A 72,089-nucleotide genomic window follows, 5' to 3' on the forward strand; every position below is an offset into this window, starting at 1 on the left:
GGCAGATTCTTATCCACTGCACCACCAGGGAAGCCCCATAAGCCTCTTCTGAGTCTGGATAAACATTATTATTGTTTTGTCTCATGTGAAGCTAAGATGTGACTCCATATAAGAGTAAATGGTTAGAAAAAGAAACTGCAAAAAGAGTAAATATTTAACCTTTTTATGCCCTCCAAAGAAGAAGAGATTTGCAGCTTTTGTTCTTCCACATATCAGAACACAACAATTATGTTCCCCATAAGTCCTCTCGCTGCACAGAAACTCTTTTTCCTTTGACACATGGTTTCTTGACTTTTCACCATCCTGGTTACTCTCTGTATAACATTTGTTTTGCTAATGTCCCTTTCAGTTTTTTTGTTTTGTTTTGTTTTGTTTTTTGCAGTACGCGGGCCTCTCACTGTTGTGGCCTCTCCCTTTGCGGAGCACAGGCTCCGGACGCGCAGGCTCAGCGGCCATGGCTCACGGACCCAGCTGCTCCGCGGCACGTGGGATCTTCCCGCACCAGGGCACGAACTCGTGTCCCCTGCATTGGCAGGCGGACTCTCAACCACTGCGCCACCAGGGAAGCCCCATCCTTTTCAGTTTTAATGTCTAGAACTGAATACAATTCTTAGCAGATTAGATGTTGCAGGGGCAGATCATTACTTGGCTTTTCTAAGACTTTTGATGATGGAGAATTATGGTTATTTAGTATAGGTACATTATTTTAGACCATATTTAGGTAGGGCTGACATTTTTAGTTAGGTCCCAGCAGTGGGTTTGGGTCAGGAAGGGTATGGCCCTCCTCTATCCCCACTGGAAGCTGGTAATCTTTGGGGAGCAACAATATCAGGAGCTTAATGTGGACCATATCTAAGGTCTAACTCTGGACAAAATGGGAGTAATTGAAGATTTTCAATGGGAGAATGGTAAGGACACATTTATGTTATGAACTCTGGAAAAAACAAAAAGAATAATTGCTAGATGATACATACTTGGGAAGGGGTGAGACCAAAGGTAGGGAGACCAGTCATTCAATCAAGCAATCCACATAATGTATTGATTGTTTACTGATGTATTGATTGCTCACTATGGTTGGCCATAGCTAAACAAAACATATATCTGAAGACAGGAAGGAGAAGGTGTAGTAAACGTGGTCAATGGATTTAATATTTTGATCAGATATTGTAAGTATAAATGAAGAAACTGAAAGGACAGAAGGCTAACATCTGAGGACAGGCTTCCTAAAGTAGCAATTTGAGAATCAGCAATTTCTAGTGGTGACAAAATCCATGAATGTAACAGGAAACCCATCTCAAATTGTTTAAAAAACAAACAAAATTCCAGAAGTAGGGTTGCTTCTGAAACTGCTTGATCGGGGCTGTCTCCACTTTTTTTTTTTTTTTGTATTTCTTTGGCTCTTTTCTTTATATGTTTATATGTTCTGTTTATATGTTAGCCTTTTCTTTAGGCTGATTTTTCTCATGGTTGCAAGGTAGCTATCAGCAGTAATGAAGAATCCATACTTTCTAGTTTATCTCTAGTGGGAGAAAAAGTACCCATTTCCCAGAACCACTGAATCTAAGTTCTGGGATTTGCTCTGATAGGATTATTCCTGAATCAGTCACTGTGGCCAGGTAAATGCATGCACTAATTCTGGAGGTAGAGCTAATGTCAGTTTTTCAAAAGACAGGTAGCAGAAGTGAAACATAGGTGTCTATTAAAAAAATTGGGATATAATTAGCAAGGGCAGAGGGGGAATAAATGCTGTGTAAACCACTCACAAATGCCCTTTAGAGAATGTACAGAAAAATGGGACCACACTTAGAGAGGTGGAGCCTTTTTCACTTGAATAGGAGTGGTAATTACTGGGAAGGGACTTTGGGGAATGAAATAGACAGGGACATGAACTAAGGGGTTCACATATACTCTGAAATGTGTGAAGCTGGAGAGAATGCTTTATGTAAGGAGTATAGGGGAAGCAGTTTATTGGCAAGGGCATTTGTAGCTAGGGGACAAAATGGAGGTACAGTGACAGTGGGTTTTGAGAGGCCGAGGGAGAGCCCTGTGATTTAAAAATGGCAGCAGAGAAGTGATGTCATTAGCTCATATGTGGAATGTAGCAGGAGGAGAAGGTCTGGCTAGATCTTTCCACATCTCTACCCACAGGTGGAGGGTTTCAAGACATTTGAGTTGCAGCTCAGAAGAGAGTGGGTGATTCAGAGGATATTTATATTTGGGGAGAAAATGAGAAAAGCATCAGAGCAGTTTCTTAGGATGGAGAATATAGGAGAGAAGTCTCTGTGAAATCTTTTCTGGTTTTCTTAAGTTGGATACGCTGTTACACAGGTAGTTATTTTTCCCAACTGATAAAGATTTTAGTTAAATGTGAACTAAAAGCAAGAGTGCATTATTACGGTACTGTGATGGCAGAAGCCAGACACTAGGGGCTGGTTTTGATGATGGAGGAGGGACCACCTGCCAAGGAATGTAGGTGGCTTCTAGAAGTGGGAAAAGACAAGGAAATGGATTTTCTCCTTGACTCTCTAGAAGGAACCAGCCCTGCCTTCAGCTTGCCTTCAGTCCATTGAGACTGATTTTGGACTTCTGACTTGCAGAACTGTAAGAGAATAAATTTGTATTGTTTGAAGCTACTAAGTTTGTGGCCATTTGTTACAATAGCAATAGAAAACTAATACAGTGATGAAAACTAAACAAAAAAACCAAAAAAACCAAAGAGTGCATTATGATCATTTTGAAACCTTTGAAGAATCAATTTCTGGGACTCCAAATTCCAATAAGTAACATTTTGTTAGCATTCATAAACATTTGCATATTTGTCATTTGCGTACTTACATATTGGATACATCCAGTTTCTCCTTAAGTGGAACACTTACAGGTACCAGCTGCCTTTGGTCCTCTGACCGCAAGAACGTTTGCTCTTGCTCATCGTATCTCTGTATGTTGGGGACCCATGGCTCACTCTTCAGTTCAGTTGAGAAGTTTGAAATTCACCTCCTGGAAGCTGGACACCCAGTTCCACTTGGCTCTATTCACTTAAGATCTCTCAGCAGCAGTGAAAGCCACTGTGTCCCATGCTGTCCTCTCCCAGAAACTCCTCTTTAACCCCCTACTAGCTTTCTTCAAGATGCACAGCTAGACACATCTCAGCATCAAACTGGGCATGCTGCCCTTCCTCATTCCACATGCCTGTGGAATGCTTCATGCTTTCGTCTACTTAATCTGCTCTCTGTGTTCCTATTCATGACATTATTGACACGTTTCTCCTCAGGCTTCAGGTGGTTTTCCATATTGTGCCCCCTCACACTCTCATTCCTATATTAGGTAAACTCATTTATTTTAACTATTATGTCTGAATATTTTATTCAACATTATTCTAAATTTTCTGACTCCAAACTCCTGTAATAATTTTTTTCAGCTATAGTGTTTTTTAGTTTCTGTCTCATGTGGTTGTATGTTTGTCCTATCTGAGTGTATGACTATAACACAATACAGTGTCTGCCATATCTTCAGGTTTACTTTCTGTACTTGAGCACAGGATTGTTTCCACTACCTATACTCTTTATAGTACTAGCACAGTGCCTTACATACAATTTTCACTCAAACATTTGATAAAATAAATTTATGTGTGGACAAATGCGTATCTAATTATTTTATCAATTATGAGGTGGAGCTAATGGAATTTAACTTATTTTTAAATGAAATATTTTTATATTAGTGTTATCATTAAGCGAAGTGTTTCATATTTCCTTACTGTTAGGAACAAGGTAACATATTTGATACTTTGGCATTGATTTTTGCAGCAGATTTGTAGCAGGCATGCCTCCAGTGATCCTCTTGCAGTCATGATAAAAGTTGCTAAGTATCAAGTACTAATCCGTTAAGCCTGGATTCTTCCTTAGAACGCTTTTCCATGCTGTGCTATTGATAGCTACCACAAGTGGTTAGAGTAGGAACATAACATTGAGTATTTAAATGGTTGCTAGACCAAGTGAGAATACTATGTGAGTCCTGACTTAAATAATCAAAAAATCTCCTCTCTATGTAAGTGGCAAAGAGTTCTTGTGACACGAACGAGTTTAATGTGGTCTGTGGTGTTCATGAGAAAATAAACAGGGAAAGGTAAGATAATTTTTTTTTTAACTATAATGAGTTGGTTGAATACTGAAATATTGTGACTATCATGTAAATAGAAGATACCTGGGTTTAGAGAAAATGCTATAAATTCTTATACCTCACGACCAGTAGGTTATTCTAGAAATATGTTATGAACAATAGTGTTGGAAGTTTTACTGTCTGATGCAATTTAATTCTTTACTTTTTTTTTTTTTTAAGATAGAGCTGCTAACTTTCCTCTCAGCTACGATGTAATATTCTTAAATCTATAGTTTATTACCCTTCGTATTAAAGAATAATGGTACTGTTAACACAATGGCTGTTGATCTAATGGAATATTCTTTAGTTTTACAAGGCTGTCTGTATAAACAATCATTAATCTTCAGAATATCAAGATAAAAGCTTTAGAAATACCAAGTTATTAATTTTTCAAGATATTGTAAAACTGAATTCTAATGGCAGAAAACCCACAAAACAAAGTTTTCAATTTTTTATCATATAATGTATATGAAGAAATAAGAATTTGGCTCAGTAACCTTTGCATTCTTTTGTTGTTTGTTCATATTCTCATTGATGATGTAAATTTATAGATACTTTGAGAACAGTCTTCCTGCTAAACTAGGGAGACATTTCCTTATGTAAACAAAGAGTAAATATTCTATTGGGGGGAATTTTTGGCCCAACTTTTACCTCTCAAGAAATTTAGTATTAAGGACATGTTTAGAGGTTCAGATTTTTCAAAAGATCTTTTCAATGATTTCCTAAAAGAATAATTTTTAGGATAAGATGGTTATAATATAGACTTTTTCCCCCTAGAGCAAATACTAAGAAAATGCCTAATATTAAGACTTTAAAGAAATTTAATCCCAGAAACAGTGAAGCATAAAACTGAAGGTTTGAGAGTAGGAACTGATTTTTTAAAATGGCCAAAACAATAAAGGTAAATGTCAAAGAACGAAACTATGCAATCTGATGAATTCCCATGACTAAGCAGATTGATTTGGTGTTTCATTTCTTTATCATTTCATCTATTTTCAAGGTTTAGAAATTGAACTGTGCTTCAACTGATGAAAATTATATTAACTTTGCAAGATAAGAAATTCACGGTCTTTTTACTTGGAGTGTTGAAAAATAAATTCTGAAGTTTTAAAGAAAATCTACTTTATTTAGCCTTTTCAAAGATTTAAGATTCTATTAAAAACTATGCAAAGAAAAGAGATTTTAAGGAAACTATATATTTAAAAAAATATTTTAATGTACAGTGTTGACTCTTAAAACAAAGGAAAAACTATTGACATTTTTCACCTAACAATTTCCTTCAAAACATAATCTCAATTACTGTAGAAAATGCAGCAATATATTAACCTTTATTAGACTATTTTATTGAAATAGAGCTGATGTAATTTAGCTTAATGTAATCAAAACAGGTTAAATACATAGTACCCTCTTATATATTATTGCTAAAGGAATAAAATTAAGGAGGAAAATTTTAAGTGGTATTCAGAGTGAAATCCTTCATTAAACTTATTTACATATATTCAGTATAAAATGTAACTACAAATTATCCATGGAATTTTAAAATTGAGTATCAGTATTTGGCAGGCAATCTAATGGCTTCTCAAAGTTGTCCTAGTCTCCAGAATCTGTGAATATGTTACATTACATGATAAAGGGTGAAGATTGAATTAAATTTGCTGATTAGCTTAAAATAGGTAGATTATTCTGGATTATTCACGTGGGTGCAGTGTAATCATAGGGGTCCTTAAATGTGAAGAGAGGAGCAGAAGAGTGATTGTCAGAGTGAATACAATGTCAGAAAGACTCAAACAGTCATTGCTGGCTTTAAAGACAGAAGGGGCTAGTAGCCAAGACATGTTTGTAGAAGCTGGTTTGTAGAAGCTGGAAAAAGCAAGGAAACAGACTCTCCTTTAGAGTGTCCAGAAAGGAACACAGTCCTGCTGACACCTTGATTTTAGTCCAGTGAGACACATTTCTGACTTTTCACCTCCAGAACTACAAGATTGTACATTTGTTTTGTTTGTTTAGTGTTGTTTTGCAACACTAAATTTGTGATGATTTGTTACAATGATAGAAAATGAACACAACTATAGTAATAATTTTTTTCTGAAAATCTTAAATTTAAAAACTTGGGACCAGTTTGGAGGAGAGGTAACTGACAACAGTAGTTGCCATAGTTGCTATTAACAGCAATGGCTACTCTGTTCAAGTTTATAAAGCGCTTCTACATGGGTCTCTCATGGGTGCTTCACTGCAATTAAGCCAGGTGGAAGAGGCCATGTTGGTGCATATTTCACAGATAAGGAAACCGAGCCTCAGAGAGATGATGTGGCATAGACAGGGATGGAGGGCAGTCCCCCATCTTCCTTTGCTGAATTCTGGGTACTTTAGCCTGTGTGCCAGTCCAGCACTAGGAGACATAAAGAAGGTGTTTTAACAAACATATGAGTCTTATTTCTATACCCAAGGGCTTAAATACAGTTTGGAGGGTTGGCAGCTACTTAGGTTTCAAACCAACCTTAAAAGTTATAAATATCTTTGAATCTGCTCTCAATAAATCTTCGAGGGTTTTATTTGTGGGTAGGTGAGTACAAAGACATTACAGAGTTCCTATTATGACCTTCAGAAAGTTATGAACAACTTCATTTGTTTCCTGAGTCAAGGAAATCCAGTATTTGTTCAGTTGCTGGGCAAATTGAGAATAAATGACTCTCCTTGCTATGGTTTAATTTTTTTTCAAGTTTCAGTTTATTCGTATAACTCATTTTATTTTAAATTTAATATTACTGGACTTCCCTAGTGGCGCAGTGGTTAAGAATCCGCCTGCCAATGCAGGGAACATGGGTTTGAGCCCTGGTCCGGGAAGATCCCACATGTCGTGGAGCAACTAAGCCTGTGAGCCACAACTACTGAGCCTGCACTCTACAGCCCACAAGCCAAAACTACTGAGCCCAAGAGCCACAACTACTGAAGCCTCTGCTTTGCAACAAGAGAAGCCATTGCAATGAGAAGCCCGTGCACCACAACAAAGAGTAGCCCCTGCTTGCCACAACTAGAGAAAGCTGCGCGCAGCAACGAAGACCCAACACAGCCATAAATAAATAAGTTTCTAAAAAAATTTAATGTTACTGAATTAATTCAGTTTTTAACTTATAATTTATATCAGTCATGGAGTAGAAAGGTCTAGGCCATTATTAAAGATTAATAGGTAGGTAAAAAGATAAGATTCTGCCATGGAACATGGTAAACTAGTGGGTTGGTGGTGGTGGTGGTTATAAGTGTGGGATGCCTGAGTTTGAATTCTGGCTTCTCCCTTACTAGTTGTATGACATTTGGCAAGTTATTTATCATTCTGTACTGTCAATTCTTCATCTGTAAAATAGGGATTATAAAAATTATTAACTTAGAGGGTTTACATGAGAATTGAGATATTGTGTGCAAAGTATTTAAAACAGTGCTCTATATGTGTTGGTTATTATTATACAAACCCTGTTTAAATTCATTACTTTTAAAAGGGAAGAAAAACTTCTTTTAAATACAACACTTTCTAACATTGATGTGACTGGTCTATTTTACCCCAGTTACCATTATATTCAAGGCAAATTTTTTGCATCTATAGTAAGAGAACTGGTGCTTATATGATACTACTAAGAATTTGTTTCCCAGTAAATAAAAGCCTTTAGCTTTGAACTGGAGCTGCGTAATCATATATTAATGGAGACAACACCACATGGAACTGAGAAAATATGGTATGTACAGCAAATTATGAATGAGTTCTCTAGCAGAACATTTTTCCATTTCCCTATTCTAAATAGGATGAGGAGAAATAATTTTCCCAAGTTGCTAAAATCTTGACATTTTTACTGAAAACTTCAAGTCATAGCTGTATTGTTTTCTCCAAGTTACCTTTAAAAGTGGAGACAATGTTCATAAGTAAAAAGAATCACTTTATGTAGTATGTGGCATTCTACACACTCAAAAAAATAAAAAAGAAAAAGACAACCTCAAAAGCCCCCAACAACAAAAACCAAAACACAAAAACCCCAAATAACAATGGAAAAAATCTGCAACGTGAAAACTTGGGTAAAAATAAATATCATATTACAATCAAATAGGGACTTCCCTGGCAGTCCAGTGGCTAATACTCCGTGCTTCCACTGCCAGGGGCATGGGTTTGAACCCTGGTCAGGGAACCAAGATTCTGCATGCTGCACGGTATGGCCAAAAAAAAAAAAAAAAAAAAATAAAGTAAAATAAAAAAGCAGTGATTAAAAAATTTTTTTATTTATTTTTTGGCTGTGTTGGGTCTTTGTTGCTGCACACCGGCTTTCTTTAGTTGCGGTGAGTGGGGGCTACTCTTCCTTGTGGTGCACAGGCTTCTCATTGCAGTGGCTTCTCTTGTTGCGGAGCATGGGCTCCAGGTGCGCAGGCTTCAGTAGTTGTGGCTCGCAGGCTCTAGAGAGCAGGCTCAGTAGTTGTGGCACACGTGCTTAGTTGCTCCGCGGCATGTGGGATCTTCCCCGATCAGAGATTGAACCCGAGTCTCCTGCATTGGCAGGTGGATTCTTAACCACTGTGCCACCAGGAAAGTCCCAATAAGCAGTGATTTCAAGGCACATGTTCAAGTAATAAGCAAAACTTTAAAATGTTATTTGATTAAAAAGATATTTAGCACAGGGAGCTCAGCTCTGTGCTCTGTGATGACCTAGATGGGTGGCAATGTGCGGGGTAGTGGGAAGGAGGTCCAAGAAGGAGGGGATATATGTATACATATAGCTGATTCACTTTGGTGTACAGCAAGAACTAACACAACATTGTAAAGCAATTATACTCCACTTAAAAAAAAATATTTAGCTTTCAGAAATGCAGTAGTGGTTCTAAATCAAAGGAATGGTATCAATAAAAAGGTGATTGATATATAATATATTTTGGTTCCATATATGATTATTCATTGGTGCGACTAGAATTATTTTTTTAAATTGAAGTACAGTTGATTTACTATGTTGTGTTAATTTCTGCTGTAGAGCGAAGTGATTCAGTTATATACACACACACACACACAAACACAAACACACACACATATATATGTACACATTCTTTTTTATATTCTTTTCCATTATGGTTTATCACAGGATATTGAATATAGTTCCCTGTGCAATACAGTAGGACCTTGTTGTTTACCCATTCTTTATATAATAGTTTGCATCTGCTAACCCCAAACTCCCACTCTGTCCCTCCCCCCGCCCGCCGCAACTCCCTCTTGGCAACCACAGGTCTGTTCTCCATGTCTGTGAGTCTGTTTCTGTTTCATAGATAAGTTCATTTGTGTTATATTTTAGATTACACATATAAGTGATATCTTATGGTATTTGTCTTTCTCTTTCTGACTTCACTTAGTATGATAATCTCTATTGCATCCATGTTACTGCAAATGGCATTATTTCATTCTTTTTTATGGCTGAGTAGTATTCCATTGTATATATGAACCAGCAGTCCCCAACCTTTTTGGCACCAGGGACCAGTTTCATGGAAGACAATTTTTCCATGCACTGGGGTGGGGGATGGTTTTGGGATGATTCAATCTTATTACATTTACTGTGCACTTTATTTCTATTATTATTACACTGTAATATATAATGAAATATGTAAATATAATTATACAGCTCACCATAATGCTGACAGGAAGTGGAGCTCCGGCTGTAATGCGAGTGATGGGGAGTGGCTGTAAATACAGATGAAGCTTCTCTCACTCGCCTGCCGCTCATCTCCTGCTGTGCGGCCTGGTTGACAACAGGTTACAGACTAGTACTGGTCCGTGGCCTGGGGGTTGGGGACCCCTGATTTAAACCACATTTTCTTTATCCATTCATCTGTCAATGGAGATTCAGGTTGTTTCCATGTCTTGGCTATTGTGAATAGTGCTGCTGTGATCATAGGGGTGCATGTATCTTTTTGGATTATAGTTTTGTCTAGGTATATGCCCAGGAGTAGGATTGCTGGATCATATGGTAACTCTAGTTTTAGTTTTTTGAGGAACCTCCATACTGTTTTCCATAGCGGCTATACTAATTTACACTCCCACCAACAGTGTAGGAGGGTTCCCTTTTCTCCACACCCTCTCCCACATTTGTTATTTGTAGACTTTATAGGATGGCCATTCTGACTGGTGTGAGGTGATACTTCATTGTAGTTTTGATTTGCATTTCTCTAATAATTAGTGATGTTGAGCAGCTTTTCATGTGCCTCTTGGCCATCTGTCTTCTTTGGAGAAATGTCTATTTAGGTCTTCTGCCCATTTTTCAGTTTGTTTGTTTTTTTGTTGTTGAGTTACATGAGCTATTTGTATATTTTAGAAATTAAGCCCTTGTCAGTTGCATCTTTTGCGAATATTTTCTCCCAGTCCATAGGTTGTCTTTTAATTTTGTTTATGGTTTCCTTGGCTGTACAAAAGCTTCTGAGTTTAATTAGATCCTGTTTGTTTATTTTTGCTGTTACTTCTATTGCCTTGGGAGACTGACCTAAGAAAACATTGGCACAATTTATGTCAGAGATTGTTTTGCCTATGTTCTCTTCTAGGAATTTTATGGTGTCATGTCTCATATTTAATCTTTCAGACATTTTGAATTTATTTTTGTGTATTATGTAAGGGTGTATTCTAGCTTCATTGATTTACATGTGCCTGTCCAATTTTCCCAACACCGATTGCTGAAGAGACAGTCCTTTTCCCACTGTAGGTTCTTGCCTCCTTTGTTGAAGATTAATTGACCATAGGTGTGTGGGTTTATTTCTGGGCTCTCTATTCTGTTCCATTGATCCATATGTCTGTTTTTGTGCCAGTACCATGCTGTTTTGATTATTGTCGCTTTGTAGTATTGTCTGAAGTCTGGGAGGGTTATGCCTCCTGCTTTGTAGAAACTAGAATTCTTAATTTTAGCATTATTAATTCCTTTTGAAAAATGGAACTTCATTTTATTTCAAAACTTGGGTGAAATGGACAATCTCTTCAACAAATGGTGTTGGGAAAGCTGGACAGCTACATGTGAATCAATGAAATTAGAACACTCCTTCACACCATATACAAAAATAAACTCAAAATGGATCAAAGACCTATATATAAGGCATGACACCATAAAACTCCTAGAAGTGAACATAGGCAAAATATTCTTGGACATAAATCATAGCAATATTTTCTTAGATCAGTCTCCCAAGGCAAAAGAAATAAACAAATGGGACCTAATCAAGCATAAAAATTTTTGCATAGCAAAGGAAACCACCAACAAAACAAAAAGACAAGTGATGGAATGGGAGAAAATATTTGCAAACAATGCAACTTACAGGGGGTTAACATCCAAATATGCAAAAACTCATACAACTCAATTTCAAAAAACAAACAACCCAAACAAAAAATGGGCAGAAGACCAACAAGGATTAGTATTCAGAATAAATAAAGAGGAAAGAGAAAAAGCATGTAAAATGGGCACAGCATATGAACAGAGATTACACAGAGAAGAACTGAACTTCCAATAAACATTTGAAAAAATATTAAAATCATTGGTAATCAGAGATAGTCAAATGACATACCACTTCACACATATAAAGTCAGCCAAAATTAAAATGACAAACCTCATGATGTATTGATAATCATGTTGAGAAATGGGAACTCTTAAATACTGTTAATGGTGAATATAAAAAATGAGTAATGATAATAATTGGAGTATATTTGTCAAAGAAAAATTGCTTTGGATAAATTAGCCAAGGAAGTCTTTATTCAAGACTATTGCAATAGAGGAGAGAGATTGAACTTAACTCTGCTAAAATTAAAAGCGGAGGGAGTTTTAAGTTCTGTAGTGAGCTAGTGGAAAAAGTTCTGGAGGATGTTAGGGGCAAGGTTGGTCCATCTGATTAGGCATCTGTTTTTGCTAATCTAAATTAGGCTACTACCCTCTCACAGAAACTGGGAAACAGGAGCACTACTTCCTTGAGGATTACATTAAAAAAAAGTATGGCTCCCAGGTCCTTGAGAAAGCATTCCTGGGTTGTAAAACCACAAGAAGCTTTTAAGAAGATTTATATCTCTAAGGGATGACTGGTGGGGAGGAGAAAGAATTTGCAATTACAAGCTTTCTAAAGTTAATACTAAGAAAGGGGAGGTCAGTGGCCTAGAGTGAGGAAGAGACCTGTTTAAAATTCCATCAAGCTGAGGGGAATGTTAAGGCCATTTTGGTCACTTTGAAGAATAATTTGGCAATATCTAGTAAGCTTAAAGATGCATACAATCTAGAACCCAGACATTCCACTTCCAAATATATATACCCTAGGGAAAGTCTTAGACCTATGCATCAGGAGACGTGTGCCACATATTTATTCACTGTAACGTTGTTACTAATAGCTGTTGGGGGAAAAGAGAATGAATGAATGAATACGTTATAGAGTATTTATACAATAAAATACCATAGAAAAGTAAAAAATGAATGAACTAAAGCTACACAAATTGACATGAATAATCCTCAAAGTCAATATCAAGGAAAAATACAAGTTCCAGAATGAAATATGTAGAATAATACATTTACACAAAATCCTATATATTTCTGGATAAAATTATGTGTAGGAGTAATACCCATCCACTTGAAGATAGTAGTTAGCTTTGGTGCAGGGAGAAGAGAAGAGAATGGGATTGAGGTGGTTATATAGAAAGCTTCAACCCTCTCTATAGCATTTTATTTATTGAATAAAAATAATCTGAGCAATTATGGCCACATATTTTTATTTTTTTAATATGAAATATTTCCAACTTTCATAATAGAACACAGCCTAATAACTCCCTAAGGTTTTTTTCAGAGTTTTTTAAAAATTGGAGTGTAGTTGATGTACAATATTATGTATCACAGGTGTACAATATAGCAATTCATGATTTTTAAAGGTTATACTCCATTTATAGTTATTATAAAATATTGGCTATATTCCCTGTATTGTAAAATATATCTTTGTAGCTTATTTTATATGTAATAGTTTGTACCTCTTAAATCCCTACCCCTATATTACCCCTCCCCCATTCCCTCTCCCCACTGGTAGCCACTAATTTGTTCTCTATATCTGTGAGTCTGCTTCTTTTTTGTTATATTCACTAGTTTGTCATATTTTTATTTATTTATTTATTTTTTATTTATTTTTTTTGTGGTACGCGGGCCTCTCACTGTTGTGGCCTCTCCCATTGTGGAGCACAGGCTCCAGACGCGCAGGCTCAACGGCCATGGCTCACGGGCCCAGCCACTCCACAGCATGTGGGATCTTCCCGGATCGGGGCACGAACCCGTGTCCCCTGCATTGGCAGGCAGACTCTCAACCACTGCGCCACCAGGGAAGCCCTTTGTTGTATTTTTAGATTCCACATATAAGTGACATCATACAGTATTTGTCTTTCTGTCTGGCTTTTTTCACTTAGCATAATACCCTCCAAGTCCATCCATGTTATTGCAAATGGCAAAATTTCATTCTTTTTTATGGCTGAGTAATGTTCTATTGTATATACATATGTACCACATCTTCATCCATTCATCTGTTGATGGACACTTAGGTATTTTCCATATCTTGGCAATTGTAAATAATGCTGCTGTGAACATTGGGGTGCATGTATCTTTTTGAATTAGTATTTTTGTTTTTTTTGATATATACCCAGGAGCGGAGTTGCTGGGTCATATACTATTTCCATTTTTAGTTTTTTGAGAAAGCTCCATACTGTTTTCCACAGCAGCTGCAGCAGTGTACATTGCCACCAACATTGTACGAGGTTTCCCTTTTCTCTACATCCTTGCCAACATTTGTTGTTTGTGTTCTTTTTGATGATAGCCATTCTGACAGACGTTAGATGATATCTCATTGTGGTTTTGATTTACGTTTCCCTGGTGATTAGTGGTGTTGAACATCTTCTCATGTGCCTGTTGGCCACCTGCATTTCCTCTTTGAAAAATGTACATTTAGGTCTTCTGCCCATTTTTTAATTAGGTTTTTATTTTTTTGGTATTGAGTTGTATGAACTGTTTATATATGTTTGATATTAATCCCTTATTAAGCATATCATTTGCAAATATTTTATCCCATTCAGTAGGTTGTCTTTTCATTTTGTGGATGGTTTCCTTTGCTGTGCAAAAGCTTTTAAGTTTAATTAGGTCCTATTTGTTTATATTTGCTTTTATTTCCTTTGCTTTAGGAGACAGATCCAAAAAAAATATTGCTACGATTTATGTCAAAGGGTGTTCTGCCTATGTTTTCCTCTAGGAGTTTTATGGTTTCTGGTCTTACATTTAGGTCTTTAATCCATTTTGAGTTTATCTTTGTATATGGTGTTAGAGAGTGTTCTAATTTCATTCTTTTGCATACAACTCCCTAACCTTTTGAAGTTTAAACTTTTTGAAATTTAAATTTCAGTAGCTCTGTAGAAAATACACAGTATTAGTTTTTGCATATCTTTTAATATAAATGGTATCATATGTACCTTATTAGTTTCCTATGAGTTCTGTAACAAATTACCACAAATTAAAAAGAAACAAAATTGAGTTATTTGTAGTGAGGTGGATACACCTAGAGTCTGTCATACAGAGTGAAGTAAGTCAGAAAGAGAAAAACAAATACCGTATGCTAATACATATATATGGAATCTAAAAAAAGAAAAAGAAAAGGTTCTGAAGAACCTAGGGGGAGGACAGGAATAAAGACTCAGACGAGGGGCTTCCCTGGTGGCGCAGTGGTTGAGAGTCCACCTGCCGATGCAGGAGGCGTGGGTTTGTGCCCCAGTCCGGGAGGATTCCGCATGCCGCGGAGCGGCTGGGCCCGTGAGCCGTGGCTGCTGGGCCTGCGCATCCGGAGCCTGTGCTCCGCAGTGGGAGAGGCCACGGCAGTGAGAGGCCCGCATACCGCCAAAAACAGAAAAAGAAAAAAGACTCAGACATAGAGAATGGACCTGAGGACACAGGGAGGGGGGAGTGTAAGCTGGGACGAAGTGAGAGAGTGGCATTGACATATATACACTACCAAATGTAAAATAGTTAGCTAGTGGGAAGCAGCCGCATAGCACGGGGAAATCAGCTCCATGCTTTGTGACCACCTAGAGGGGTGGGATAGGGAGGGTGGGAGGGAGATGCAAAAGGGAGGGGATTTGGGGATATATGTATACGTATAGCTGATTCACTTTGTTATACAGCACAAACTAATGCAACATTGTAAAGCAATTATACTCCAATAAAGATGTTTAAAAAAAAACACAGAAGTTTATTCCCTCTCATATCTGGAGGCCAGAAGTCCAAAAGCAGTATCACTAGGCTGAAAACAAGGTGTCAGCAGGGCTGTGTTCCATCCAAAGGCTCTGAAAGGGAATATGTTCCTTGCTTCTTCCAGCCTCTTCCAGCTTCTTGTGACTGCCAGCATTCCTCAGCTTGTGGCTACATTACTCCGATCTTCAGGGCCAGCACTGTCAAATCTCATTCTGCTCCATTTTCACATTGCCTTTTCCGCTGTGTGTGTGTCTGTGTCAAATCTCCCTCTCCTCTCACTTGTGACTGTCTTTAGAGTCCACCTAGATAATCCAGGATAATCACCCCATCTAAAGATCCTTAATTTAATCTCCTCTGTAAAGACTTTTTCCAAATAAGGTAATATTTACAGATTCCAAGGATTAGGACCTGAAATCTTTGGGACCATTATTCATCCTATTACAGTATGTGACATGCAACTTTTTCCTTTTTATTCCATAATACAACTTAGAGATTTTTTTTTCCATATTGGTCAACACAGACCTCTCTTATTCAATGTCATTGCTGTAGAGTATGCTCAAGATGGGTATTTCATTTTGTTTTTCCATTCCTAAAGTGAAGAGCAATGTTTTTATTTTTCTGTTTTATAGACATGCAATAATGATGGTGAAGCGGCTAGAGTGATGTAACTGATAGATAACCATTGTTACATTTCAGGGGTAAGGGATAAGAACTATATTTGGGTTACTGGTGAAACGGAATTTAGATCTAACTATATTATTTCAATTTTTCTTAATAAAGAAATGCAATAGATATTATTTGCTTAAATAAAAAAATAATAAAATAATTAAATGTAGCTGGGTTTTGACACTATTCCTCATTTGAACTTTTAAGACCAACGTCTATGGCCTATCCATTACTCTGAACTCTTAAACTGAGTCATTTTTTTTGTTTTGCCAAAAGGTCAAAGTCAAAAAAACATAACAAAGGAAATCATTATAATGAATATCTTACCTGATTTCTGAAATTATTACCAAGCACGGTGGTCCCAGATCTGGCAGAGTGCAACTTACACTGAGCTCACTGCATTCCATCCATAATAATAGAACATTATACAATTCTCTTGTTAAATTTTGATGCTGCTGAGACCAGTCTCTTAAATTATGATTTTGATGCTACTGAGACCAATCTCTGAAATTGTACTATAGGAATAATAGCAGAAATGTGAGGAATGATTGACTGCTTTGAGAGGAACTATTTAAATGAAATGTAATTTAGCAAAGACTGGTATTTTTGCCCAAAGTGTTAAATTCATAATAATCACTTTAAACTTTATGGTAGTATTAATATTATCTACTTATATCTACTTTTCATCAAACTAGATTATAAATAACCCAGGTGAAAAATCTAAGATTAAGTCATTTGCTTACTTAAACTAGATATATAAGTTTTAAATAAATGAGTGAACAAGTAGAGAAAATTAGCATCAAGGATCTCTAAGATGCTAACACTGTCTGAAGCTGTGCTCATACTGATTATTCATTATCCACAGAAGAGCTTTCCTAGCAAGAAACCCTCACAGCAAAAACTTCCTTTCTCAATAATACTGTTTGACAGTAGACAAGCAGGAAATGTTTAGAACTGGAGAGCAGACTTACAAATAATCAGTACAAATAATTCGAGATCACATAAATACATTGTTTTTTTTTTAACATCGTTATTGGGGTGTAATTGCTTTACAATGATGTGTTAGTTTCTGCTTTATAACAAAGTGAATCTGTTATACATATACATATGTTACCATATTTTTTCCCTCTTGCATCTCCCTCCCTCCCACCCTCCCTATCCCACCCCTCCAGGCGGTCACAAAGCACTGATATCCCTGTGCTATGCGGCTGCTTCCCACTAGCTACCTTACGTTTGGTAGTGTATATATGTCCATGTCTCTCTCTCGCTTTGTCACAGCTCACCCTTCCACCTCCCCATATCCTCAAGTCCATTCTCTAGTAGGTCTGTGTCTTTATTCCTGTCTTACCCCTAGGCTCTTCATGACTTTTTGTTTTCTTAAATTCCATATATATGTGTTAGCATACGGTATTTGTCTTTCTCTTTCTGAATTACTTCACTCTGTATGACAGACTCTAGGTCTATCCACTTCATTACAAATAGCTCAATTTCGTTTCTTTTTATGGCTGAGTAATATTCCATTGTATATATGTGCCACATCTTCTTTATCCATTCATCCGATGATGGGCACTTAGGTTGTTTCCATCTCCGGGCTATTGTAAATAGAGCTGCAATGAACATTTTCGTACATGACTCTTTTTTTTTTTTTTTTTGCTGTACGTGGGCCTCTCACTGTTGTGGCCTCTCCCGTTACAGAGCACAGGGTCCAGACGTGCAGGCTCAGCAGCCATGGCTCACGGGCCCAGCAGCTCTGCGGCATGTGGGATCTTCCCGGACCGGGGCACGAACCTGCGTCCCCTGCATCGGCAGGCGGACTCTCAACCACTGCGCCACCGGGGAAGCCCTGGATTCCTTTTATTTCCTTTTCTTCTCTGATTGCTGTGGCTAAAACTTTCAAAACTATGTTGAATAAGAGTGGTGAGAGTGGGCAACATTGTCTTGTTCCTGATCTTAGTGGAAATGCTTTCAGTTTTTCACCATTGAGGATGATGTTGCCTGTGGGCTTGTCATATATGGCCTTTATTATGTTGAGGAAAGTTCCCTCTATGCCTACTTTCTGCAGGGTTTTTATCATAAATGGGTGTTGAATTTTGTCAAAAGCTTTCTCTGCATCTATTGAGATGATCATATGGTTTTTCTCCTTCAATTTGTTAATATGGTTTATCAAATTGATTTGTGTATGTTGAAGAATCTTTGCCTTCCTTGGATAAACTCCACTTGATCATGGTATGATCCTTTTAATGTGCTGTTGGATTCTGTTTGCTAGTATTTTGTTGAGGATTTTTGCATCTAAGATCATCAGTAATATTGGCATGTTGTTTTCTTTCTTTGTGATATCTTTGGTTTTGGTATCAAGGTGATGGTGGCCTTGTAGAATGAATTTGGGAGTGTTCTTCCCTCTGCTCTGTTTTGGAAGAGTTTGAGAAGGATAGGTATTAGCTCTTCTCTAAATGTTTGATAGAATTCGTCTGTGAAGCCATCTGGTCGTGGGCTTTTGTTTGTTGGAAGATTTTTAATCACAGTTTCAATTTCAGTGCTTGTGATTGGTCTGTTCATATTTTCTATTTCTTCTTGATTCTGTCTTGGCAGGTTGTGCATTTCTAAGAATTTGTCCATTTCTTCCAGGTTGTGCATTTTATTGGCATAGAGTTGCTTGTAGTAATCTCTCATGATCTTTTGTATTTCTGCAGTGTCAGTTGTTACTTCTCCTTTATCATTTCTAATTCTATTGATTTGAGTCTTCTCCCTTTTTTTCTTGATGAGTTTGGCTAATGGTTTATCTATTTTATTTATCTTCTCAAAGAACCAGCTTTTAGTTTTATTGATCTTTGCTATCGTTTCCTTCATTTCTTTTTCAATTGTTTCTGATCTGATCTTTATGATTTCTTTCCTTCTGCTAACTTTGGGATTTCTCTGTTCTTCTTTCTCTAAGTGCTTTAGCTGCAAGGTTAGGTTGTTTATTCGAGATGTTTCCTGTTTCTTAAGGGAGAATTGTATTGCTATAAACTTCCCTCTTAGAACTGCTTTTGCTGCATCCCATAGGTTTTGGGTCGTCGTGTCTCCATTGTCATTTGTTTCTAGGTATTTTTTATTTCCTCTTTGATTTCTTCAGTGATCATTTCATTATTAAGTGTTGTTTAGCCTCCATGTGTTTGTATTTTTTACAGATCTTTTCCTGTAATTGATATCTAGTCTCATAGCATTGTGGTCGGAAAAGGTACTTGATACAATTTCAGTTGTCTTAAATTTGCCAAGGCTTGATTTGTGACCCAAGATATGATCTATCCTGGAGAATGTTCCATGAGCACTTGAGAAAAATGTGTATTCTGTTGTTTTTGGATGGAGTGTCCTATAAATATCAATTAAGTCCATCTTGTTTAATATATCATTTAAAGCTTGTGTTTCCTTATTTATTTTCATTTTGGATGATCTGTCCATTGGTGAAAGTGGGATGTTAAAGTCCCCTACTATGAATGTGTTACTGTCGATTTCCCCTTTTATGGCTGTTAGTGTTTGCCTTATGTATTGAAGTGCTCCTATGTTGGGTGCATAAATATTTACAATTGTTATATCTTCTTCTTGGATCGATCCCTTGATCATTATGTAGTGTCCTTCTTTGTCCCTTCTGATAGTCTTTATTTTAAAGTCTACTTTGCCTGATATGAGAATTGCTACTCCAGCTTTCTTTTGGTTTCCATTTGCATGGAATATCTTTTTCCATCCCCTTACTTTCAGTCTGTATGTGTCTCTAGGTCTGAAGTGGGTCTCTTGTAGACAGCATATATATGGGTCTTGTTTTTGTATCCATTCAGCCAATCTGTGTCTTTTGGTGGGAGCATTTAGTCCATTTACATTTAAGGTAATTATCGATATGTAAGTTCCTATTCCCATTTTGTAAATTGTTTTGGTCCGTTATTGTAGGTCTTTTCCTTCTCTTGTGTTTCTTGCCTAGAGAAGTTCCTTTAGCATTTGTTGTAAAGCTGGATTGGTGGTGCTGAACTCTCTCAGCTTTTGCTTGTCTGTAAAGGTTTTAATTTCTCCATCAAATCTGAATGAGATCCTTGCTGGGTAGAGTAATCTTGGTTGCAGGTTTTTCTCCTTCATCACTTTAAATATGTCCTGCCACTCCCTTGTGGCTTGCAGAGTTTCTGCTGAAATATCAGCTTTTAACCTTATGGGGATTCCCTTGTGTGTTATTTGTTGTTTTTCCCTTGCTGCTTTTAATATGCTTTCTTTGTATTTAATTTTTGACAGTTTGATTAATATGTGTCTTTGCATATTTCTCCTTGGATTTATCCTGTAGGGGACTCTCTGTGCTTCCTGGACTTGATTAACTGTTTCCTTTCCCATATTAGGGAAGTTTTCAACTATAATCTCTTCAAATATTTTCTCAGTCCCTTTCTTTTTCTCTTCATGTTCTGGAACCCCTATATTTCGAATGTTGTTGCGTTTAATGTTGTCCCAGAGGTCTCTGAGACTGTCCTCAGTTCTTTTATTCTGTTTTCTTTATTCTGCTCTGCAGTAGTTATTTCCACTATTTTATCTTCCAGGTCACTTATCCGTTCTTCTGCCTCAGTTATTCTGCTATTGATCCCATCTAGAGTATTTTTCATTTCATTTATTGTGTTGTTCATCATTGCTTGTTTCATCTTTATTTCTTCTAGGTCCTTGTTAAATGTTTCTTGCATTTTGTGTATTCTATTTCCAAGATTTTGGATCATCTTTACTATAGTTATTCTGAATTCTTTTTCAGGTAGACTGCCTATTTCCTCTTCATTTCTTAGGTCTAGTGGGTTTTTATCTTGCTCCTTCATCTGCAGTGTGTTTTTCTGTCTTCTCATTTTGCTTCTCTTACTGTGTTTGGGGTCTCCATTTTGCAGGCTGCAGGTTTGTAGTTCCCATTGTTCTTGGTGTCTGTCCCCAGTGGCTAAGGTTGTTTCAGTGGGTTGTGTAGGCTTCCTGGTGGAGGGGACTAGTGCCTGTGTTCTGGTGGATGAGGGGATCTTGTCTTTCTGGTGGCCAGGTCCACGTCTGGTGGTGTGTTTTGGGGTGTCTGTGGACTTATTATGATTTTAGGCGGACTCTCTCCTAATGGGTGGGGTTGTGTTCCTGTCTTGCTAGTTGTTTGGCATAGGATGTCCAGCACTGCAGCTTGCTGGTCGTTGAGTGAAGCTGGGTGCTGGTGTTGAGATGGAGATCTCTGGGAGATTTTCGCCGTTTGATATTACGTGGAGCTGGGAGGTCTCTTGTGGACCAGTGTCCTGAAGTTGGCTCTCCCACCTCAGAGGCACAGCACTGACTCCTGGCTGCAGCACCAAGTGCCTTTCATCAACATGGCTCAGAATAAAAGGGAGAAAAAGTAGAGAGAAAGAATTAGTAGAAGTAGGAAAAAAGAAAGAAAGAAAGGGAAGGAAGGAAGGAAGAAAGAAAGAAATAAAGTAAAATACAATAAAGTAATACATAGCAAAGTTATTAAATTAAAAAATAATTATTAAGAAAAAATTTAAAAAAGAAAACGGACAGATAGAACCTTAGTACCAATGGTGGAAGCAAAGCTATACAGACAAAATCTCACACAGAAGCATACACATACACACTCACAAAAAGAGGAAAAGGGGAAAAAATCATAAATCTTGCTCTCAAAGTCCACCTCCTCAGTTTGGGTAATTCGTTGTCTATTCATGTATTCCACAGATGCAGGGTACATCAAGTTGATTGTGGAGCCTTAATCCGCTGTTTCTGAGGCTGCTGGGAGAGATTTCCCTTTCTCTTCTTTGTTCTCACAGCTCCCAGGGGCTCAGCTTTGGATTTGGCCCCGCCTCTGCTTGTAGGTCGGCAGAGGGCGTCTGTTTTTGGCTCAGAAAGGACGGTGTTAAAGGAGCCACTGATTCGGGGGCTCTGGCTCACTGAGGCTGGGGGGAGGGAGGGGCACGGAGTGCGGGGTGAGCATGCAGTGGCAGAGGCCGGCGTGACGATGCACCAGCCTGAGGCTCGCCGTCCGTTCTCCCGGGGAAGTTGTCCCTGGATCCCGGGAACCTGGCAGTGGCGGGCTGCACAGGCTCCCGGGAAGAGGGGTGTGGATAGTGACCTGTGCTCGCCCACAGGCTTCTTGGTGGCAGCAGCAGCAGCCTTAGTGTCTACTGCCCGTCTCTGGGGTCCGCGCTTTTATCCGTGGCTCGCGCCTGTTTCTGGAGCTCCTTTAAGCATTGTTCTTAATCCCCTCTCCTTGCGCACCAGGAAACAAAGAGGGAAGAAAAAGTCTCTTGCCTCTTCGGCAGCTCCAGACCTTTTCCCGGACTCCCTCCCCGCTAGCCGTGGTGCACTAACCTCTTCAGGCTGTGTTCACGCCGCCAACCCCAGTCCTCTCGCTGCGCTCCGACCAAACCCAAGCCTCAACCCCCAGCCCCGCCTGCCCCGGCGGGTGAGCAGACAAGCCTCTTGGGCTGGTGAGTGCCGGTCAGCACCGATCCGCTGTGCTGGAATCTCCCCACTTTGCCCTTCGCACGCCTGTTGCAGTGCTCTCCTCCATGGCTCCGAATCTCCCCGCCTCCGCCACCCACAGTTTCTGCCTGCAAAGGGGCTTCCTAGTGTGTGGAAACCTTTCCTCCTTCACAGCTCCCTCCCACTGGTGCAGGTCCCGTCCCTATTCTTTTGTCTCTGTTTTTTCTGTTTTTCTTTTGCCCTACCCAGGTACATGGGGAGTTTCTTGCCTTTTGCGAGGTCTGAGGTCTTCTGCCAGCATTCAGTAGGTGTTCTGTAGTTGTTCCACGTGTAGATGTATTTCTGGTGTATCTGTGGGGAGGAGGGTGATCTCCGCATCTTACTCTTCCACGATCTTCCCCTCATCTCTCAATACATTGTATTTTATATACACTAATAATTAACTATCAGGAAGAGAAATTAAGGAAACAATCCAACTTACAATTGCATCAAAAAGAATAAGATACCTGGGAATAAATTTTACCAAAGATGTGAAAGATCTGTATGCTTAAAACTACAAGACATTAATGAAATAAATTGAAGAAGACACAAATAAATGGAAAGATTTTTCCATGCTCATGTTTTGCAAGAGTTAATATTGTTAAAAAGTCCATACTACTGCGGCTTCCCTGGTGGCGCAGTGGTTGAGAGTCCACCTGCCGATGCAGGGGACACAGGTTCGTGCCCCGGTCCGGGAAGATCCCACATGCTGCGGAGCGGCTGGGCCCATGAGCCATGGCCGCTGAGCCTGCATGTCCAGAGCCTGTGCTCTGCAACAGGAGAGACCACAGCGCTGAGAGGCCCACGTACCACACACACACACAAAAGTCCATACTACTCAAAGTAAGCTACAGATTCAATGTAATTTCTATAAAAATTCCAGTGGAATTTTTTTACAAAAATAGAGCAAATAATCTTAAAATTTATATGGAACCACAAAAGACCCCAAACAGCCAAAGCAATCTTGAAAAAGAAGAGCAAAGCTGGAGGCATCATGCTCCCTGATTTTTAACTATATAACAAAGCTAAGTAATCAAAACAGTATAGTATTGGCATAAAAACAGGGACACAGCTCAATGGAACAGAATACAGAGCCCAGAAATAAACCTCACACATGTGGTAAATTAATTTACAACAGAGGAGCCAAGACTATACAATGGAGAAGGGACCTTCTCTTCAGTTAATGGTGTTGGGAAAATTGGACAGCCACATGCAAAAAGAATATAATTCTACTGTTACCTTATACCATACACAAAAATTTACTCAAAATGGATTAAAGACTTGAAAGTAAAACCTGAAACCATAGCACTCTGAGAAAAAAACATAGGCAGCAAACTCCTTGACACAGGTCTTGGTGATGATTTTTTTAATCTCATGCCAAAAGTAAAAGCAACAAAAGCAAAAATATGCAAGTGGGACTACATCAAACTAAAAAGCACAGGAAAGGAAACCATCAGCAAAATGAAAAGGCAATCTGCTGAATGGGAGAAAATATTTGCAAACTGTATATCTGACAAGAGGTTAAAATCCAAAATATATAAAGAACATCTACAACTCAAAAGCAAACAAAACAAAACAAAAAACCCCAAATAGATTAAAAAATTGGCAGAGGATCTCAATAAACATTTTTCCAAAGAAGACATACAGATGAACAACAGATACATGAAAAGGTGTTCAGCATCACTAATCACCAGGAAAATGCAAGTAAAAACCACAATGAGATATCATCTCTTACCTGTTAGAATGGTTATTATCAAAAAGACAAGATGTAGTTTTTTTTATTATTAGTTTTTATTGGAGTATAGTTGCTTTTCAATGTTGTCTTAGTTTCTGCTGTACAGCAAAGTGAATCAGCTATATGTGTATATATATCTCTTCTTTTTTGGATTTCCTTCCCATTTAGGTCACCACAGAGTACTGAGTAAAGTTCCCTGTGCTATCCAGTAGGTTCTCATTAGTTATCTGGTTTAAACATAGTAGTGTATATTAAAAAATCTACAAGTTTTATTTTAAAAATAAAAAAATAAATTAGACTCTTTATTCCTGGCCCCCTGTGGACCCACTCTACCACTCTCTACTTCATCAACTAGTTTTATTTTCTTCATATGATTTATCATTATGTGAGATTATTTATTTATTATAATGTTTGCTTTTTGTTGTCTGTGACTTGCGTCAGATTATAAATTGTGGGAGTAGTGAATAAACTGGTTTACCACTGAGGGGAAAAAACACAAGAAATAACAAGTGTTGATGAGGAATGTGGAGGAAAGGGGAATTCTTGGTACTGTTGTTGGGAATGTAAATTGGTGCAGCCACTATGAAAAACAGTATGGAGGTTCCTCAAAAAATTAAAAATAGGACTACCACACAATCCCAGCAATTCCACTTCTGAGTATTTATCTGAAGAAAACAAAAGCGCTAACTCAAAAAGATACATGCACTCAAATCACTGCCTTGTTGTTTACAGTAGCCAAGATATGGAAACAATTTATGTGTCCATCCATGGATGAATGGATAAAAAAATTGTGGTATGTGTACACAATGGAATATTACACAGTCATAAAAAAGAATGAAATCTTGCGACCTGTGACAACATGGGTAGACTTCAAAGGCATTATACTAGGTGAAATAAGTCAGACAGAGAAAGGCAAATACCATATGATCTTTCTTATATGTGGACTCTTAAAAAATAAATAAACAAAAAATTTAAATGCTGTGTGAATTAGTGATACAATAGATGAGGTTCCAGTTAACATAAGAAGGAAAATATATTTGAAGAGATTATGGATTTTCGCACTCTACTTATTCTAGACTTCCTACCACAGGGAATCTTTTCTTGTTCCTATCCAGAAAAATACACAAGGCAGGGTTATTTTAATTTGAATTTAATATTATTATGTGGCGTTATTTTCCTCTATGATATCAAGAATATGCCATGAAATTAATTTCATTCTTTTTTTAAAATGAGATGAAGCTTCAGTTCTTTACCAAGATTCTTCAAATGATTCATTCCACTAAAGAATATTTATTGAGCACTCACTTTGTTCAAGGTAAAAAGACATAAGAGAGGACAGAGTAGAAGACATTGTTACTACTTATAAGACTTTATAGACTAGTTGTGCAGAGGATATGATGCCAACTGGTGATATGGCTGGCTGTGGTCCAGAGTCCCCAGGAGAGGCAGAACAGGGAGTTTGATAAAGCAAGAGCATCTAACAGATATTCTCATCTTTCAAAGCAACATTTTAAGATGAGTAAGTTGTTAAGTATGTGGGAAAGAGCAAGATTGTGTCTTTGGGAAATAAATGTCTGTTGGTAGGTGGTTAGGAGTACGTAGGAACTCTGAGTAGAGGTCCTTGCTTGCACACCCTAAATTCTGGAGAATTACCAAAGGCAAGAGAAGCCAGGTGGGTTAGGATAAGAGGCAGTAGTCCCCAAAGTTATATTTTCTGATTCTAGGGCAATAACTGCTTCTGTCTGTTGGATTTACATTCTTTTCTCTGAGAGGGTGGAAAAGATTTCAGTTTACATCTATCCTTAGGGAGAGGAGGACTTGTAGAGATCTTAATTAATATAGTATTTGGGAATTTTAAACTGTTACCGTAGTTACACTCATCATATAACAAGTCTGCAAACTCTGGATTAGAAAACTTGCTTCTTCTGAGAGCTGCTATCTTTAGGCAGAATTTTTAAAAAGTACATTAATTTAGTGCTTAATTTTCAGAAAGAACTAGAAAATATTTCAGTAACACTCTGTTCAATTCTAGTTGCTCCTGGCTATGCCACTCACAGATACAGAGGAGAACAAAAATCCTTCAAACATTTCTGGCTCTATTCCCATCACTCTCACTTACTGATTTAGGGCTTCCAGCTTTCTAAAAGTTCACCTCTGAGTAGGATGACTATCATGGGTAATGGGAAATGTCTAAGTTTATGCTTGTTATACTGGTGTCTTGTCTTGTTTAGAATTTGTCCTGGATTTCTTATTTTTTTAAACAAAGTATTGTTACTACTTGCTTAGATACAGCTATATGGATTTGGTGGACACCCCCTTTGTATGCCTATTCTGCCTTGGTCTCTTCTAGTGTTGTGTGAAATCCACATGCAGTGAATAGTGTTCTCACTTTTTTTTTTTTTAAGAAGTTGTTGGGGGTAGGAGTTTATTAATTAATTTATTTTTGCTGTATTGGGTCTTCGTTTCTGTGCTAGGGCTTTCTCTAGTTGTGGCAAGCGGGGGCCACTCTTCATCGCGGTGTGCAGGCCTCTCACTATCGTGGCCTCTCTTGTTGTGGAGCACAGGCTCCAGATGCGCAGGCTCAGTAGTTGTGGCTCACTGGCCTAGTTGTTCCGCGGCATGTGGGCTCTTCCCAGACCAGGGCTCAAACCCATGTCCCCTGCATTAGCAGGCAGATTCTCAACCACTGCGCCACCAGGGAAGCCCGGTTCTCACTTTAATACACGTTTACATCTGGAATTATGACCAGTGACAACTCATATCTCTTTTACAACCCTTTCCAGACTCAATGTAACTAACAAGGACAGCATCCAGAGCTGATAAAACCAAGTATATGTGGACAGGAGTGCCTATTTTCTTCTTGGGTTGGTGGTGGGAAAAATATTTGGTGCTGCTGGCCACTTGATTGTCAAACTGATCCCTCCTTGCCTGTACAGTTCGTTTTTTTTTCCAAACAGGAAGACTCCAAAATTTATCCTATGTAAGCAAGGAAGAAACTGAACAAACTACATCACAGATCAAATGGTGTACATTATTTAATTCTGAAATTCTATAATTAAACTTTGGAGTCAACTTACAGGAAGAATATTTTGATGGGACTATGATTTTTAATTGAATAAATGTATATTCTTTATGGAATGAATTTTGCTGCATATATTTCTGATGTAATGTTCAAAAGAATAATAGAGAAAAGCTTTTTCTTGTAAAATATTTTTATGAGAAAAAGCGTCTGGAGGCAAAAAGACAGTAGAAATAGTTGGGGCAAGATATTTAAACACTGAAATTTCAACAGAAAAATTAGAATTGAGAATATTCTCTATCTAGGAGAATTTTTTTCTCTGAGTCTTCTAGTTATGTCAAAATCTGTCTAGAGAATATCTTCCTAATTAATATATTATTGTCTACAGAAAAGAATCAATTTTAAGTCTAACAGTTTCAGGTTTTCTAATTATAAAATTCAATTTTAAGAGGATTACATACAATTTTACGTAATAAAACATAATAGGACCATTCTGAAAACATATATTCTTCCAAATAAAATATACCATTGACATGGTATAATAAATAGATACAGGGGCTTCCCTGGTGGCGCAGTGGTTAAGAATCCGCCTGCCAATGCAGGGGACATGGTTTCGAGCCCTGGACTGGGAAGAGCCCACATGCCGCGGAGCAACTAAGCCTGTGTGCCACAACTACTGAGCCTGCGCTGTAGAGCCTGTGAGCCACAAATACTGAGCCTGAGTGCCACAAATACTGAGCCTGAGTGCCGCAACTACTCAAGCCCGTGCGCCTAGAGCCTGTGCTCCGCAAAAAGAGAAGCCACTGCAATGAGAAGCCTGCGCACCAGAGCGAAGAGTAGCCCCCTCTTCCCGCAACTAGAGAAAGCCTGTGCACAGCAACGAAGACCCAGGGCAGCCAAAAATAAATAAATAAATATAAAAAATAAATAAATAAATAGATACAGCTAAAAAGATTGTGAATATATTCAAAGAATGATTGTTCTGCTTACATTATTTTTAATGTTCAGATAATAATTATAAAGAAGTACTTTTACTTTGCTTTAATGTACCTGGATAAATGTTATTTTATTTTCTAAGAAAAATTTTCTTTTTGAAAATAGTTTTTTAATAGAACTATTTTGTAAGAACAACACTATGACAAAGCCAATTGATTAGTCAATAAACAAAAGTTTAAAATGATGTGATTTTGGTTATTTTTAACAGTCCCCTTCACTCTCAGTTGTGTCCCTATTTGGATGATAAATACCCTTCCTCCAAGCATATTTAGGATTTCCCTGGTCATGTCTTATAAACACTGCTATAAGTCGATATTCCCAGGGTCCTGCTAAAACTCTGCATTTTCTGCCAGAGCCCACCACTATTCCATGAGGTGTGTATCTCTGCCAGGTACTACTGTCGCCTGGTAGAAACCATGGTGTCATGGCATTGGGCAGGCAGTGGTGTCCTGTAGCACAGACTGGTATGCTGCTTGCTGATGCAGATGCAGCACCACAGTGCTGGTCAAGCAATCCCTGATGGTTCCTTGACTTTGACTGGACCAAAGCTGACCTTCAGATCAGAGGAGAAGTGGGAGAGACATGTTATCTCCCCTTTGTCTTATGCTCTCTTAGAGGGTTTTAAAGCAGTGTGGTTCTATGAATTGTAGTGTTTTTAGTGAATTTGTGTTTTAAGTTCTGCTTGGTGTCTGTTTCTATGGCGTGTCTAAGGACTTTGTTGGGGACAAAGTACACTACAGTGTACCCACAATCACTGCTTCCCTCTGGCACTTAGAGTCAACCTTCCTTTCAATTAGTTCCCTCCTAGGTACCCTGCAAATAGACGCTTGTCAGGCCAGCCCCCAAGTTTACCAAACATTTCCAGATATGTCTCAGATTCAGCAGAGGAATAACTTGTGTTGTTTCCTAAGAGGCTCTTAGCTCCCTTGCAAATAGGCTTCTCTCAAATCTGTCTTAACAACTAAAGTCTGAATTCTCACAGTGGGCACAGCCTAAACTCAAGTTGAGAGTTCCATTATATAAAAAGAATTTAACAAGTAACAAAATGTTTAGATCAGCTGTTTAACTTGAGGGCATTCAACAAGTATCTATCAGGTGTCTACAATGGGACAGGCATAATATTAGCCAGATATACAAAGATATCTAAGTTACAGTCTTCATCTTCAAGTAATCCAGTCTAACAGACAGATGCATATTAATGGGTAATTATAATACATTGTGGTAAGTTATGTAATAGCAGGATATGTGAAGCACAGTGATAACATTATAACACATATGCACAAAGGAAAAGAGGTATGAAAGAGGAAACTATGACTTCAGATTTCTGGAGTGTTGAGGTATGTTTATGGTGGAGAGGAGGGGGTGAAGGTAATGGTGTGGAATGCAGGTTGAAAGGTGGACATGGGTCAAATACAAATACTGTATTCCATGCTAAAGAACTTCACAATTTAGAATATCTGGAAGATTTAAAACATATTAAGGGAAGTAACTCAGACAGAGAAAGACAGATATCATGATATTACTTACATGTGGACTCTAAGAAAATGATATAAATGAACTTATTTATAAAACAGAAATAGACTCACAGACATAGAAAACAAACTTATGGTTACCAAGGGGATAGCGATGGCAGGGAGGGAGGAGAGATAAATTAAGAGTTTGGGATTAACATATACACACTACTATATATAACATAGATAAACAACAAGGTCCTACTGTATAGCACAGGGAACTATATTCAATATCTTGTAATAACCTATAATGAAAAAGAATCTGAAAAAACTAATCTATCATTTATCATCTATCTATCTATCTATCAACTATCTATCTATCTCTCTATCTCTCTATCTGATCACTTGCTGTACACCTGAAACTAACACAACATTGTAAATTAACAATACTTCAATTTAAAAAATGGTTTAAAAAAAACATGACAGAGACTTGATCTTACATGTGTTTTAGAGAAATGACTCCTGTTGGAGGGGGTGGATATGGATTAGATTGCACATGTTACCCCACAGAATGGACACAGAATGATGGAGTATTGCAGTCGTCTAGGCAAGAGTTGATGAATAATGCACAATGGGAATGGAGAGGATACTTCGGGAGGATGTTTGCATTATTTAGAAGGCAGAACAAATAGGACTCACTGAATAGATCTGGACGTTGTATGTGAGAGAGGTGGGAGTCTATGAAGAATCCTGGATTTCTGATCTGGATTTCTATATGGTGACATACTTAAAACTACTTGAAACAGGAATGCAGAATAAGAGAAGTTTCAGGGAGGAGAAATAATGCATTCTCTGTTATAAATGACTAGTTAAAGAATAGGGCAAGAATGGAAAAAGGAGATGAAAATGCAGGGAAAGAAAATAGAAGAGACAGGAAAAATAAATGTTGACAGAGACAGGCAGAGACAGAAAAATGATGTAAGGAAAGTCATAAAAAGATACAGAGTGAGACTTGTGGTCCAGTGGTAAAGAATCCGCCTTCTAATTCAGGAGATCAGGTTCGATCCCTGGTTGGGGAACTAAGATCCCACATGCTGTGGGGCAACTAAGCCCGAATGCCACAACTACTGAGCTCATGCGCTTCAACGAGAGAGCCTGCATGCTGCAAACTAGAGCCCATGCACCCTGAAACCCGCACCCCACAACTAGAGAGAGAGGGAGAAAAAAAACTCTGCATGCCGCAACTAGAGAGAAGCCCAAGCGCCACAACGAAAAGACCGCGCACCACAACGAAAGATCCCACATGCCTCAACAAAGATCCTGCATGCTGCAACTAAGACCTGATGATTCAGAGTGACACCTATCTTTTCAAAAGATTCAGAACGACACCTAGATTTGTATTTGAGAAGTAATTTCATTATCAGTTCTTGGTAATATGGCTGTTTTAATATTGCCACTATAGGAATTGCTGTTGTTTTTTTATTCATGATCAAAGGTTGAATAAGATAAAGATTTAGTCTCTGAATTGGAGAAAAGTGATGAATGGTATGGAAAAGGGAGAGAAAAGTAAACAGAGACCAAGCTTGGTTACTCTGCAGTAAAACCTGTGTTTATCAATGATGTCAGCTCTTGCAAAGGAATTTGTATCTTTAAGATTAGTATTTTAGAAAAGCCAATTTAATTTTTCACTGGACTCATATTCAGTTAAGGTATTGGAAACTGAAGAGCTAGAAAGATGGGATACATCTTATGGCTGTTTTTTTAGTTTCTTTCATGGACTGAATAGGTAGCCATCTCTTCTTGGAAAGGCACAGATAACACATAGAATCATAGAAGATTGGAAAGAATTCACATAGATTGGTTTCCAAACACTGCTTCCATTATTGCTTCCACATAAAAATAATCGCTAAAGCTTGCCTGGCCAAGTGTTCTCACATTCACAGAACTGTTTTGGTGGGATGGTAAGATTGATTTTGGAGTGAATATAACACTTCTAAATAAACAAACCAAGAGATATTTACAAAGAACTGGGTCTTCTTCTGTTCAGGGAATACACGCCCTGTCAAAACTATGAACCTTACTACAGTCAACATTTTAAAACTGTTAAAGAAAAATAAAAATTGTTCTGATTTTTGCCTCAGCAGGTCACTATGCACCAAAAGTATTCTCTCTGAATTTTGCTCTGAAATCACCAAGGGCAGGTATATTTTGAAATATGATTTGTATTAGAATATCCAGTCAATTGGATGCAATTGATTTTCAGTTCCCGAAACTGTGACTTCAAATTTAATCAATGCAGAGTAGAGGATCAGTAATTAAACAGTAATGATTTTTTCAAGTGGAGGTAGTTAATATTATTCTAAATTGCTTTGCTGTGAGTGGGTTCGGGCTCTTAATGATTTTGGGAACAAAACCAAGCTTTCAATTACATTACTGTTTCAGGCCTTATTATATAGAGTTTAAACAAAGGTATACAAACCTATCACAGAAAAGGTATGTGACAACCTGAGAAGTACTTTACTAACTTGTGAGATAGCCTCTTCAGAAAAAGAAGGATCCAATGATTGTTTTAATCATTCACCTGCCAACTCATATGAGATATGCATGAAAAGCAAACAGTTGTCCTGGGCAGAAGAACAAAAACAGACAAGAAATGAGCAAGTCTTAACCAGATTGCTCTTCAACATAGCAGGTACTGTAGATTCTTATTCTAGCAGTTTGGAAACACTAGGAGACCATATCCATAGTTACAGTCACCAGAAGGTGGGGATTACTTTCTTCATTTTGTGGTAATCTTGGGATGTTGGCCTAAAACATGTAGGCTGTGATGCTATGAGGGAAACTTAGTGGTTCAATGGTGCTCAGATTGCTTTGGAGGGAAGACTGGATTAATCTGTTAGTGACACACTGATCCATATGCTCTCCGAACCTTACGTGGAGAAAAGTTAAATGACAAAATGTAAGCAATTCAGCATGATTGAACTCTGCTGATCACAAAGATTGATGTGGTGAATAATGGGAAAATTAGTGAGAGGGTTGGTTTCAGGATCCCAAACAAGAGTCTCTCTAGGGGTCTGTACCATTTCAGCCTGACCACCTACAAGAAAAGGATGGGGTACAGTGGTGATAGTTCAGATAGAACTTAATAGTTCAGGCCATGCATTACACGCAACTAGTGCAGAACTAGTTGTAGCCAGTTGAAATTTGGTGTGAAACATGGAGTATCATGAGCTACTTATTTACTACAATCAAATGGTTCTTTCTCTTGCATGGTGCTGTAAAATCAATACGGATTTAAAATTTTTACTTAGTTTGTAATGTAATTGAGTGCATAGGCAACGCCTAAATACATCTAGAGGATTTTATAGAAAATCCCAGACATTAAATAATTTCACACACAAATATTTAAATGTTTCTCTAACATGAGACCTTAAAAAAACATAAATAATGTTAACATACCCAACATATTTAACATTTATTTCTCAATATCATCTAACACCTAGTCCATGTTCTATTTTCCCTCATTGTCTCAAAAATATCTTTTTGTACTTTGTTGGAATCAGGATCTGGACAAGACACACACATTGCATTTGGTTATTTCTCTTAAGTTTCCTCTCCTTTTTACTTTCTTTTAATCTGTAATTTCTCTTTTTTCTTCCTTCCATTAACTTGTTGAGCAAATTGGGTCATTTGTCCTGTAGAATTTCTCAAGTTTTGGATTTAGCTTATTGTTTCTTCTGATGTTGTTTAACATGTTCCTGTTCCTATATTCCCTGAATTTTCTATAAATGAGGTTATATTTAGAGGTTTGATTAAGTTCCTTTTTAAAAAACATACACTTCAATAGTGCTGGAGTCATGAATCTACTGGAGTCATCATTTTTTTTTACTGTTCAAATTGTCCCATCTTTGGCCAGGGGGAATGACCACTCAAGTTCTTTAAATATGAGCCCAGTTGTTTTTCATCATCTCTTTACTGTCAGGTACAAGTAAGATACTATAGGCTTATTTTGTATATTTTTTTATTCCAGACCTGAAATCAGTGATTTCTCCAAATGCTCTGGGTTTTTTTTTAGTGGGTAATTGTGTTTAGAGACCACAATCTGGACACTGAGGGTTTTTATTGCTATTGGGTTGTCATTTTTTGGCCCCTTTAGTGGACAGAGCTAGGAAATAGGTATATTTTGTGGAGAGAAAAATAAATTATGAGTATACTAATATCTCAAATTCAAATTTATTCAATATTTTTTAGTATTGCATTTTAATTTATCTATTGTGATTTTGACTATCTCTTTGTACAGTGTTTTTAGTAGTTTCTAGGGCTTAAAAATAATTTTCACAGTCTACTTGGAATCAATAATTTACAACTTAAATTAGAATGTAGATCCCTTTTGCCTCTCCCTTTATGCTACATTTGTGTTGTATATTATACCTACAAACATTATACATATATCTACAAACATTATAGATCTATAATGATCCTTTTTGCATTCCTTCTTTTATGCTACAGTTGTGTTATATATTATATCTATAAACATAAAGCATCACAACAATGCTATAGTTTTTGCTTTCAACTATCAAGTTTAAAGTTTCAACTGTCAGTTTAAAGTGCTAAATAGAAGAAAAATGGTCTATTACAGAGGTCCCCAACCTTTTTGGCACCAGGGACCGGTTTTGTGGAAGACAGTTTTTTCCAGGGGCCAGCAGTTGGGGAGTGTGTGTGGTTTCGGGATGGTTCAAGTGCATTACGTTTATTGTGTACTTTATTTCTATTATTATTACATTGTAATATATAATGAAATAATTACACAACTCACCATAATGCTGACAGGAGATGGAGCTCAGGAGGTAATGTGAGCGATGGGGAGCGGCTGTAAATACAGATGAAGCTTCCCTCGCTCGCCTGCTGCTCACCTCCTGCTGTGTAGCCCTGGTTCCTAACAGGCCACGGACTGGTACCAGTCCGTGGCCCGGGGGTTGGGGACCCCCTGTCTATTATATTTACCCAGATACCTTTTCTATTGTGTTTTCTTCATTCCTGAAAGCCCAAGTTTCCCTTCTGTCTGAAAAGCTTCTTCAGCAATGTTTAGAGCAGGTCTACCTGATATGAATTCTGTTAGTTTCATCTGAGCATGTCTTTATTTTGCCTTTATTCCTGAAGGATATTCTTGCTGGATATAGATTTGTGTTGACAGTTATTTCCTTTTAGCACTTTAAAAATATTGTGCCACTTACTTCTTGTCCCTGTATGGTTTCTGATTAGAAATTCAGTCATTCAAACTGTGTATCGTTTTCCTCTGACTGCTTTAACGTTATTTGTTCTTGTTTTCCTGCAGTTAATTATGGTCTGGGCATGGGTTTGTTTGAACTTATCTTCTTTGGGGTTCATTTAGATTTTTAAAACTGTACATTTGTCCTTCACCAAGATTGGGAAGTTTTAAAGCCATTATTCTTCAAAGATTTTTTCAGCATTCCATTCTTTAACCATTCCTTCTGAGTCTCTGAAAACATGAATGTGAGACCTTCTGTTATTGTCTCAGTGGTCCCTAAGGCTGATAATTGTTTTCAATCTTTATTCTTTCTGTTGTTCCTGTTGGATCATTTTTAATGATCTATCTTGTCTTCAAGTTTATAATCTCTTTCCTCTGTCATATCCATCTGCTATTGAGTCCATCCAATTAGATTTTTATTTTGGTTATCATATTTTTCAGTTCTACAATTCCCATGTGGTTCTTTCCATTTCTGTGTGGTTCTTCTTTATGTTTTCTCTCTCTTTGAGGAAACTTTTATTCTAACATATGTTGCAAGAATGTTTGCAATTGTTTGTTCCAGCGTACTTTAAAGTCTTTGGCAGGTAATTCCAGCATCTATGTTAATAGTGTGTCCGTTGGTGTCTGTTGATTGTTTTTTACCATGTGACTTGAAATTTTTTGGGGTCTTCATATGCTGAGTAATTTTGGATTGTTCCCTAAATACTTTGAACATTATGCTGTGAGACTCTGTGTCTCATTTTAAATTCTGTGGAGAATGTTGACATTTTTGTTTTAGCAGGCAACAGACCTGGTTAGTTTCAGGCTGCAAGTTCCAACTTGAGTTTTATGGGTGATAATTCCAATGTCAGGTCACTATTTTTTTTTTTTTTTTTTTGCCGTACGCGGGCCTCTCACTGCTGTGGCCTCTCCCGTTGCGGAGCACAGGCTCCGGACGCGCAGGCTCAGCGGCCATGGCTTACGGGCCCAGCAGCTCTGCGGCATGTGGGATCTTCCCGGACCGGGGGCACGAACCTGCGTCCCCTGCATCGGCAGGCAGACTTTCAACCACTGCGCCACCAGGGAAGCCCTGTCAGGTCACTTTTTAAAGCCTTTGTAGTGCTCTTTGGATCTGTCTTGGGTGTGTGCCATCCAGCAGTCAGTCTATAACCTGGGCATTGGTATATCTATTTGTTTCTTTCTCAACATTGCTGCCATGGTAATTAGGGTTAGATCCATGCATCTTTAATCTCCCCCTAGTACTTTCTGATTTCTGGGACTCTCCTTTTTGTTCTCTGGCCAGAAACTTAGGGCTCTAGTTACCCTGCTTTGTTGTGTTCTGTCACTCACCTCTGTGACTGAGTCTATGTTCTGCCTCAAGCAGAGAGGGGGAGAGAGGGTTGAGGGGGAGAGAGAGAATCCATAGGGGCTTGCCTCACACTTTAGAACTGCAGCTCCACCTACCAGAGAGGAGGGTGGCCTCCTTATCCCTGTGGGTTCTTGTGGCTCTTGTGATTCTTGTGGGTTCCTGTAGCTGTCAGTGACTTCCCACCACAGGATAGCCTGGTGACTGGGGAGCTAGAGAAGAAAGGGGGAAAAAGCCAGGGGATTTTTACATTTCCTTTGAGCGTCACGAGTACCTTTTTCTGACCCTCAAGGGAGAGCCTATGGGCTTCTCCGTCTGTATCACAGTGCTCACTTCTGGGTTTCTGGCTGTGGTGAACTCAACAAAGGGTATACCAGAAAACTGGTAAACTCACAATTGATTCTATGATTCTTTGAATTCTGGTAACACTTGCTGTTATTTACAAAGTCTTCAAATACGTGCCTGTGCATTCTGTCCAGGTTTTATAGTTATATTCAGTGTGAGGAAAAGGATGAAGCATGCTTATTCTATCTCAACTGGAACCTGAATTACTAAAATTTCATTTCATTTTTACTTGTGTAAAACATTATGTGGTTCCAAAGCCAAAACTATGAACAAGATGAACACTTAACAAAAATATGAACACTTAATAACAGATGTCAAGTTTCTATCCCTTTTTTTTTCTCCCCCAGAGGTAACCATATTTTTAGTTTTTTATTATCCTTTCATTTTTTAATATTAAAATAAGTATTTATATTTGCATTCTTTCTTCCTTCACTTCTTACACAAAAGTTAACATACTACAAATACTCTTCTGCATCTTGCCCTTTTTCACTTACTTAATTATATATTCTTATAATAATTCCCAGCAGTATATAAAAATTTTCCTTATTCCTTTTTAAGACTGCGTAGTTTTACCTTGTATGAACTTACCATGTTTTTTTTTTCTAGTCTCTTATTGGTGGAAATATGCATTATTTCTGGGCTTTGGTTTTTACTAATTAATATAGATTTTAAACCTAACTTTCTTATTCATTTTATTTGGGAAAATGGAAGAAGCCTTCACAGTGTTTTTTGTAATCCCAATCATTTTGCCTTCAAGATGTAGTTTATAGCCAATGCCATAAATCTCTTGGTAATAATTCTTAGATTAATTATACATGCAATAAGACTAAGATATTTGAATGCTGGAATTTGCTCATAGACACTGTCTTTAATGGTAAACCACTCCTGGTGATAATTATTTGCGAATAGCTTGAATTCCTTAAGTAGTTTCCCTACTGGTATTTTGGGGGAGGTAAAAACCTGTCAGTTTGTCAGCACTGAATTGGTAACAGAAAATAGGAAATAGAGCATTCAAGAGAGAGAATAGCAGATGTAATGGTGATGATTGGTATTAGTGAGGTTGCTCCACAAAATGGAGTATAGTAATATGGATATTGGATGTGAAGAAAACTGAGTCCAGTGAAGGAGTCACTACATCTAAGAGGCAACATACAGCAGGGTGTGGGAAACTAGAAAGCAGGAGGTCTGGGATAAGTTGAAGGCAGCTCTTTGCTGCTGTAGTACTTTTTCAAAAGTCTTTGATCCCACTCCCATGGGCATATTTCAGTTGCTGTTTAAGGGGACAGCCCAATATTTGGTATTTCCCACCTCTCCATCTCTAGTTTTTTGTTTTTTAAGAAAAGATTATTTATTTTTGGCTGCATCAGGTCTTAGTTGCAGCATGCAGGATCTTTGTTGAGGCATGTGGGATCTTTTGTTGTGGTGCTTGGGCTTCTCTCTAGTTGTGGCGTGTGGGTTTTCTCTCTCTAGTTGTGGTATGCAGGCTTCTCTCTAGTTGTGGTGTGCAGGGGTTTCTTTGTCTGCTCTAGTTGTGGTGCACAGGTTCCAGGGCACGTGGACTCTGTAGTTTGCAGCATGCACGTTCTCTAGTTAAGGCACATGAGCTCAGTAGTTGTGGCGTGAGGACTTAGTTGCCCTGCAGCATGTGGGATCTTAGTTCCCTGACCAGGGATTGAACCTGCGTACCCTGCATTGGAAGGCAGATTCTTTACCACTGGACCACGAGGGAAGTTTCTCCATCTCTAGTTTAAATGCAAGCTTATCTGAAAAGTAGGTTAATTTTTCTGTTTCATCAGTCTGAAGATGTGCGTCAGAAGGTTGTTCCCCCATCCCTTTTTTCCTAACTTTAATGCTTCCAATATAGGAAATGATGTAATCTGGGAATTTCAGTGGCATATAGTTCAGGAATTTTATATTCAGTATTGCTTTTAGGATGATAGACAAATATGTAGGAGTAATATTTGAGCAGAAGACTCCAGCATGGTCTACCTAATGCCATAATTAAGAATGTGAGCAGAGATTATGAGAAAGAAGGTCCATAATAAGCTTGTGATTAGCACAAATTTTAAGTAGTTAGCAGCAGAAGTAGCTGTGGGACTTCTTGGCTCCTGTAGTAACAGTAGGTGTTCCATTGTCAGTTTCTGCTGGAGTCTGATCCTTAGGTGACATAATTCTTGAGCAATGTCTATTCCCTCACACTCTAGACTTTTATAGCTAAGAACAGTTCTAACATTAAACTTGAAATATTTCTGATAAGATTGTGACTTGCATTCATCATAATGTTATAGCTTGAGAACAGAAACCTTTAACTGCTTCCCATTTTGGAAGTGTCTTATGAGTCTATTTTCTAGCATAAAGTAACTCAGCCATGCCTGCCTTTGGCTGAAGAAAAGAAAGTGATACAAACTTAAGTAGTCTAAAGAAAGAATGAAATACCTGCTTTGCTCTTAGAGTAGCATATGTTATAGATGGCATGTGTATATTCCTGCATGGAGAAATTCTGGTACTGATAGGGACAGAGTAAAGGGACAAAGGGACAAAGTAGGTGATTAAATAGTTAATCCCACTAGGGGATTGTAAGTAAAGAAAAAAGTATGGGAGACCCCTGTAAGCTAATGATCATTCAAGAAAGCAGGTTTGCTTAGCAACAAAACCATGCAACAGAAGCATGAGACATGCCCCCATACAATAAAGCCATGATGGAATGAGACCCACATCCTGCCCAGTGATGTCAGTAAGTTAATAATTCCTAAGACACACTCCTCTGTGCACATTAAAAACAGAAATATAAGGAAAAGGTGACATTATACTAAAACCTGGGATGATTTACCATTTTTAGCATATGTTACCACTTTTTTGCTCATTTCCATTGCGCCATGACAGTCCTGGATTGACCATGTAGGGACAAGAAAACTTCCCTGCCTGAAATGGAGGAGGAATTGATGATGAAAGCATGATGTCTACTCAAGAATGAGGAAGAGGGTGGTTTTCTCCCCCCCCCACTTTTCCTTTGATTATAAAACTGTAGCCCACTAAGTTCTTGGGGCATGGCATCCTCTCGCCTGCCCGCTTTTAAGCCTCACAAGCATCCTATTCTAATAAATCACTTCTCATATATCACTTTGCCTCTCACTGAATTCTTTCTGCCCTGAGACATAAAGAATTGGAGCTCCTCAGAGCCCCCCAAGATGCATTTCAGCAGTTGCAGTACCCCTAAAATTGTGGCACTGAAATGTCAATTTGGTATTTTGCTCTTATCACGTGGATACCTGAATGTTGTTCTTCTGGAAATCATTCCCAGTTCTTCTGCTGTAGATACTATCGTGCTATATTTGTCATCTTAGAAATCCAGGTCATTATGATGTATTGAGAAGTCCAAAGGTGTACAGAATTTCCAAGCTGAAGGTAATCAACTTGACATAACCATTAAGATGTAACGATCATTTGGTAACATCTTCAAGCATCTGGTGGTAGTAGAGGGGGTGAAGAAAGGGAATGAATATTTATTGAACATTTGCTGTTTGATGGGTGATCTGTTAAGTGCTTTTCATAAATATCTTATATAATATTCATAATAAAACTTTAGGGGTGGGTATTATTATATTAATTTTTAAATCAGGATGGTGGAGTTCCAAAAGTCTAAATAACTTTCTTAGTGTTACATAGACCATAAGTGGTGGGTAAGTGTTTGAATTCAGGTCTGTTGGCTTGGGTTCCTCCCACCATGCCTCACTGAATTCTTTAGTCTTTAAAAGACCCTGAACCCCAGTAGGAGTGCTAAAATGCTGCTTAGTAGGGGCTGGATATCGGTGTTATGTAAGAGTCTTGTAATATTCATAAATCTCACCTTAACTAGCACATTTGATATGTTAATTTACTATATATGATTGAAAGACACTGTTAAAATATTCAGTACTTTTAGAGTAAAATACATAAATTTAATTTTTTAGTGACTCATTACACTAGCTAAATATAGACAGAATAACACTGGTTTCTTTTCATAAATTGAAATCCTGAGTGTTTTGAATGTAAGAAAAAACTGTGAAATTTTAGAACTCTATTTATGGTATCCTTATGACTTGGAATATCCTATGATGGAAAAATGTGTTTAAGGATCCATTTCTAACCAGACATCAGGATGATGTTGACTTGGCAAGGGAGCAGCCTTTGTGTTAGGTGATAAAAGCTCTCAAAGTCTTGACTATGGTTTAAATAAGACAAACTTGAAGTAGAGGGTCACATGATTTACAGATATGAACTCTTTCCAGCTCTAGAACTCTTTGCCATTTTTGATAACAAGAAGTAGAGCTTCAAAGCTTAGAGCTCCGTGGGAAGCCAGGCAGGTAGCCCTGCTGTGATGAGTTCTTCTGAGCTTACTTTAATATGCCTCAAGTGAGTATCTATAGGTAGCCAGAAAGGACAGGTAGTTAAGATTGTGTTAAAAAAACCCTCATTTTATTATACCTTCTGATTCTAAATCAAGGATGAGGCACCAAAAGCCTCTTGGATCTAGGAGTGCAAGGAAAGGTCTGAAAGAGGATTTTTTATTTTGCCCAGTGTATTCCAATACATAGATATCTGTCTTCTTTTAAGCACCTGGATGTTGAGAGCTTAATGTAATTGACCTCATACAGGTTGTGATGAAAATTGGAAACCTATGTCATGCTGAGAGCTATGTTTCATCAATAAGTTGGACCTGGCTTGGGGGTCAGCTCTTAAAACCTGAAAACATACATCTATTTATTTCCCAAAGTGCATTACTTAGAGCACTAGCCCTATAAGACATTTGTAGGAAAAAAAAATTTCCATAGTTAAATTTGTTTGGGAAACACTGTAGGAGATATATCTTCCTGTTAGAAAATTATAATACATTTTATCATATTAAATAAGATTTCTGATAATTCAAATAGTTTGTTTTTAATTTGAAAAACAAAAGCAAAAAGAAAAAAAACGGTTTAACTTTGTTGAATAGTCATCCCAATGGGATCTCTCCTATTAAGATTTCATAGAACTAGTAATTAAGGCAGTATGTTTTTGGTATAAAGGTAGACAAACAGACCAATGGGATAGAATACAGAGTCTAATAACAGACCCTCACAGTAATTAATGATGAAGGTGAAACTGCAGTACAGTGGATAAAGTATGGTCTTTTCAGTGAAAGGTACTGGGTCAACTAGATGTCCACAGGAGGAAAAAAAAGATCCTTTCCTCATATCTAAATATGAAAGATGAAACTATGGCTTTTAGGAGAAAATATAGGAGACTGTCATTATGACATGGAGGACAGAGAATATCTTCACGACATGGAGGTTAAAATTTTCTTAATGGGAGACATAAAGGAAAAAGAATGGTAAATTGCCTGCATTTAAATTAAGAATTCTGCTGAAGACTGGGACAACATATTTGTACTATATATATCTGACAAAAGGTTTTAAAAACTGCTGTTGCTGTTGTAAAGCAGTATCAAAAAGGCAGACAATCCAATAGAAAAAGTGGACAAAATATTTGAACAGAGAAGATATTTAAAGCACTAACAGAGATATGGAAAAGTACTCAAATTCACTAGTCAACAGGAAAAGGCAAGTAAAACCAAACTGTGGTTACAAAGGAATGGCTAAAATAAAAACAGAAAATTTTAAGTATTGTCAAGGATGTAAACCAATGGCAGTGCTCATCCACTGTTGGTAGAAGTGTAAATTAGTGTAACCACTTCGGAAAACTGGTTGGCAATATTATAAAAGCTAAACAGATGCTTACCTTATGCCCCAGCAATTCTACTCTTAGTCTATCCAACAAAAGCGCATATATACGTTCAGCAAAAGGCAGGTGCTAAGGACACGGACATATTCATAGCAGTACTCCTTGTTAGGATCTGCAAACTGGAAACAACTCAAATGTTATCAACAGTAGAATGAATAAAGTGTGATAAATTCACACAGTGAAATGTAATAGCAGTGAGAATAAACAAACTATAACTACAAAGAATAACATGGGTAAATATCACAAATATAATTTTGAGCTATAACAGGCAGACACAAAAAAGTACATACTGGATGATTTATTTATATCAAGTTTTAGACAGGCAAAATGAATTTATGCTATTAGATATCAGGACAGTGTTTCCTCTGGAAGGGGACTCAAAGGGGCTTCTGGGGTGCTGGAAATGGTTTGGTTAGGGTGTTGGTTTCACTTTGTGAAAATACATTAGGCAGTGTACTTAAAATTTGAGTATTTTTCTGAGTGTTTGATATACTAAAAAGTACGCTTAAAAAGGCATTTATATCAAAACAATTTATTTTAAAAAAGATTCTTAGATCTAGCCTCCCAAGGAACACACTTTGGGAAATGCTAACCTATTCACACACTGCTATTGATATATGTTGTTCAAGTCTCATTTTTTAATTGAAATAATATCAGATGAAATGATATTCAAAGGAAAACTTTAATGGACACTTTTCCAATTAATGTTCAAATTTATCATTATTTATGTATTGAAGATAGCACTAAATGATAAATTATGGAGAAAACATTTAATGAGCATTTGAAGACTAATGAAAGAAATAATGCATTTTAATTATATAAATTTTAAAATAAGATCAAACTGAGATTGCTTTTTTTCTTTAACATCTTTATTGGAATATAATGGCTTTACAATGCTGTGTTAGTTTCTGCTTCACAACAAAGTGAATCAGTTATACATATACATATATCTCTTCCCTCTTGCATCTCCTTCCCTCCCACCCTCCCTATCCCACTCCTCTAGGTGGTCACAAACCACCTAGCTGATCTCCCTGTGCCACGCGGCTGCTTCCCACTAGCGATCCACCCTACGTTTGGTAGTGTATATGTGTCCATGCCACTCTCTCACTTTGTCACAGCTTACCCTTCCCCCTCCCCATATCCTCAAGTCCATGCTCTAGTAGGTCTGTGTCTTTATTCCCGTCCTATCCCTAAGCTCTTCATGACATTTTTTCCCTTAGATTCCATATATATGTGTTAGCATACGGTATTTGTTTTTCTCCTTCTGACTTACTTCACTCTGTATGACAGACTCCAGGTCCATCCACCTCACTACAAATAACTCAATTTCGTTTCTTTTTATAGCTCAGTAATATTCCATTGTATATATGTGCCACATCTTCTTTATCCATTCATCTGCTGAGGGACACTTAGGTTGCTTCCATGTCCTGGCTATTGTAAATAGCGCTGCAATGAACATTTTGGTACATGACTCTTTTTGAATTATGGTTTTCTCAGGATATATGCCCAGTAGTGGGATTGCTGGGTCATATGGTAGTTCTATTTATAGTTTTTTAAGGAACCTCCATACTGTTCTCCATAGTGGCCGTATCAATTGACATTCCCACAAGCAGTGCAAGAGTGTTCCCTTTTCTCCACACCCTCTCCAGCATTTATTGTTTCTAGATGTTTTGATGATGGCCATTCTGACTGGTGTAAGATGATATCTCATTATAGTTTTGATTTGCATTTCTCTAATGATTAATGATGTTGAGCATTCTTTCATGTGTTTGATTGCAATCTGTATATCTTCTTTGGAGAAATGTCTATTTAGGGCTTCTGCCCATTTTTGGATTGGGTTGTTTGTTGTTTTGTTATTGAGCTGCATCAGCTGCTTGTAAATTTTGGAGATTAATCCTTTGCCAGTTGCTTCATTTGCAAATATTTTCTCCCATTCTGAGGGTTGTCTTTTGGTCTTGTTTATGGTTTCCTTTGCTGTGCAAAAGCTTTGAAGTTTCATTAGGTCCCATTTGATTATTTCTGTTTTTACTACCCTTTCTCTAGGAGGTGGGTCAAAAAGGATCTTGCTGTGATTTATGTCATACAGTGTTCTGCCTATGTTTTCCTCTAAGAGTTTGATAGTGTCTGGCCTTACATTTAGGTCTTTAATCCATTTTGCATTTATTTTTGTGTATGGTGTTAGGGAGTGTTCTAATTTCATACTTTTACATGTACCTGTCCAGTTTTCCCAGCACCACTTATTGAAGAGGCTGTCTTTTCTCCACTGTATATTCTTGCCTCATTTATCAAAGATAAGGTGACCATATGTGCAGGGGTTTATCACTGGGCTTTCTGTCCTGTTCCATTGACCTATATTTCTGTTTCTGTGCCAGTATCATACTGTCGTGATTACTGTAGCTTTGTAGTATAGTCTGAAGTCAGGGAGCCTGATTCCTCCAGCTCCATTTTCGTTCTCAAGATTGCTTTGGCTATTCGGGGTCTTTTGTGTTTCCATACAAATTGTGAAATTTTTTTGTTCTAGTTCTGTAAAAAATGCCAGTGGTAGTTTGATAGGGATTGCATTGAATCTATAGATTGCTTTGGGTAGTAGAGTCATTTTCTCAATGTTGATTCTTCCAGTCCAAGAACATGGTATAACTCTCCATCTATTTGTGTCATCTTTAATTTCTTTCATCAGTGGGTTATAATTTTCTGCATATAGGTCTTTTGTCTCCTTAGGTAGGTTTATTCCTAGATATTTTATTCTTTTTGTTGCAATGGTAAATGAGAGTGTTTTCTTGATTTCACTTTCAGATTTTTCATCATTAGTGTATAAGAATGCCAGAGATTTCTGTGCATTAATTTTGTATCCTGCTACTTTACCAAATTCATTGATTAGCTCTAGTAGTTTTCTGGTAGCATCTTTAGGATTTTCTATGTATAGTATCATGTCATCTGCAAACAGTGACAGCTTTACTTCTTTTCTGATTTGGATTCCTTTTATTTCTTTTTCTTCTCTGATTGCTATGGCTAAAACTTCCTAAACTATGTTGAATAAGAGGGGTGAGAGTGGGCAACCTTGTCTTGTTCCTCATCTTAGTGGAAATGGTTTCAGTTTTTCACGATTGAGGACGACGTTGGCTGTGGGTTTGTCAAATATGGCCTTTATTATGTTGAAGAAAGTTCCCTCTATGCCTATTTTCTGAAGGGTTTTTATCATAAATGGGTGTTGAATTTTGTCAAAAGCTTTCTCTGCATCTACTGAGATGATCATATGGTTTTTCTCCTTCAGTTTGTTAATATGGTGTATCACGTTGATTGATTTGCGTATATTGAAGAATCCTTGCATTCCTGGAATAAACCCCACTTGATCATGGTGTATGATCCGTTTAATGTGCTGTTGGATTCTGTTTGCTAGTATTTTGTTGAGGATTTTTGCATCTGTTTTCATCAGTGATATTGGCTTGTAGTTTCCTTTCTTTGTGACATCTTTGGTTTTGTTATCAGGGTGATGGTGGCCTTGTAGAATGAGTTTGGGAGTGTTCCTCCCTCTGCTATATTTTGGAAGAGTTTGAGAAGGATAGGTGTTACCTCTTCTCTAAATGTTAGATAGAATTTGCCTGTGAAGCCATCTGGTCGTGGGCTTTTGTTTGTTGGAAGATTTTAAATCACAATTTCAATTTCAGGGCTTGTGATTGGTCTGTTCATATTTTATATTTCTTCCTGGTTCAGTCTCGGCAGGTTGTGCATTTCTAACAATTTGTCTATTTCTTCCAGGTTGTTCATTTTATTGGCATAGAGTTGCTTGTAGTAATCTCTCATGATCTTTTGTATTTCTGCAGTGTCAGTTGTTACTTCTCCTTTATCATTTCTAATTCTATTGATTTGAGTCTTCTCCCTTTTTTACTTGATGTGTTTGCCTAATGGTTTATCTTCTCAAAGAACCAGCTTTTAGTTTTATTGATCTTTGTTATCGTTTCCTTCATTTCTTTTTCATTTATTTCTGATCTGATTTTTATGATTTCTTTCCCTCTGCCAGATTTGGGATTTTTTTTGTTCTTCTTTCTCTAATTGCTTTAGGTGCAAGGTTAGGTTGTTTATTTGAAATGTTTCCTGTTTCTTAATATAGGACTGTGTTGCTATAAAATTCCCTCTTTGAACTGCTTTTGCTGCATCCCATAGGTTTTGGGTCATCGTGTCTCCATTGTCATTTGTTTCTAGGTAGTTTTTGATTTCCTCTTTGATTTCTTCAGTGGCCACTTCATTATAAAGTAGTGTATTGTTTAGCTTGCATGTGTTTGTATTTTTTACAGATCTTTTCCTGTAATTGATATGTATTCTCATAGCGTTGTGGTCGGAAAAGATACTTGATGTGACTCCAATTTTCTTAAATTTACCAAGGCTAGATTTGTGACCCAAGATATGATCTATCCTGGAGAATTTTCCGTGAGCACTTGAGAAAAATGTGTATTCTGTTGTGTTTGGATGGAATGTCCTATAAATATCAATTAAGTCCATCTTGTTTAATGTATCATTTAAAGCTTGTGTTTCCTTATTTATTTTCATTTTGGATGATCTGTCCATTTGTGAAAGTGGGGTGTTAAAGTCCCCTCCTATGATTGTGTTACTGTCAATTTCCCCTTTTATGGCTGTTAGTATTTGCCTTATGTATTGAGGTGATCCTATGTTGGGTGCATATATATATATATATATATATATATATATATATATATTTCTGTGTGTGGTATGCGGGCCTCTCACTGTTGTGGCCTCTCCCGTTGCGGAGCACAGGCTCTGGACGCGCAGGCTCAGCGGCCATGACTCACGGGCCGAGCTGCTCCGTGGCATGTAGGATCTTCCCGGATTGGGGCACGAACCAGTGTCTCCTGCATCGGCAGGCGGACTCTCAACCACTGCGCCACCAGGGAAGCCCTGGGTGCATAAATATTTACAATTGTTATATCTTCTTCTTGGATCGATCCCTTGATCATTATGCAGTGCCCTCCTTTGTCTCTTGTAATAGTCTTTTTTTTTAAGTCTACTTTGTCTGATATGAGAATTCCTACTCCAGCTTTCTTCTGATTTTCATTTGCATGGACTAACTTTTCCCATGCCCTCACTTTCCATCTGTATGTGTCCCTAGGTCTGAAGTGGGTCTCTTGTAGACAGCATATATACGGGTCTTGTTTTTGTATCCATTTACACAATCTGTGTCTTTTGGTGGGAGCATTTAATCCATTTACATTTAAGGTAATTATTGATATGTATGTTCCTATTCCCATTTACTTAATTGTTTTGGATTTGTTATTGTAGGTCTTTTCCTTCTCTTGTATTTCTTGCCTAGAGAAGTTCCTTTAGCATTTGTTTTAAAGCTGGTTTGGTGGTGCTGAACTCTCTCATCAAATCTTAATGAGATCCTTGCTGTGTAGAGTAATCTTAGTTGTAGGTTTTTCTCCTTCATCACTTTAAATATGTCCTGCCAGTCCCTTCTGGCTTGTAGAGTTTCTGCTGAAAGATCAGCTATTAACCTTATGGGAATTCCCTTGTGTGTTGTTTTCCCCTTGCTGCTTTTAATATATTTTCTATGTGTTTAATTTTTGATAGTTTAATATGTGTCTCGGCGTGTTTCTCCTTGGATTTTTCCTGTATGGGACTCTCTGTGCTTCCTGGACTTGATTAACTATTTCCTTTCCCATATTAGGGAAGTTTTCAACTATAATCTCTTCAAATATTTTCTCAGTCCGTTTCTTTTTCTCTTCTTCTTCTGGGACCCCTATAATTCGAATGTTGGTGTGTTTAATGTTGTCCTGGAGGTCTCTGAGACTGTCCTCAGTTCTTTTCATTCTTTTTCTTTATTCTGCTCTGCAGTAGTTATTTCCACTATTTTATCTTCCAGGTCACTTATCTGTTCTTCTGCCTCAGTTATTCTGCTATTGATCCCATCTAGAGTATTTTTCATTTCACTTATTGTGTTGTTCATCATTGTTTGTTTCATCTTTAGTTCTTCTACGTCCTTGTTAAATGTTTCTTGCATTTTGTGTATTCTATTTCCAAGATTTTGGATCATCTTTACTATCATTATTCTCAATTCTTTTTCAGATAGACTGCCTATTTCCTCTTCATTTGTTAGGTCTGGTGGGTTTTTACCTTGCTCCTTCATCTGCTGTCTTTTCATTTTGATTATCTTACTGTGTTTGGGGTCTCCTTTTTGCAGGATGCAGGTTTGTAGTTCCCATTGTTTTTGGTGTCTGTCCCTAGAGGCTAAGGTTGGTTCAGTGGGTTGTGTATGTTTCCTGGTGGAGGGTACTAGTGCCTGTGTCCTGGTGCATGAGGCTGGATCTTGTCTTTCTGGTGGGCAGGTCCACGTATGGTGGTGTGTTTTGGGGTGTCTGTAGCCTTATTATGATTTTAGGCAGCCTCTCTGCTAATGGATGGGGCTGTGTTCCTGTCTTGCTAGTTGTTTGGCATAGGGTGTCCAGCACTGTAGCTTGCTGGTCATAGAGTGAAGCTGGGTCTTGGCATTGAGATGGAGATCCCTGGGAGATTTTCGCCATTTTATATTACGTGGAGCTGGGAGGTCTCTTGTGGACCAGTGTCCTGAAGTTGGCTCTCCCACCTCAGAGGCACAGCACTGACTCCTGGCACCAAGAGCCTTTCATCCACACGGCTCAGAGTAAAAGGGAGAAAAATTAGAAAGAAAGAAAGAGGGTAAAATAAAATAAAATAAAGTAAGATAAAAACATAAAGTTATTAAAATAAAAAATAATTATTAAGAAAAATAAATTTTTAAAATTAAAAAGAGAAAAAGAAAAAAAATACGGACTGTCAGAACCCTAGGACAAATGGTGAAAGCAAAGCTATACAGACAAAATCTCACACAGAAGCATACACATACACACTCACAAAAAGAGGAAAAGGGGCAAAAATAATATATCTTGCTCCCAAAGTCCACCTCACCAATTTGGGATGATTCGTTGTCTATTCATGTATTCCACAGATGCAGGGTACATCAAGTTGATCGTGTAGCTTTAATCCCCTGCTTCTGAGGCTGCTAGGAGAGATTTCTCTTTCTCTTCTGTGTTCGCACAGCTCCCGGAGTTCAGCTTTGGATTTGGCCCCGCCTCTGCGTGTAGGTCGCCTGAGGGCGTCTGTTCTTCTCTCAGACAGGACGGGGTTAAAGGAGAAGTTGATTCGGGGGCTGTGGCTCACTCAGGCTTGGGGAAGGGAGGGGTACGGTTGCGGGGCGAGCCTGCGGCAGCAGAGGCCAGCATGACGTTGCAGCAGCCTGAGGCGCGCCGTGCGTTCTCCTGGGGAAGTTGTCCCTGGATCTCGGGACCCTGGCAGTTGCAGGCTGCACAGGCTCCTGGGAGGGGAGGTGTGGATAGTGACCTGTGCTCGCCCACAGGCTTCTTGGTGGCGGTAGCAGCGGTTTTAGCGTCTCATGCCCGTCTCTGGGGTCCACGCTGATAGCCGCGGCTCGCGCCCGTCTCTGGAGCTCCTTTAAGTGGCGCGCTTAATCCCCTCTCCTCATGCACCAGGAAACAAAGAAGGAAGAAAAAGGCTCTTGCCTCTTCAGCAGCTCCAGACTTCTCCCGGACTCCGTCCCGGCTAGCCGTGGTGCACAAACCCCTTCAGGCTGTGTTCACGCAGCCAACCCCAGTCGTCTCCCTGGGATCCAACCGAAGCCGGAGCCTCAGCTCCCAGCCCCGCCCGTTCCGGCGCGTGAGCAGAGACGCCTCTCGGGCTGGTGAGTGCTGGTCGGCACCGAGCCTCTGCGGGAATCTCTCCGCTTTGCCCTCTGCAACCCTCTTGCTGTGCTCTCCTCCGTGGCTCCGAAGCTTCCCCCTCCGCCACCCGCAGTTTCCGCCCCTGAAGGGGCTTCCTAGTGTGTAAATTCCTAGCTCCTTCACGGCTCCCTCCCAGAGGAGCAGGTCCCGTCCCTATTCTTTTGTCTCTTTTTTTTTTCTTTTGCCCTACCCAGGTATGTGGGGAGTTTCTTGCCTTTTGGGAGGTCTGAGGTCTTCTGCCAGCGTTCAGTGTGTGTTCTATAGGAGCAGTTCCACGTGTAGATGTATTTCTGATGTATCTGTGGGGAGGAAGGTGATCTCTGCTTCTTACTCCTCCGCCATCTTATCTCGAAACCGAGATAACTTTTTTAGTTTTGAGCAATGGAAAACGTAAACTTTCAGTAAGTTCATAAATGTATAAAAAGTATTCTTCAGCAAACAGCAATTTTATGGATTTACTTATGATAATTAAATCCTATTTTTGTTACTTTAGATTTCCTTTTATCATTGAAATGTTAGTTAATCTAGTTTATACAATATTATTCCTTTTCTCAGTCCCTTAATATGTGTTTGCTATTTTAGAGACATTTTTGATGACAGAGTGGATGCCTGGATCTTTGTGTAGATGCTTTTCTCTTACACTAATTAAATAATTATATCACTTGCTCCAGAATGTTGAAATGCCAGATGTCCAGTTTCTCTGCTTCCACAGACTTCATACCCTGACAGCCAACAATTGCTGTCTGTGTTTGACATTCAGAAATTGGAGAGAATAAGTCAGGACCCTGGCGAGTTGGTCTGCATTTTAAACAGCTAGGAGTGAAAAGAGAGGAAGGAGATGTGCCTGTGGTAATTTCTCTTAGGTATTTTCTGTGGTTCTCTTAAGACATTTTGTTATTCAAGAGATAATAAATGCCAGACTAGTTGATCCTATCCTGACTTTACTTCTCTTGTAGTAATCCCTCTGGGAAGTTATAGGAATCTGAAAGTCTGCCTATTCAAAAATTACATATCATATTTATAATATAGTCAAATGAGATCATTATACTTATTGTCGTGGTGCACATTTTTAAGAGAATTAGAATCATTGATTATGACAAATTTTTTTTTGTGGTAACAGCTTTACAGTATCTCTGCTTAAATTACTTTTTATGTAGCAGATTTACAATTGGAAAATTCATTTCACATAAAAATATAATTTTTGTTTTGATCTGGACCATTTTTAAGGTCTTTATTGAATTTGTTACAGTATTGCTTCTGTTTTATGTTTTGGTTTTTTGGCCGCAAGACATGTGGGATCTTAGCTCCCTGACCAGAGATTTAACTTGCACCCCCTGCATTGGAAGGTGAAGTCTTAAACACCTGACCGCCAGGGAAGTCCCAAAAATGTAATATGTATAGTTAGTTCTTTTTACTTAGGTTTACAAGGGAGGGACTTAGGTTTAAGTCTTTTTTTTTTTTTTTTTTTTTGTGGTATGCGGGCCTCTCACTGCTGTGGCCTCTCCTGTTGCGGAGCACAGGCTCCGGATGCGCAGGCTCAGCGGCCATGGGTCATGGGCCCATCCACTCCGCGGCACATGGGATCCTCCCAGACCGGGGCATGAACCCGCATCCCCTGAATCGGAGGCGGACTCTCAACCATTGCACCACCAGGGAAACCCAAGTCTTTTTACTTAGGTTTAGAAAATTAAAAATATTAATTCAATGACAAATTTTTAAAATACATTTATTTATTTTTTATTTATTTTATTTTTGGGTGCATTGGGTTTTCGTTGTCAGCAGGCTTTCTGTAGTTGCGGTGAGTGGGGACTACACTTTGTTGCGGTGCATGGGCTTCTCATTGCAGTGGCTTCTCTTGTTGCAGAGCGCAGGCTCTAGGTGCACGGGCTTCAGTAGTTGTGGCATGTGGGCTCAGTAGTTGTGGCACGTGGGCTCTAGAGCACAGGCTCAGTAGTTGTGATGCACAGGCTTAGTTGCTCTGTGCCATTTGGTATCTTCCAGTACCAGGGCTCAAACCCGAGTGCCCTGCATTGGCAGGCAGATTCTTAACCATGGTCCCACCAGGGAAGCCCAATAACAAGTTTTATATTATCCAATTATATGTTAATTTTTCTCTTCAGTAGAAATGTTTACCTTATTTATTTTATTTTATTTTATTTTATTTTTACGGTACGCGGCCCTCTCACTGTTGTGGCCTCTCCCGCTGCAGAGCACAGGCTCTGGACGCACAGGCTCAGTGGCCATGGCTCACGAGTCCAGCCGCTCTGCGGCATATGGGATCCTCCCGGACGGAGGCACGAACCCGTGTCCCCTGCATCGGCAGGTGGACTCTCAACCACTGCGCCACCAGGGAAGCCCCTGTTTACCTTATATTTTGATGAATGTGTTTGTTTGGGTTTTATCACATGTATTTTCTCCTCCTTACCTGTTGGGGAAAGTGCAAATGATGCCAGTAAAATGACCAAAAGGGAGAGAAGGAAGGAGGAACAGCAACAGCAACAGTGACGGCAGCAAGGGGTCAGGCAAAATTAACAAATTTAATAATTCATATCTAAATAACCACATAACAAGTCAAATCTCCAAATGGGACCTCTATGGGAAATTACACTTCTGTTGCTCTACTGAAGTTTTATGGAAATAAACATTATTAGAGATGGGGGAGTTCCCATCTCTTGTCATTGACTTCCTGAGCCAGCAGCAGGTAATTGATGGGTGATGACAACTTCATGGAGTACAGTGAAAATGGTTGTAAAGTGATTACAGAGTAATATCCATGAGCTGGATGCCATCAGAGGATGCCTAATGGTGTCACGATTATGGGGTATCATGACAAATGTAAGGCAGGAGAGGTATCTAGGCTTTCTAGGATGGGTCTCACTGGCTAAGATTCTTAATTCCTTAGAGCATTCAGAACTTGATATTAGACCTCCACTATGGAGAATCAGCTATGCTTATGTATGTGTTTATAACTTAGTTAAAGCCATTGTATTATGAATTTGCTTCTGTTTTAGAGATTGTATTCAATCGTTTGCAAGCAAGTATGTTTGTCACTTTCATAGTCCCTTGGTAAATGAACCCTCTAAGCATGGTTATTTATTTGTGAATGATTTGGGTAGACCCCGTTGGAATATTACAGTCAAAATTCTGGTGCCTGGGATGGGAGAAATTAGTTAAGTAATTTTTCTTAAGAAACCCTCTTAATGGGGATTGCCCTCATAGCTGAATGTTTGTAACATCAGTTTAATCTATTTGGTAATGTCAGAAACACTTACAGAGCTTCAAGACCCTGAATCACTGTGAACAATCTTTACCATAAGTCCTTTATGATTAATATTTCTTAAAAAGCTGTTGTATACATTTTCACATCTCAAACTGGTTTTTCTTAGTATTTTGGTTTACTTTACACAATGACAATCTGTCAGGCTAATGTATAATATTAACTGTCTCATTATCAACATTGTTTCATTGGTAAAAATAGGTAAATGTTAATACAGTTGTCCCGCAGTATCTGCAGGGGATTGGTTCCAGGATTCCCCTGAATACCAAAATCCACAGATGCACCAGTTCTTTATATAAAGTGGCATAGTATCGGTGGGTTCAACCAACCACAGATGGAATCACAAATATGGTAGGCCAACTGTGATGTTACAACCAGCCTTGTCTGTATTACAGTTAGCCTGAATTGATCATGGTGGGAGTATTACATCATGGAATTGCAAATGTGATAAACCAGCTCTCTCCCCACACCCCTCCACTGGTTGTTAAACATTTAACAGCACACCATTGGGTGTAGCAGAGAGAACACAGCTTTGAGGTTGGTCGGACCTAGGATAAAATTCTACTTCTCTTTCTTTTTCTGGAAAGTTATTAAACTTCCTTAAATTTTCTGGTTTTCTCAACCTAAAACAAATAAGAGTGTTGTGAAAATTAAGTTAACTACTATACAAAGCACCTGGCACACTACAAGTTCCTAACGTATTTTTGAATCCTTTTTCTTTCTCCATTCTGCTGGTAGAACTGGTGCTCGAATTTGGGGTGAGAATGAGTTGTAGTGGAGGTCATGAGTCTGCAACTGTGGGCAGAGGAGAAGTGCCAGAATTTGGGCACCAGGAAAGAAATTCTTTACTAGGGATAGTGTATCTCAAATAGTTACACTCAAGATCTTCCCTGGGGGAAGTGAAGAAAAAATCCTTGATGGAAGAAGCCCCTACCTGGCATTATAGTACCTCTGGAGAGGCAGGGACAGCTGTACTTCTTTCCGTTTTAGAGAGCTGTGCTGAGTTGGGGTAACAAAACCAAGCCTGAGGAGTGGGAAAACCATGGGTGAGTGGAGTGAGCCCTAGTACTAGATATCAGACTGATCAGAGCCTCAGGTCTCCCAGCAAGGACTGCACTTTGTTCTGGTGAAGACAACCCCTCCTTCAGCCCCATGATTTTAGGCAGTAAAGAAGTGGATAGAGCCTGCAAGACACACAGTCCCAGATATGGTTGAAGGAAAATCAGGAAATTTCAATACACGCAATGTCAGAGGAAATGTGTTCTGGACAGAGCTTCCCACATTAAGCACTATCAAAACAAAACAAGCAACAAAAACAACAAAAAGAACGGTAACTATGGCAAACAACCAAAAACAAACATATAAAAACCTATGCATACATTCCAAGGGGAAAAGAGAGAAGGAAACTAGTATACAAAGCACAGAAAAAAAAAGCAATCTAAAAGGAAACATTATCCAGAAAGCACATTCCTGTTGATTCACTCTGCAGAGAAGTGTACTGAAAATATGAATTTATTAAAACCAGGGCTCAAAGATAAGATGATTAAAGACCAGAATGGGATAAAAAGAGGAACTGCTGAAATAAGAATACAAATTGAGAACCAAAACAACACTATTACAAGTACAATAAGTAACTTAGAAGCAGAAAGGAATGGAAAACTTAAAACTGAATATGAGAGATGGAGTAAAGGTTTGAGATAATTACAGTGAATGCAAGAGAAAATGACTAAAGAGAAAAAGCAATTACAATGATTTCTCAAAGAAGAGCTCATCATTTTGATTTCATGGTTTTCCTTCCAAAGAAGAGGGAGATTCTATCGTCACATAATCATTTCCATTTGCTTTTACCAAGACTGGAACAAGATGGAAAAGGTGAAGGTGTGGGTCTTCACTGAAGTGACTCCTAACTGCCAAGGGCCTCTAGAAATGTCTTTTTCAATACAGTGATGAAATTGTTTTATAAATATCCCTGGTTATATAAGGGAAAATAGTAATTCTGGGATTAGTGCAGCCTGAAAAAATTCTCATCTTCCCCAAATTTTGGTTAACAACGTGTAACAGGATGGTGAATGAGACTTTTCTTATTTTGGAATTTTTGCTAAAACTCCAAACTGTAGAAAACTAACGAGTGTTTCCATGTTCTGCAGAAAGCCATCAGTAAGCCCTGAGTATCTCCCTTTGGTATCCTAGTAAGAGATAGCATGGACTAAAAAACATTTAAAAAACAAATTTTTAAAAAAATTTATTTTATTTATTTTTGGCTGCATTGGGTCTTTGTTGCTGTGTGTGGGTTTTCTCTAGTTGTGGCGAGTGGGGGCTACTCTTCATTGCGGTGCACGGGACTCTCATTGAAGTGTCTTCTCTTGTTGCAGAGCACAGGCTCTAGGCACGTGGGCTTCAGTAGTTGTGGCTCGCGGACTCAGTAGTTGTGGCTCACGAGCTCTAGAGCACAGGCTCAGTAGTTGTGGTGCACGGGCTTAGTTGCTCCGCGGCATATGGGATATTCCAGTACCAGGGCTCAAACCCTAGTCCCCTGCATTGGCAGGTGGATTCTTAACCACTGTGCCACCAGGGAAGCCTCTAAAAAACATTTTTTAAAGGCACAAAGAATAAAACAAATATGAAATAGCATGAAATGGGTGAAGGGGGCAAAAGGTATAAAGTTCTAGTTATAAATGTCATGGAGATGTAATGTAAAGCATGGCAACTATAGTTAATAATGTTGTATTGCATATTTGAAAGTTGCTAAGAGAGTAGATCTTAGAAGTTCTCATCACAGGAAAAAATTTTTTTAACTACATATGGTGATAGATGTTAATTAGACATTGTGGTGATCCTTTTGCAATAATACACATATTGACTCATTATGCTGTACACCAGAAATTAACATACTGTCATATGTCAGTTAACCTTAATTAAAAAAGAACACGTCACATGAAAAGAGACAGTTGAATTGGCCTTGCTACTCCAACTATCATTCCCAGTAGGTATCAACAAAAGTTACAGGCTTCAAGGATATTCACAAACCAAGATAAAAGGGGTTGAGGAGAATACCTCACAGGAATTGGGGGTGCTTGGAAGAGGATGGCATTGGTGTCTCAGTCATGGATTAGATGTCTGTTCCCATGGCAGGCTTGCAGATCTGCTCCACAATTATGTAAGCCGTGGTGGGGCAAACTCAGAGCAACTACAAGGTAGAGAGGGAGCAGCAGGTGAGAAGCTCGTGCATCCATTGTTTAGGACACCAAGAGGTAGAATTTTACATAGGCGGCTACCTACCGCGAAGGAACCATGTGTGCTTGATCACCAGTGATGGTATTTGATGCAAGGTTGGATGCACTGAGCCAGTGCAGGCGTTTCACATTAGAAGGATATGCAGTGGGAGGTATCCTCCAAGAGACACCCAATAGAATCCACGTGGGCTCTCCTCAATAAAAGAAGCGTTTCAACGCCTACCACAGAGAGAAAGTTTTTGGCTGCGAGAGGACTGCAACTGCAAGGCAGGTAAGAATGTTTTTGGCATGTTTCTTTAAACTCTTCTTTCTGCTTCAACAAAGGAAAAGCTAAAGCCAGAAATGAGAGGCAAGAAGGGGAAGTACAAGGAGCCTGGGTTAGGAGAGGGGAAATGTTTATTGGATGTGAAATTGAAGTCTTAAATTTGGGCAGGTTTGGAAAATTGTAGACTCCGGCTCAAATTTTTTTAAGAGGTAAGAAAGGGAGAGTCAAATGATTATTAAAGAGAAAACCATCCTATGTTTGTACTCTGCTGAATTCAGATTGTTCAATTAATCTATCAACACTTGTGTGCTATAAAATACTGTTGATACTATAGGCTTTGTATAGGCTGCTAATTTTATTTATCCTTTGGTATGCCTGATACATTTATGGTTAGAAACCACATGATATTTTTTAATAGTCTTAATTGAGTTAAATCTCAGGACAGAGATGATTGGCTTTATAATTCTTAACACACAAGGAAGCGTTTAACAACTTCTTTAGTACTGACAACTATCTGAAATGAGGAGGACGTTTTATTCATAATTCTTTAAGGATTATCACACCACTCATGTTTTAAAGTCAAATTAATTCAGACGTTTAGCCCCCACTTTTCAAGGACATAAGAAAGTAATTATTGGTCACGTTTTGGGATTTTTGTCCATATTCCCAGAATTTCCAAAAGTCCTCTACAGCAGGCCAGTGTTCCTGGAGCAGAGCTAGGCAAAGCCACGGAATACTTTTGAGCCCTAGGTTTTTGCTTGTTTGGAGCAAGGGCAGGCTGCTCTAAAAATGTTTATACAATATTTGTTTGATGTGCAGCAGGACTGGGACCCTTTTATGCATTCCTGGCTTAGTAATTTTTGCTTTCTGTCTTCAGCTCTGCCGGTAGAAGTGAAGGGTCTGACACATGTACACAGTTTCTTCCTCTACCCCTTTGAGGCTTCTTTTCCATAACTTCCCTTTTTTTTTTTTTTTTTTTTTTGCAAATGACCTCAATTTGATGAAGGTGTTTTATGGGAAAGGTAGCTCTGGTTTCTTTTTACTTAAAAAAAATTTGTTATACAGCAGTTCTTATTAATTATCCATTTTATTCATATTAGTGTATATATGTCAATCCCGATCTCCCAATACACCCCCCCCCACTTTCCCCGCTTGATGTCCATATGTTTATTCTCTACATCTGTGTCTTTATTTCTGCCCTGCAAACTGGTTCATCTGTACCATTTTCTAGGTTCCACATATATGCGTTAATATACGATATTTGTTTTTCTCTTTTTGACTTACTTCACTCTGTATGACAGTCTCTAGATCCATCCACGTCTCTACAAATGACCCAATACCGTCCCTTTTTATGGCTGAGTAATGTTCCATTGTATATATGTACCACTTCTTTATCCATTGGTCTGTTGATGGGCATTTAGGTTGCTTCCATGACCTGGCTGTTGTAAATAGTGCTGCAATGAACATTGGGGTGCATGTGTCTTTTTGAATTATGGTTTTCTCTGGGTATATGCCCAGTAGTGGGATTGCTGGGTCATATGGTAATTCTATTTTTAGTTTTTTAAGGAACCTCCATGCTGTTCTCCATAGTGGCTGTATCAACATAACCTCCCTTTTGTAACAGATTTCACCTGTTCTCTCCTAGATGGCCCTTCTTTTCTGTTGTAATAAGGGGATGTTGACACTACCAGCTTTTTCTTGTTATTGCATCATGTAACAAGCAGTGCTTCTGGAACCCTTGACAGATATAATGAATAGTAAGAGGGAAAAGAAAACAAAATGGAGGAAAAAGGATGGCAATGAAAGTTCAGTGAATAAGAAAAAGTCAAAAATTGGGTTAAATAAAAACAGAAAATCAATCAAGGATGGTAGAATGACATTGGAAGTTGCTTTGAATTTCTCTCTGTGGAACTGGCACTTCTGGGCGACCCAGCTCTGTGGTTTCTGGTTTGCACAACTGAATGGATGTAACTGAAAGGATGTATGAATGGCGTTACTATGATTATATAACAGTCTAAGCAACTCACTGTTGTGTGAAAGTGAACGAGCACTACATTTTACTAAACTGTTAGCCTGCTTTGGCAGCTGTTACACTGTGATAAATGATTGCAGAATTAATTAATTGAAGAGATTATTACTGCATGGTGGAAATACACTTTAATAGTATAATAATGAGAATTCATTGTGAGTCATTGACCGTCCACCATTCGCTAATGGGAAATTTCTCTCGTAGTATTATAGGTATTGTTTTTTGAAACACATCTCTATTAGACCACATATTAGAGCTTTATTTGAAGAGGTGCCGATTTTTTATCTTTCCACTGAAGGAGAGGTTGTTATGAAAGGAGGGTCAAGATCTCGCATTTTAAGTTTGCTTTCTTCTCCTTTGAGTATTCTAGTATCTCATTTTCCCTCAGTAAGTCATCAACTGATTCAGTTAGAGCTGAGTTGAATCTACCAATTCACTGCCATTAAGTTTCTTCATGTGTGTAGAACAGCTCCTTATTAAAAAAGCTTGGAAATCAGTTTCTATTGGTAAGAAGGCATTATCTTTCCTTCCTGTAGTTGTTAGAGGAATAAGTATTCCTGTTAAGTGCCGTTCCATCGAGTATGTTTTTAACATTCATATGAGCTCACCTCTATTTCAGAATATCTGGAAGTTATAGCAGGAGGACTTGGTAACTTTCTCTCTTTTACATACTCCTTAATAAGGGAAGTTGTGGTACGACAAGTGGAATTCTTAAACAATGACCCTGTGAGCTCACTTTGGGTAGTCTGGACAATGAGCCAGGTTCCCCCATCACCCAACAGGAGGGGCTACACTCAAATTTAGTATCCCAGGGCTTCCCTGGTGGCACAGTGGTTGAGAGTCCGCCTGCCGATGCAGGAGACGCGAGTTCGTGCCCCGGTCCAGGAAGATCCCACATGTCGCGGAGCGGCTGGACCTGTGAGCCATGGCCGCTGAGCCTGCGCGTCCAGAGCCTGTGCTCTGCAACGGGAGAGGCCAGAACAGTGAGAGGCCCGCGTACCGCAAAAAAAAAAAAAAAAAAATTAGTATCCCAGGGACTGGTGGTCTCCTTTCCTTTGTCACTAGAAGCTGTACCTGAAAACATGGTCTCCAGGTGGTGGGCAGCTTGCTTTCCCCGTACAACTCCTGTAAATAGCTGGATCCCCCAAAGATCTAGTGTTTTCCCTCTAAGGAGAGAAGTCCTGGTGGGTTGCGGGGGGGGGGTCCTTCCCCTGGAATGTGAATGCATGTGCATCAAAGCACCCTGGTCCTCAGTCACTTCTCTGTGGGATGGTCGTAGGATGGGGGACTGAGGTCCTCTCTTTTCAGACCGTCATCTTCTAAGCTTCCTCAGTAAAGCCTGTGCGATTCTGTAAAATGGAAGGAGCCGCCTTACAGGACAGAAATCCACTGTATATTGGTTCTTGTCAGTTGTGACATGAGATACTACTTCACTCTTCCAGTTTCTCAGAGGAGAAATTTCCCCTAAACATGCCAGGTCTTTTACTCCACACCAGTCACGGGTGATTGAATTATCTGGCTGGTAGGAAACGGCATTGATCTACATTTACCAGTTGTCAGGAGCTAAGCTATCAGTAGTCTTAAATGAAAGGCATTTGGGGTTTCTTTCCTCTTCCCTCTACTCTGGAGGAGAGAAAACAGTGACTTGTGTAAATGTTTTGCTCTACAGACTGAAACTTTCCTGTGGGGAGTCTGTTCCTAGGGCTGGATTTGGAGGGCAGCAAGCTTTCAAGCCTAGTTTGTTCTCACACTTAGTGAGAAGGATGATATTCTGGATTTCCATTTACTTTGTACACTTGTCTTATCTTTCAATGGCTCAGAGCTGAGGGGAGTAGGATGGCGTTGACTGGGCCTCCTTGGATTCCAACAGCTCCAGCATCTTCTCCAGCAGGGAGCTGTTGCAGGATTGAAGCATTGCCTCCAGTGCTGCTCTTTTGCACAGATGCTCTTTCTGCTGGTTGATGTACTATTAGTTAAAAAGTGATGCTGTAGGGAGAGATTTCAAATTCCAAATGTCTGAAACTGAGCATTTGCATCTGGTGATTTTGAAGATGACACCCCACTAGAAAAATTTTCCTTCCAGGCTCAATAAACAAGCAAATAGATCTTTTGCAGCTCAGATACTTTGCTCAGCCCCATTCTTATTGTGGCAAAGACATCTATCTGGAAATGGAATAATATTGTCTGTGAAGTATAGTCATAGATATTTCATGGTCAGTTAGTTTAGCTGTATCCTGGCTGTTGAGGAGCTCTTAAATGGCTTTAGAAGTCTTTACGGAGGGCTTTCCTGATGACGCAGTGGTTAAGAATCCGCCTGCCAATGCAGGGGACACGGGTTTGAGCCCTGGTCCGGAAAGATCCCACATGCCGCAGAGCAACTAAGCCCGTGTGTCACAACTACTGAGTCTGTGCTCTAGAGCCCACGAGCCACAACTACTGAGCCCATGTGCCACAACTACTGAAGCCCACACGCCTAGAGCCTGTGCTCTGCAACAAGAGAAGCCACCGCAGTGAGAAGCCTGCGCGCCACAAGGAAGAGTAGGCCCTGCTTGCCGCAACTAGAGAAAGCCCGCGTGCAGCAACGAAGACCCAATGCATCAGTAAATAAATTTATTAAAAAAAAGTCTTTATGGAAATAGACCATAATTTAAAGAAGTAAGCACATAAACTCTAGCATTTACAGGTAATCAAAGTCAAAGTTCTGTTAAACTCTAAACATGCCCTAAATAAATGATTTAATTACCAAGTTGGTTTGCTGGGCATAGAGAATTCAGGTGGAAGAATCTTAATAGTTTCCTGAAAGATAGATTCTAGATAAGATGACGTGAGAAATAGATAACTGCTTTAGATTTAAATTCCTTATGAGGCTAATTTTGTAGTCTGAACACAGCTTCTTTGTGCATTGTTAGGTCTTAATGGATAATTATCTGCTTGATGACTATATTCTAAACTTTGGAAGATGTGTTTTGAAGTTAGACTGAATGAATAAACAGGAAAACTTCTGTTTTAAAATTAGAGCAAAAGTATATAGTACGTGATTTTAAGCTTAAGTGAATTAAACTATTCTCTTGGTGGCCGAGAGCTATCATTGAGTTCATTTTACTGAAATGCTTTTCATGTAAAACTAAAATCTCTTGATGACAAACTGATGGTTTTCCTTGTAGGTGAATTTGTTATTATATTTGAATATGCTGCTAGAAATCATATTGCCTGTCTAAAGGAAATGTGGATAGATTAAATTTGTCCAGGTTCTCTGTAGAGAATTAGACAAATTTAAGAAAGTGATAGGAGAATAGTAAGGGGAAAGAATCTCTCTCTCTCTCTCTCTCTCTCTCTCTCTGTCTCTCACTCTTTCTCTCTCTTTCTTCTTAGTGTCATTTGAGTGCCCCAGGAATTCAGTTAAGCCTTGAGACCTCAAGTTTGTATTACACGATATTATTTGTCTTTTCTTTCATTTTACCTTTATTTTCTCTTCTCTGATACTCTCATTTCCTTTTCTTCCTAATATCAGTGATTTTTACCCATAGCTCTACTGTGCCACATTACATTTTTCTAGACTGTGGCTCCTTGAAGGAATTAGAGTGTGATTGTATCCACTGAACAATGCCTGTACAGGATAGTACCCAATAAGCATTTATTGACTAAATAAATGAGCTATTAGTATGTGAATACATAATAATTTGTTATATGGAAGCCTTCTTTGTAATGTATTCTGTTTTGTAATTTTATATCACAGAAGACTATTTTGCATATATTCTAAAGCAGAACAACTTTATCTTGATATTTCCTCTTCAACAAAATAGGTTTAATTGCAAAATATGCTTCTTTGTAAAGTTCCAGTGATGATTCATTGTTTTTCATTATTGCACTGGCATCTAACTGTACATGCTCCATTGCTCATGCCATCATCACTAATGAAGAAATACTTTCAAACAGTGGGATGGACCATGTGCTTTATCTTGTCAGCCTAACTGGAGACTGTTGGAAGAAATATGATTAGCTGTTTCCTGAAAGTTTACTAGAACTATTTTTTCCCCCTTGTATCTGGGTGTAAAATATGGATACATCTACTTATTTATAGTACTTTTTAAAGGTTCTGGATAAATATCTTCTACAAGGAGTACAATTTGCATGTCCTGGAAGTGACTCAGCCTAGTTTTTTTTTTTTTTTTTTTTTTTTTTTGAGGTACGAGGGCCTCTCACTGTTGTGGCCTCTCCCACCATGGAGCACAGGCTCCGGACGCGCAGGCTCAGCGGCCATGGCTCAGGGGCCTAACCGCTCCACGGCATGTGGGATCTTCCCGGACCCGGGCACGAACCCGTGTCACCTGCATCGGCAGGCGGACTCTCAACCACTGTGCCACCAGGGAAGCCCGGCCTAGTATGTTTTGAAAGGATTCAAATATATCTGTTGAACAAATGAATGAAACAGCAAGTATTAGGATTGGTTACAACCACATAGACGTATGGTTTATCATTTCTGAGAGCAGGGGAATTCAGGGCATGTGACAAGAATGGCATAAAGATACAATGTGACTATGACAGATGTCCAATCTGGAAAGAAAGGGACACAACTACATTCACACTCCACTCCCCCACCTTTGTTAAGCATCCTCTAGAAGTTGGTCTATGCCATAGTACCTTCTTTGAAAATTCTGTCTTACAGAATTTCATTACCATAACCTTTATGTGAGAAGCCTCAATGATATGAGAAATGCTAAGGAGTATATTTTTTGTCTGAGTTAAGAGCAAGCTAGTTTACAAGTGTTTTCATGTACATAATTATCAGAAGTGATGGACTTTTGTGCTTTGCTTCATTTTCTGTCCGTCTTCATGAACACATCCCGGAGTATTACTTTCTAGTTTAGGGAAGGTATAATTTAACAGTGGGAAGAAACATTTTGACATTTCAATAAATCCTATTAGAAAACTGACATTTTAGTTTATAAATAAACTTGGGATTTCCAAGTATCTGATTTAACTGAAAAATACTGTATTTGAGCTTCTGTCAGGAAAACATGTTGAGAAAATGCCAGATGCATAAAGTTCTGGTGTTTTCTCATTGAACATGTCTTATTACCATGCTATGCTCTGACGTGCATGTAAGTATTCCTGCTCATTCCCAAGGTCTGAAAAATATGGTACACAGAGGATGCCGCTGGGCCAAGAGCCTTTGAGTCTTAAGATGCTTCTATGCGGCAATGCATACCAAGGTAGGTCATGCATGGTCATGCATATTCATGCAGAAATGCTGAATAGTTTCTTCTTATGTATGTGCAGTTTGGGGCATTGCTATTCTTCGCCTAAAATTTCTAATTCCGTGTCAAAATAATCTTTTAGTTACAGGATATTTGGAAACTTTATTTTAAAAAGCTTAGCCACTTAAATCAATAATTTAAAGAATTCTGTACTGAAATTCCTTTAAAAATGTATGAAACTTTTCAGCATGAAATTTACATTCCCTTTTTGGAAGGGCTATTTTCCAGTAAATGTAGTCAGTAAACTTATCTATGAAGGCACAAATGTGTACATAAGAACCTAGAAACAGGCTTCCCTGGTGGCACAGTTAAGAATCTGCCTGCCAATGCAGGGGTCACGGGTTCAAGCCCTGGTCCGAGAAGACCCCACATGCGGAGCAACTAAGCCCACATGCCACAACTACTGAGCCTGGTCTCTAGAGTCCGCGAGCCACAGCTACTGAGCCCGCCTGCTGCAACTACGGAAGCCCGTGTGCCTAGAGCCCGTGCTCCACAGCAAGAGAAGCCACGGCAATGAGAAGCCCGCGCACCACAACGAAGAATAGCCTTCGCTCGCCGCAACTAGAGAAAGCCCGCATGCAGCAACGAAGACCCAATGCAGCCAAAAAAAATAAATAAATTCAATGAATAAATTTTTTTTAAGAAAAAAGAACCTAGAAACATCTGGTGAAATGGTTTTTCTGAGAAAAGCCAAAATATAGTGCTTTGAGGCTGGTAAACTATGAGAAATCTCCTTTTGATATGAAATTAAAATGTTTTTGTTGTTACAGGAAAAACATGCCTTCCAAATTTTGTTGTTTAAGTACCCAGTATCTCTTTTAAAAAAACTTTTTGTGAATTTGTTAAAAACTGGTTAACACTCTGTTTCAATCCCTGTGTCAAAAGCTCTATGAAAATTTTAAGGATTATGTATAATCTAAACTAATAAGCATGATTAAATGTTAACCCAGAAGACTCCTTTATGTTTCACAAGACTAGAGACAAAATATGGGGGTCTTTTGGTTTTTCGTTTTGTTTTACATTTTTTACCTCACTGCTTGGCATGTGGCATCTTAGTTCCCCGACCAGGGATCGAACCTGTGCCACCTGACGTGGGAGTGTGGAGTCCTAACCACTGGACCGCCAGGGAAGTCCCAAAATATGAGGTTTTTAAAAAACTGATAAAAAGTCTTCATATGTAAAGAAAAATAAAAAATGGTCATTAATGTTGCATAGTAAATATGTATATTGTCAATTGATAAGTATATCTATATTTAATATCCTTGGGCTTCCCTGGTGGCGCAGTGGTTGAGAGTCTGCCTGCCGATGCAGGGGAAATGGGTTCGTGCCCCGGTCCGGGAAGATCCCACATGCCGCGGAGAGGCTGGGCCCCTGAGCCATGGCCGCTGAGCCTGTGCGTCCGGAGCCTGTGCTCCGCAATGGGAACGGCCACAACAGAGAGAGGCCCGCGTACCGCAAAAAAAAAAAAAAAAAAAAAAAAAAATATATATATATATATATACTTTAGTATCTAAAATAGCCCCCTTCAAATTTTCTAATTATAAACTATTCAGGGGCAGAATTAAATTCTAGATAAGTAAATTTCTGCACTAGCAAATTAACTATACTCGGAAGCAAAAAACTCTGCTCCTTCATCTTTTTTTTCCATTTTCTCTCTTGTTCCCTTTGCCCTTTCTTCTTCCTTTCACCTTTTCCTTTTTTCCCCCTTCCTCCCTTTCTCTCCTTCCCTTTTTCCTTTTCCCCATCACAGTTGTTATTTGTGTCAATGATTATGTTAGGCGCTGGGGATACCCAGGTGAAAAGATAATATTTCTGTCCTCCAGGAACTCGTGATCCAATGAAAAAGTACTAATCAGGTATTTATAAATCAACATAAGTACTTGACAGTACATAGAAATCAAGGAGAAGAGAGTGAAAGGTGCTACGGCAATTCTCTTACTTAGGATAACACAGTCTGAAGCTGGAACACTTTGAAAGAGGGGTATAAACTTGTCAAGGGTTTGGGGAGGGGGCGCATAGGGGATTTGGGAAAAGGGAGCACCAGATGTAAAAACTTGGAAACGTGAGATAGTGTAACTTCAAGCAGTTCTTTGGGGTTTCAAACACAGGTAGAGGAGTGTGGGAGATTAGTCTGAGTAGGTAGGCATGGGCTGGATTTTAAAGGGCCTTTTGTTTAGTAAGGGGTTTATACTTTATCCTATAGTATAGGGGTCAGCATACTTTTTCTGCAATAAGCCAGGTAGTAAATATTTTAGTTTTGTAGGCCATACAGTCTCTATAACAAGGACAACTTTGTCATTGTACCATTAAAACAGCCATGGACAATATATGAATGAACATAGATGCACTTTAAAAACTGAACACTGAAATTTGAATTTCACATAATTTCTACATGTCATGAAATATAACTGCTTTTTTTCCAAACATTAAGAAAATGTAAAAACTATTCTTAGCTGACACATTGTACAAAAACAGACTCTATTTTGGATTTAACCCACAGGCTGTAGTTTGCTGACCCCCTACCACAGTAGGTGATGAAACACCACTGAAGAATTTTAATCCAGAAGAATATATGATCCTATCTGTATTCTGGAAAGGTTTCTCCAGTATGGCATTTTTAAAAACCATACTCTGTGGAATCATATTGGAAGTTGCTCTGGGCAAAATGGGTCCCAAGAGCAAGCAATCTTAGGAAACACTTCAATTTGTATCTTCTTCTTAGAGATTCACAAAGCACATTTTAGTGTACTAAGGCTCTGAAAAGGGTTGCAGAGAACAACTTGTTTAACTTTGTTCAGTTAACTCAGTGTTAAGTACACTTATTTATGGAAACAACTTTGGAACATGACTTAGGAAATGTTATTTTAATGGCAATTAATGGAGAAGTGAAATAAAGATCATTAAGAGCAATGAAGCAGAAATCCATTGCAAAATTAATGAAAAAATATTGAGGGAATGAACCAGGGAGTAAAGGCAGAGTGTAGAAAATTCATTATTATCAAAGTAACACAAAATCTACTGGAGAAAAGGTGGACAATCTTAAATACTTTTCTGTTAAAATAGGAAAAAAAAACCATATAAGCTTCTGATATACATAGGCTTCTTATACGCAGTATATAAAAACACCACATTTAGAAAATAAAAACTTACGAACTGAAGAGTGAAGGAATAATTGAGTACTTAAGTTGAGCTCTGGATGTTCAATTTTTATCTACCAAGTCCAATGGGGTAGAGCCTGTAATTCCCAAGTGGTCAAAGGAAGATGCTTGAGGACCACTTTAATACTATTCCAACATGTAAAAAAGAAAACAGTATGAAAGATGATTTTTTCAAAAAACGGGGTCATTTTCTAAGCCTATGTCAGTCAGTGCTCTTGGTTGCTAGTAATAAAAATCAACTGGATAATTTAAGTTGAAAGGAAATTTATAAACGTTAGATAGCTCACAGTTTCAGACAAAGGTAGAGAGCCTGGCTTAGAAAACAGGCAGTGACCACAGACAGCAGAAACCACAACCTGGGTCACCTCATAGGACTGATCTCTAAACTTGTCCAATGTCTTCACATTCTTCTCCCAAGATCCAAACTCTTGAGGAAGAATATCAGATATCGAAGTAGCTGAGCCTACTTCCCAGGATTTTGTCCTGGATCCCAGGGATAGAATCTACTTCCTTCCTTAAGCTCCCATGTTAGTGCTGGGATACTCTATCCTACCAGTATGATAACCAACTGAGAATTCTCCACAAATAGGAAAGAAGTTTGTGTTGTCTCTCCTTAGATGATATTCATCTCAAAGACTAAGGGAACTATCTGTAAATATATTTGAAATCTGAAGTGTAATAATTTCATTTATATAGACTAACTGTATTAACTGGGTTACAACACTTATTTAGAGGATAAGTAAGCTAATATGAAAAATATCCAAATATAAATGTGATTTTGTAAAACTTGAGCCTTTGGGCTGAAGTAGAATTAGAACAGTTTGGGTTTCAATGAACAGGGTTCAGTGATATTCCCAAATCCTATAGAATTCAACCAGTAACTATCTAAAATCTTTCTAACTTATTTCAACAAAATTTCCTGAAAGCACCTAAGAATTAAGATTTAATTAAGTGCTACATATTTTTCTGTGGATTGAAAAATCTAATACAAAACAAACATGTTTCATGTTCTAGGAATTTAGGAACTTTGACAAAATATTAATGTTTATTGAGATAATTTGAAACTATTTGTGTACCTCCATTTGGTTCCAATATTGTTTAAAAATAATGTACTGTATTAAGAAAGTTTCACTGTCTACTGTAAGTTTGTAAGTTAGTGTCATCATTGTTTCTTGAGGTTTTTGTTTTTTCTTCTGAAATCTTGGAAGAAAAATTTGAATATAAACTGCCAAAATTAGTAAAATAAGCATCTGAAAATGAAATAGGTGACTGAGCTACCTTCCTTGGAGATTTATTTCAAGTTGTAATAAGTAATGATTCAAAACTTAGTAAATTTTTTGCCCTTAACTTTGGCAGTAACTGTTAGTTTCTATTTGTTTCAAAACAAAATTATGAAGTAAAGACAGAATTGGATCAGAGAAGAAGTGTATGGACATGCTGTGTCTTTGCCCACTAACCCTGACATAGCAAGTTAGAAATATGTGAAGCAGCTAATTTAGCAACTGGAAGCTTAGCTGCACGTCAATACAAGAATCATTATCCTTTTGCATCAACCTCTGGTGAACATGCACTTCTGTTCCCCACCTCATCTCTAATGTACAACTGTTTAATAGTTTAATATCTAGAAATTTTATGGAATAGAACTATAAGTAATTTTCATGAGCGTGCATTGATATGCCTAAGTTAGTTTTTTTTTAAACATCTTTATTAGAGTATAATTGCTTTACAATGGTGTGTTGCCTTCTGCTGTATAACAAAGTGAATCAGCTATACATATACATATATCCCCATATCTCCTCCCTCTTGCATCTCCCTTCCATCCTCCCTATTCTACCCATCTAGGTGTCACAAAGCACTGAGCTGATCTCCCTGTGCTATGCAGCTGCTTCCCACTAGCCATCTCTTTTACATTTGGTAGTGTATGTATGTCCATGCCACTATCTCCATTCGTCCAAGCTTAACCTTCCCGCTCCCCGTGACCTCAAGTCCATTCTCTACATCTGCGTCTCTATTCCTTTCCTGCCCCTAGGTTCCTCAGAACCATTTTTTTTCTTTTGTTAGATTCCATATATATGTGTTAGCATACAGTATTTGTTTTTCTCCTTTTGACTTACTTAAGTCTGTATGACAGACTCTAGGTCCATCCACCTCACTACAAGTAACTCAATTTTGTTTCTTTTTATGGCTGAGTAATATTCCATTGTATATATGTGCCACATCTTCTTTCTCCATTCATCTGTCAATGGACACTTAGGTTGCTTCCATGTCCTGGCTATTGTAAATAGAGCTGCAATGAACATTGTGATACATGACTCTTTGAATTATGGTTTTCTAAGGGTATATTCCCAGTAGTGGGGTTGCTGGGTAGTATGGTAGTTCTACTTTTAGTTTTTTAAGGAACCTCCATACTGTTCTCCATAGTGGCTGTACCAATTTGCATTCCCACCAACAGTGCAAGAAGGTTCCCTTTTCTCCACACCCTCTCCAGCATGTACTGTTTGTATAGTTTTTGATGATGGCCATGCTGACTGGTGTGAGGTGATACCTCACTGTAGTTTTGATTTGCATTTCTCTAATGATTAGTGATGTTGAGCATCCTTTCATGTGTTTGTTGGCGATATGTATATCTTCTTTGGAGAAATGTCTATTTAGGTCTTCTGCCCATTTTTGGATTGGGTTGTTTGTTTTTTTGATATTGAACTGCATGGGCTGCTTGTATATTTTGGAGATTAACCCTTTGTCAGTTGCTTCATTTGCAAATATTTTCTCCCATTCTGAGGGTTGTCTTATCGTCTTGTTAATGGTTTCCTTTGCTGTGCAAGTGCTTTTAAGTTTCATTAAGTCCCATTTGTTTATTTTTGTTTTTATTTCCCTTTCTCTAGGAGGTGGGTCAAAAAGGATCTTGCTGTGATTTATGTCATAGAGAGTTCTGCCTATGTTTTCCTTTCAGAGTTTTATAGTGTCTGGCCTTACATTTAGGTCTTGGTAATCCATTTTGAGTTTATTTTTGTGTATGGTGTTAGGGAGTGTTCTAATTTCAGTCTTTTACATGTAGGTGTCCAGTTTTCCCAGCACCACTTATTGAAGAGGCTGTCTTTTCTCCACTGTATATTCTTGCCTCCTTTAGCAAAAATGAGGTGACCATAGGTGCATGGCTTTATCTCTGGGCTTTCTATACTGTTCCATTGATCTATGTTTCTGTTTTTGTGCCAGTACCATACTGTCTTGATTACTGTAGCTTTGTAGTATAGTCTGAAGTACAGGAGCCTGATTCCTCCAACTCCGTTTTTCTTTCTCAAGATCACTTTGGCTATTCCGGGTCTTTCATGTTTCCATAAAAATTGTGAAATTTTTTGTTATAGTTCTGTGAGAAATGCCATTGGTAGTGTGATAGGGATTGCACTGAATCTGTAAATTGCTTTGGGTAGTATAGTCATTTTCACAGTGTTGATTCTTCCAATCCAAGAACATGGTATATCTCTCCATCTGTTTGTATTATCTTTAATTTCTTTCATCAGTGTCTTACACTTTTCTGCATACAGGTCTTTTGTCTCCTTAGGTAGGTTTATTCCTAGGTGTTTTATTCTTTCTGTTCTCATGGTAAATGGGAGTGTTTCCTTAATTTCTCTTTCTGATCTTTCATTGTTAGTGTATAGGAATGCAAGAGATTTCTGTGCATGAATTTTGTATCCTGCTACTTTACCAAATTCATGTATTAGCTCTGGTAGTTTTCTGGTAACATTTTTAGGATTCTCTGCATATGGTATCATGTCATCCACAAACAGTGACAGCTTTACTTCTTCTTTTATGATTTGGATTCCTTTTATTTCTTTTTCTTCTCTGAGTGCTGTGGCTAAAACTTCCAAAACTATGTTGAATAATAGTGCTGAGAGTGGACAACCTTGTCTTGTTCCTGGTATTAGAGGAAATGGTTTCAGTTTTTCACCATTGAGTACTCTGTTGGCTGTTGGTTTGTCATATATGGCCTTTATTATGTTCATCACTGCTATTGGACTGTAGTTTTCTTTGTTTGTGACATCTTGGTCTGGTTTTGGTATCAGGGTGATGGTGGCCTCTTAGAATGAGTTGGGGAGTGTTCCTCCCTCTGCTATATTTTGGAAGAGTTTGAGAAGGTAGGAGTTAGCTCTTCTCTAAATGTTTGATAGAATTCACCTGTGAAGCCCTCTGGTCCTCGGCTTATGTTTGTTGGAAGAATTTTAATCACAGTCTCAATTTCAGTGCTTGTGATTGGTCTGTTTATATTTTCTATTTCTTCCTGGTTGAGTCTCAGAATGTTGTACTTTTCTAAGAATTTGTCCATTTCTTCCAGGTTGTCCATTTTATTAGCATATAGTTGCTTTTAGCAATCTCTCATGATCCTTTGTATTTCTGCAGTGTCAGTTGTTACTTCTCCTTTTTCTTTTCTAATTCTGTTGATTTGAGTCTTCTCCCTTTTTTTCTTCATGAGTCTGGCTAATGGTTTATCTATTTTGTTTATCTTCTCAGAGAACCAGCTTTTAGTTTTATTGATCTTTGCTATTGTTTCCTTCATTTCTTTTTCATTTATTTCTGATCTGATCTTTAAGATTTCTCTTTTTCTGCTATTGTTCTTCTTTCTCTAATTGCTTTAGGTGGA

The sequence above is a fragment of the Globicephala melas genome, chromosome 2 (assembly GCF_963455315.2).
Source record: "Globicephala melas chromosome 2, mGloMel1.2, whole genome shotgun sequence".
NCBI classification, from domain to species: Eukaryota; Metazoa; Chordata; class Mammalia; order Artiodactyla; family Delphinidae; genus Globicephala; species Globicephala melas.